At 43.7% G+C, this 72,089-nt stretch overlaps 1 protein-coding gene across 1 annotated transcript; it reads left to right on the plus strand.

Annotated features, from left to right (window-relative positions):
• Window positions 1-9,334: 9,334 nt before the first annotated feature.
• Window positions 9,335-49,140, plus strand: LOC111819020 (tensin-3-like). Its single transcript, XM_023724449.1, has 9 exons — window positions 9,335-9,670; window positions 16,982-17,113; window positions 22,932-23,027; window positions 26,143-26,220; window positions 27,200-27,277; window positions 40,792-40,960; window positions 43,595-43,663; window positions 43,764-43,790; window positions 45,862-49,140. Exons 2-9 carry the CDS (start codon window positions 16,990-16,992, stop codon window positions 46,004-46,006), a joined length of 786 nt encoding a protein of 261 aa, XP_023580217.1. The 5' UTR covers window positions 9,335-9,670; window positions 16,982-16,989; the 3' UTR covers window positions 46,007-49,140.
• The last annotated feature ends 22,949 nt before the right edge of the window (window positions 49,141-72,089 follow it).

Genomic DNA, 72,089 nt, shown 5'->3' on the forward strand with positions numbered 1-72,089 from the left:
TCTAACCCTTCGCATTGCCAGTGTCGATTTATACATGTAGAAATTGCTGAAATGGTGTATCCTTTGCTGTGTATATTTTCACCAAAAGAAAAAGAAGATGAAAGGAAGCATGAAAATAAAAAAAAAGAGAGAGAGGGGAGTGCATTGCTTCAAATTACTTTCCAGGAAATTTGACTGCACCAAGATTGGCTTCCAGAACCATTACATTGACTGTGGTACCATGATGTCCCCACCTCTGCAACATTCAGTGAGAGTGAGGCTTCAAGAGACTCACCACTAAGGAAAGCCTGTGTTGTACCATTGCCTCTCAGACCTCAGGGTGAAATGTCCTGTCCCAGGCCTTTCATGCCAACTGGAAAACCCAATCTTCATGATCAATGTCATCCGCATTCCTGGGCCATTTCCCCAGCTGCCTTTGAGGCACAGGGCTGAGCAGTTGTCATTTGTGAAATTCCGCCTAGACTTGGGTTTGGCTGTGAATATCAAATGTACAAGTTAAACACAAAAACAAACAAAAATTCTCTCTGATGTTACAGTGAGTAAAATTCTAGAAAAGATGGTCAGGGGGGTTTGCAATCTGTGGGTCTAGCTTGTTTAACTCATATATTTATCTGCAATTGTTCTAAGATTCTAAATGTACCACCCCGAGCCCTGCAGTGTTCCTGTTCATATGCTCGCTACATTCCCAGCAGGGAAGGCAGACTGTACTCCTGCAACAGCAGACGGCAACACTTAAAACTTAAGTGACTCAATTCTCTAAGCCTCATTCTCCTCACCTGCAAAGTGGGGAGCGTAACATCTCTTGTCGTGCAGACCAAATGAAGGTAGAGTTGTAAAGTGGCATAGAAATGGCATAGGAAGTCGATGTTCACTGAGCTGAGGTCCTTGGAGTAAATGCTGAACCTTGGTGCTTTGGGCAGCTCGTTCAGATGAAAGACTGAGTCCTGTAGCTGGGACAAGAGTGAATAAAACACAGTGCCTGGCACATGGTGATGTTTAATAAAAGGAAGGAATCATCAATGTCCTCATTGTTGTCTAATCACAATCATTAGAATTGGTAATGTTTGTGCTGGCCTGAAAATGTGACCAGAGCCCTACTTATCTGTCAACGACGAGTATCCTTCTTTCTGTCCTCTGAGTTCCAACCAACAAGTGGTTTAAACTGCTGTGGCATTCAGCTTTGCGGTGGTTGCTTTTAGCTGACTCGCACTCTGAGTACACAAAAGAGCCAGAGTTCTGCTGGAGAAATGGCATAGGAAGTCGATGTTCACTGAGGTGAGGTCCTTGGAGTAAATACAGAATCTTGTTGCTTTGGACAACCCCCTTCTTCAGAAGAAAGACTGAGTCCTGTAGCTGGGACAAGAGGGAATAAAACACAGCCATATGCCCCTAGAGTTGGTGCTAGTTGAATTATAAACAAAGCCACTCTCATGAGAAGTGCTTTGCTTGCTGTTTTCAGGGACAAGCTATGTGATAAGAGGAACAAAGTGGGGTTTTATTTTCCTTAAGCCTCTTGGCATTTGCTAAAACCCTCAGGCGCCCTGTGAGTGTGGCTGGGGCCTCTGAGTCTCAGAGTGGGATTCTCTGGACTCTCATGGCACCCTGACTGTACAGCAACAATGATTGCACCTGCCACTTCATGGGGACCACAAGGAGCAATATTATTAGTTGAAATAGCTTAAATCTGTAGAGTAAGTGTTATGCATCATGCACAGCACCATACCCTTATACATGAGTACATTATATTTAGCTCTCAAAACAATCCTAAGGGGAAGGTATTGGACTTGACTGATAAGATACTTTTCTTCCCCCTGATTCCCAAGTTCTGTGCTGCTCTTCTACATGGGACCCTCGGTGCTGACCTGCATGCCCTCACTCCTCTAGGCCAACACCCAAAGCAGGATTTCCACAGCATACTCTGAACTTCCCCTTTCACCTCTGCACCTTTGCTAAGTCATCCACGAATTCAGAGCATGACTGTCCTGAGTTCCTCCTCAGTGCCAGCTCCGTGCTGGGGACACAGCTTTGAACGGGGGAGGCAGCACCTGCCCAGTGAGAAAGCGGCCTGTGGTATGCTGCCCAGTATGCCCTCGATACTCACAGGGTCTATCTGAATTCCACTCATCTTCCAGGTGTCTATCAAATGCCACTTCCTCCAGGAAGTCCTCATGCTCTCCCCAGACAGACATGATTCCTCCTATTATAAGGATAACAGCAACTTTCTTATCAGAAACAATGAAAGCAAAAGATAGTTGAACATCTTTAAACTACTGACAGGCAAATCCAAAGTAGAATTCAATAGTGAAAATATCTTTCAAATATGAAGGTAAAATACATTTTTAGACATACAAAAGCAGAAAGAATTCATCACAGCAGACTGGCATTAGAACAAGTAGTATTTAAAGAAGTATTTCAGGCCAAAAGAAACTGATACCAGTTTGGAATATGGATCAACACAAAGGAACGAAGAGCACGGAAAATGACAACAACTGTGTAAATATATAAGATTATTTTCTCCCTTCCTTGGGATAATTGTATATTTTTTTATGATTTCATTTTATCTCCTTTGTTAGCTTATTAACTATTAAAAAACTGTTAGAGCTGATAACCCAATAAAGGAGATAATAAACCAAAACCCATTGCCATTGAGTCGATTCTGACTCATAGTGACCCTATAGGACAGAATAAAACTGCCCCATAGGGTTTCCAAGGTGCGGCTGGTGGATTTGAACTGCTGACTTTTTGGTTAGCAGCCAAGCTCTTAATGACTATGCCACCAGGGCTCCAAAGGAGATAATATGTAATCATAAAAAAATATAAATTATCAGAAGAAGGCAGAAAAGGAGGTTAAAGGGAAGAAATAGAAAACAAGTAACAACATGATAGATTTAAACCTAACCATATTAATAATCACATTAATTGTAAATGGTCTAAATTTTATGGCCAACTAAAGGGCAACACAGCATAAAGTTGGAGGACTAATCCTGTTTTATTGAAAAACTCTTTATAAAACTATAGTAGTCAAGACAGTATGCTTTTGGCATAAAGATAAGAAAACAAATCGATGAGACAAAATAGAGAGCTCGGAAATAGACCCACACATGTATGAGCAACTGATTTTGGATGAAGGTACAGAAGCAATTCAGGGGAGAAAAGAACATCTTTTTCAACGATTGATGCTGGAATTATTGAATAGCCATGTCAAACAAACGAACAAAACAGTAAACTTCGATTCATGCTTCACATCGTATACAAAAATTAGCTGAAAATGGATCATAGACCTAAGTGTAAAACCCACAATAATAAGACTTCTGGAAGGAAATGTAGGCAAAAAACCTCTGTGACTGTGGGTTAGGCAAAGATTTTTTTAGATGCAACATGGAAAGCAGTATCCATAAAAGGACAATTTGATAAATTGGACTTCATCAAAATTACAAACTTCTGTTCTTTAAAAGATACTGTTAAATAAATGAAAACACAAGTGACAAACTGGGAGAAAGTATTTGCAAATAATATATCTGATAAAAAGCTTTTATCCAAAAATGCTTCTAACTCAATAATAAGACAAACAATAGTAAGAAGAAAACAAGGAAAAAGATTCAAATAGACATTTCACCAAAGAAGACATAAAAATGGCTATGTAACACACACAAATGTGCTCAACACCATTAGTCATTAGGGAATGCAAATTAAAACCTCAATGAAATTGCGCTAGAGTGGCTACAATAAAAAAAGACTATGCTGAATTTTGGCCAAGATGTGGAGGAACTAGAACACTCGTTCATTGCTGGTAGGAATGTGAATTGTACAACCACTATGGAAAAACAATTTTTTAGTTTTTTTTAAAAAGTTAAACATACACCTATCATATAATCCAACCATTCCATCCCCAGATATTTACTTAAGAGAAATGAGAGCATATGTCATTGCAAAAATCTGTACATGAGTGTTTATACCAGCTTTATTTGTAATAGCCCCAAACTGGAAGGAACCCAGATGTCCATCAACAGGCAGCTGGGTAAACAAACCGTGGTATATCCATGCAATGGAAAACTACTCAGCAATAAAAAGGAATGAGCTGTTGATACATTCTACAACATTAATAAATCTGAAAATAATTGTGATGAGTGAAAGTATGCAGGTAAAAAAAGAACTCATATTCTGTGATTCTATTCATATAAATTTTTTAGGAAATGCAAAATAACATGAAGTGAGAGAAGCAAGATCAGTGGTTGCCTAGGGATAGGGTGAGGGGATAGGACTGGAGGGATTACAAAGGGACATGAGCAAACTGCTGGTGATAAACCAAAACCAAAGCCATTGATGTCAAGTTGATTCCAACTCAAGGTGACCCCGTGTGTTACAGAGTAGAACTCCTCCATAGGGGTGTTTCTCGCTGTAATCTTTATGGAAGCAGATTGCCAGGCTTTTCTTCTGTGGAGCCACTGGGTGGGTTCCAACTGGCAACCTTTAGGTTAGCAGCTGATTGCAAACCAGTTGCACCCAGGACCTGTGGGTGGTGATAGATAAGTTTATCTTGATTGTGGTAACAGTTTAATTGTGTTTATATACGCCAAAACTTATCAAATTATACACTTTAAATATGTGACTTTTTTTGTAGGTCTGTTATACTTTACAATATAAACCTTTTTTTTTTAAGTCCAGTTTTCCTTACTAAAATCTATTAGATAATTTAGGAATGTTATTGCTTTAGTAACTAAAAACTTCGCACATTTTATGTGCTGAGTGATATCTAAGAAATCTATGACGTTTAATCAGAAAAAAATACTGCTAGATTTAAAAAAAATTAAACATTAATTTTTATCAAAATGCTTCACACTCCATATTTGGTGGTAGTTTTTAGAATTTTCTTTCTTTTTTGGAGGAGCTGTTGGATGTTTACCTCAGTGGAACAGAGTGTAATCATTTTAATAATCCTGTTTGTGAATTCATAGTGCACAGTTTGAAGAGGGATCCATTTCTGAAGGACGTTAAAAATTGCATCCTGTTTGAGCAGTCTTAGGAGTCAAGTGGTCAGTGGTCTGCTTGTGCTATTGTAGGTCTCATTTCCTGGCTGATCTGGATAATCCACAGCTGAGTGCCTGTTGACACTTGGATTTAATACAAACTTCTAGACGTCTTATTCCTCAGAGTTCACGTATGCTATTGATAATTGTTTTCCAAGTATTCTTAGTAAATGGAACTACTCATTTCTACAATGAGTGTAATGCTGGTGTTGAATTTCATTATAGATTTTCACTGAAGAGAAGAAGTAGCCATTGTTCAGCATAATTAAAAATAACATTTATTGAAAGCCTGCTAGGAGATAATCTTGCAAGTTGAGGTAAAAGTAAAAGCTTTGGAAAATGTCTAACTTTTGATGTCCTCATCCCAGGAGTTGAATAACATGAGTAATGTGGAAAACCTTTTTTTTTTTTTTGCTTTTACTTCATTATTCTCTTATCAATGCCCCCATGTTCTAAAGCAGAAAGCAAAAATAACTTGTACTTCTCGTAGCATTGTTTTATCGACCGTGATAGATTTGCTCAGTTCTTAAAGCCTAGTTAGTCAAAAAAAAGAAACAAAATTGAATTGAAAAAATAAAAAGGGCAGGGTATAATGTTGGGCCACAGCAAAGCAGACATTTCATAGATGGGATTAGTAGAATTCCACGGAGTATGTGGTGCTTTCGTTCCCTCTGGTACACGTTTTCCAGGTGATGTTATGTCAGGTAGGCAAGACCTCCTCTTCCTCTGTGGGTGTGGTGGTGCCTACAGGTGGCAGGTTGTGCTAACAGGAAGTGCCATGTGGTAAGCAGGGGCTGCCCTTCACAGAAGGTACGTCATTTTGGTGAAGAACCTCCCTGTTGGTCACGCATCCTGCTGCTTTGCAGAGAGAAGGCCTCGCACTTTCTAAGTGAGAAATGGACTACATCATACACAGGATAGGTGAATAAGAGTCACGGCGTTTTTACTTGGTGACCGTGAGAAGACCGGCTCAATAAACATGACGCGTGTTGAGCGTTTCTTTTCCTTATCCTCACAGGCATCCCAGCCAGATTCACAGTATTGGCGTTGATCAGCTCACGGTAATTTGTTGAGAACTGCGTGTGGGAATTGAAGTTAGGAACCTTCCGTTTTGGAAACAGTGAGGGCAAGAGTACATCTGCATTTGGTGGACACAACCAATGGGTTCAGCCCCTTTGCTTAGTGTAGACACGGACGACATAAAGCTTTCAGGACTCAGCATCATTCCTTACACCAGGACCAGTTGCCGTTGAATCAGTTCCAACTCATGACGACTCCATATGTGTCAGAGTAGAATTACACACCTTAGGGTTTTCAATGGCTGATTTCTCCGAAGTAAATTTCCAGGACTTTCTTCTGAGGTGCCTCTGGGTTAACACATTAACCACTCTAAGATAATAACCCGTCAAATGCTTTAACCAAGGTCTGTCTGTCTGTATTTCTCTCACTGCAGACCCCCGTGGCCGCCCTGAGGTTCTGAATCACTCCGTGGGGATGTCAGAGCGCCCCACCGGGCCGGAACCTGCAGTACTTTGGGCTGACATGCCGACCACACCCTCCCTTCAGCAGGCTTTTACGTCTTCCTGCACAATTTCAAGCAACAGTCCCATCCAGCGGAGAGAGAGGTAAGAAGATGGATCTTTAAACGTAACACACATGCCTCTAAAAGGCCCAGTGTGCCATCCAGGACAACGGGAAAATGGGGAGTTGCTGTCCTAATGATCCAGGGCTACCCTTGTGAATGGAAAGAAGTGATTCTGCAGAAAATAAAATAAATGCAGTTTTCACTTCCCTGACTGTTAGGAGACAGAGTGCTGTAGGGATGGGCATGGTTTCGGAGTCCGAGTTCCAGTGGAAAAATGAGGCTCGCCTGAGCTTCTGAGGTGACTGGGATTTGGAACATTAAGGAATGAGGATCCATAAAAGTATTGCATCACCGCACAGCTGGGCCGAGTTTGCGGTGGGGCCAGGCCAGGCCTTTTCTCTAGCAGGGCTACAGATTGGTGTGATGGTTGGGGCAGGGGACAGGGTTTGAGGCATATAGGCAAGATGATGCTGGCTCACAGGGACATGGTGTATGTGCTGACATATGGGAAAGCATAGGAACTCAGAGGAAATAGAAGGGAAGTGTAGGAATAGTGATTTCTGTGGGATTGGGAGAGGGAAGGGAAGTGGGCCACGGACAGTGTAGAATTTCCTGTTCCTGTGTTACAAAGAGACAGCCTTTGAGCAATTTTTATGTGGTGCCACCCCCTTGCCCAGAGTAGGAATACGTTTATTTGTTCTTTATTTGTCTATGGGCACATTGCCTCCCTAGTTAACTTCCTGAATTCTAGCTCCTTTCTTATTTGTTTTTTACAGTTTCATTTAAGGAATTGGCACACACACACATAGGATATGTGCCCAGGAAGGGCTTGCTAATGAAATATGGGAATATGTGTACATGATGTGGCATTTACTTAGCTGTCTTTCTGTATTCCTAAATGTATGGTAATCTCGATACCATTGGTGGTATCCCTTGATTAGCTGCTTCGCCAGCAAATATCTGTTGAAAATGGACTGTGTGTCAGGCACCCATGTTAGGCATCAAAGGGAGATGAAGAAAATGGGGAGATGAGGTTTCTACCTGGAGGAGCATTTGTCCTGAGAGGAGAGGCAGACAGATAATAAAGGCCCCAATGCGGTGACGGTGCTGTAGATGACATATGTGCCCAGGGTTGTGGGACCAGAGAGGAGGACATCACCAGTCACCCTGTGTATGCACATGTACGGAGACTGGGGTGCTGGATAAAGGGCTGGTAGGGCCTCAAAGGTGGGGACAGATTTGGACTTGGCCTTTAAGAAAGCGGGGCATTTTGCCCGGTGAAGAGCAAGGGTGGAGAATACACTGAAGGAGGGGGAAGCAGCACAAGAGTTTGTGCGTAGACGGGGAGGCTGGAATGAGGTGGGTGGTCCCTGGGGCTGTGGGAGCAAGAATCTAGGGTAAGTGGTGGAATGTGAGGCTGGAAGGGCCAGAATGTGGAATCATCAAAGGGAGATTCTACCTTAGACTGTAGAGGGTTAGTATACATATTCCATTCTTTGGGAAATACCTCACGTGATACACGGTGGTCTCAGTCCCCAGGAACCCTCGTTCCTGTCCTCACAGCCCTAAGTAACAGTCCCTTATTTTGAGGAACCTCATAGTTGACCTTGCCTTCTCCTGTGGTTTGCTTCTCTTTCACACAGCCCTTCCTCTGCAGAACACCAGTGGTTAGAAACTAGCCCTAAATGCACGGTTTCCATGTTGGGGAGCAGCCAGCCAGCAGGGGCTCTCCTTGGCACCTCAGAGTTCTCCGGCCCCATGAAGGACTCCCCAGCGCTGCCTCATTTCCCACCTTCGGAGCTCCAGGGCTCTTTCAACAGCCATGAGCTCTCCCTGGCGGAGCGACTGCCAGAAGCTCTGGCCACCCAGAGTGGCCCAGCCTTCCTGAGCTTCAGCGGAGCTGCTGTGGGAAGTGGCCTTCCACCCGGGGAGACCGCAGGAACCCTGCTAGCCAATTCCCACGGAGCCTCCCCAGCCCCCGGTGCCCCGCTGACTGCCCCAGGGGCGGTCGACAATGGCTTCCTGCCCCATCACTTCCTTACAGTCGCGCCTGGACACAGTGGCCAACACAGCCCGGTCTTGCAGGGTCAAGGGATGACCCTGCCTGGGCAGCCGCCTCTTCCTGAGAAGAAGCGAGCCTCAGAGGGAGACCGCTCCTTTGGCTCCGTCTCCCCTTCCTCCAGCGGCTTCTCCAGCCCCCACAGCGGGAGCACCATCAGCATCCCCTTCCCAAACGTCCTTCCGGACTTCTCCAAAGCTTCAGAAGCAGCATCCCCTTTGCCAGGTAGGTGTGTTTCCACATGTGCAGGAGCCTCTTCTATATTTGCTTGCTCAGAAAATGGTCCCTGAATGTATAGGTTGGACTGGACAGCAAGCCACCACAAGAGCGCAGTCTCTACTGCTGGGTTGATAGCCGTGAAAGAAAAAGTCAGAACTGTAAAGGGGCTTGAGGGATATTTGGATGAATTCTACCTTTGCCATCTTGCTAGCCCACAAGCTAAATATTGATCCATTACTTCTTATTAATTTTAATTCTGAATTTATCCAAGTTAGATCCATTCTAACAGTAGATAATGCAGACTTTGGCGGGGGCTCTATTTTTGTTTCTTCCTAAAAATAACTTTTTTTTTTAATTAAATGAATTCATTTAAGATTTAATCATGCAGTATTTCAAATATATAAGAAATAATAAGATACACTGATTAAACACCAATCTTGCTCTATTTGCTTCATATCTATGTATTTTGAAGTGTATTGCAAAGTCCTAATCAGAGTATCATGTTGTATTTGTTTGTATTATTGAAACAGCTGTCTACCTCTGCCAAGACAGTCATTTCAGACATAGCATAGTTTCCTCTTATAGCGCTCTGCCCTTGTCCCAGGGACTGGAATTTGAACTAGGTTAATGAGAGGTGAGAGGCTGCAATAAATAATACCCTTCAAGTTACTCCTTTTAAATTGTGTTTTGCAGATAATCCAGGCGATAAACTTGTGACAGTGAAATTTGTCCAAGACACATCCAAGTACTGGTACAAGCCAGATATTTCGCGAGAACAAGGTAGGTCAGGAAATCCAGTTTCCTTGGACATCTGTTGTGCTGAGCACTTAGATTCCTTGTGTGAGGCAGAATCCTGGGTGTGGGAGCGTCTGAGAACCATCCCTTCAAGTATGGATTGAATTAGAGCAAGGTCTACACTTGATGACATGCCTCCAGGGGGGATATGCTATGATCTTTAAATTTTTGTGGGAAGAACTCAGTGCTAATGAGGGCGTCGGAGAGGGAGCAAGGCACAGCCATAAGATTCCAGCCTGTGGTGTGTCATTTTTGGCTGCTTCCACCAGCCAGAAGCTTTGCCAGCGTTGCCGCCACACAACTTCTGATCGTTCAGAGGAACCCGCTCGTCTGGCACCACGGTGGATATCCCGGTACTCTGCCATCCTATGCCACAAAGGACAGGGTCAGAAAAAGGAATGAGAGATGGCTCCCTTTTAACTGCCCTGCTGTATGAAGTCAGTGACTTCATTACATCTGCATACCTTCATTAGTCCAAATACGGAAGACAAGTGCACAGTCATAATATCTAGAAAAATTGAGTTCTGATACATGCCACCACATAGATGAACCTTGGAAAGTTGTTGTCATTGTTAGGTGCTGTCAAGTTGGTTCCGACTCATAGCGACCCTGTGTACAACAGAACAAAACACTGCCCAGTCCTGCATCACGCTCACAATCGTTGTTATGCTTGAGCCCATTGTTGCAGCCACTGTGTCAATCCATCTCGTTCAGGGTCTTCCCCTTTTCTGCTGACCCTGTAACGTTAGGTTAAGTGAAGTAAGTCAGATGCAAAAGGACAAATATTGCATGGTCCCACTTACATGAAATGTCTAAGGTAGGCAAATGCATCAAGACAAAAGAAGATTAGTGGTTACATGGGGATGGGGATGGAGGAAAGGGGAATACTGATAATGATAATAAGACCTGGTTGTAGAATTAATCTAGTGCTTCAAATGCAAACTAGACAGATTATCTATGTGCTTGGTTCATCCAAAGGGCAATTTTTATAAATTTGAAATTATTAGTATTTTCGAGCAACTAGATCACATGTCACTTTTTACCAAAACATGACTAGAAGAGGTGTCAGAAAATGAGGCCAATAATCTGCTCAGAGTGGCAGACCCTCTTGGGTGGCAGCCTCTTGGGTGATCAGCATTCATTTGTTCAGTTGAATTCCTTCAGTCCGCACACCCTGCTGGTCTCTGCCCCTGGAGGTTGTAGTCCCCACTAGAGGGTTTGACACAGCAGCATGGGGTTGGTCTCTGGAAATGGCTTTGGGGGCAGGCAGAGCTCCTTGCTCTTGGGCTCACCGCAGAGTGGAGGATGTGGAACCAGGGCAAGGCCATGCCTGGAGGACTGGGATCCGACACCTGAAAAGTGACACTCATACCTCGGGCTGTGTGGGGATGCTGGGTTTGCGACAGGGAGGAAATGATTAAAGCAGCGAGGATGGACGAGCCGCCACTACCAGCCTGAAACCCGTATGACTACACTGTGCCCATTATTCTAACTTGAGGAGGAAAAACCTTCAAGGCATCTCCTTCTGATTGTGTCTCAAAAGTGCCTGAAGGTGAAGGGTTTAGTGACTGAAAAACAGCACTGTCAGATTTTCTCATTGATATTCTATTCAATTAAGCAGATAATAGAAGTTGTAAGAATGTGCATTTCTTCCAGTGAACTCAATGAAACTTTTGTCATTTTAAATGGAAAAAAAAAAAAAGAAAGAAAAATATGCCCTGGAAAGACTTTTCTTATCCTGAATTGGCCTTTTGTGAAAATGCTACTCCGCACGGTTTAATGGGCTCTGGTGTGGCTTGGTGCTGTGTTCTCCTTGCCACCTTTCAGTCCCCTGCCCTTGTCATAGGAAACCTAATCTTGGCCTTAAGCTGGAGCCCCTCTGCTCTTTGCCCCTCTGAACAGACTGTCTGGTTCTTCAAGTGCCATGTTCTAGAAAATTCTGTGCAGACCCCCCCTCCTCTAGTTAACCTGGTCGCTCTGATTCTATTTGCAAAAGCAATATTGTAGCAAACGGCTGCAACCGCAAAGCACGCATTTGGGTTGCAGTCACCGTTTAATTTCTCTCTAGAATAGAGATGATAACGCCTGCCTTCTAGGGCCATTGTGAAGGATACTTGTGGGAAGCACCTACCAGGTTGCTGGCACATAGTAGATGCTCAGAAAAAGGTAGTTTTTGTTATCGTTCCTTTAGTTTTAGCCACACACTTAAAAATGTTTCTTCGAGTGGCCTCTGTCTAAAATTGGCTAATATGTTTTATTAAGTGTTAGGTTTTCCACTGGACTCTAATAGCCTAACTTCCTCCATTTTCTAGACATTTTATATAGAAGACACCAGTACACAGATAGGCCATGTTCTCTTGGGTGTGCCGACTTGTCCAAAGAGCAGGAGGCCACCCTTGGGTTTTGCTTGATTTTGTTGTGACTCTTGGGATGTGCTTTCTTGTAGAAAAGCTGCAATGAAATTTCAAGTAGCTACTTACGAGATGCAGGAGAAAATAAATAAGATAGCCTCTTTTGGAGTGTAATTTTTCACATATTACTATTGCTAAATTAATTCCTTGGGATTTTTCTATGATGAACATAAAAATACCTCAGGAAGAAGAGACCAGTGTTATTGTTACATTTATATTTTCTTAGGCTTTTGTTTCTCTGAACTGTCTTTGAAAGTATTAGTTATAAGGGAAGGAGTTGGGATGAGAATGTGTACCCTTTCCTCCCCTCCACTGCCTGCCACCATCTTTAAAGGGGAACCTGATGCCCAGGCTGAGGCTGAACATTTGGCATGTGGGATATAGAAAAGCTTGTTCTTACAACCTGAGCACATTGGGCTCCTCAACTCATTTCTGCTTTAAAAAATAATTAAAGAGTCTAAAATTATCCTCTAGCTTCCCTTTGCTGACATGTCTTCCTTGCCCCACACAGCCCTGACTTACTGGGCAGATGGAACCTATCCCAGGGTGTAGCAGCCAGGGCTTCCCAAGGGGCCCTCGCCTTGGAGAAAAGAATCTGCCAGAGCAAGGCTGGTGTTTCCTTGGTGGCACCCCCATTTGACCAAAAGTCTGAGCCCCATGAGAGCAAGGCACTTCTGTTCATCACAGTAAAATAAATCATGACTTAAAAAACAAACAAACAAAAAAGCTCTGATAAGGTATATAACAGTTGAGAATTTTTTTTATGTAATTTTTTTTTCCTACTTTAAAGAAATAATACATGTTTAGCTCCCAAAAATTTAGAAAATGTGCTATGAGAAAAGTATACTAGCATGCAGGGTTAGAGGCTCCCCTTCACCAATACCAGTGTGACCAGAACAATTTTCAGAGGAAGGTACCAGGGGCTTGCCCCATCCCAGGGCTTGCCTCTCCCCAGAGCCGTGGGCTACCATCTTGGACTTGGTACGACAGCAGTGGCTCATAGAGGCTCTGGTTTTAGTACCACAAGCATCAGACATGCACCCTTTTCAGGGGTCAAACCAAATCTGTCCCTATTTGGCCCTCTCCTGCCTTCCCTCCATACATCCAGTTTACGGGCCTTTGTGTGGCCAGGAGGAGGGTATTGAGCTTGTCCCACATCACCTCATTGTGCACATGGGGCAAGGACACAGAGCTGCCAAAAAGTGGTGGAGGAAACCCTTTGTTTCATCTTATAGCCCAACCGCTACCACAACTGTGGATTGGGCTGACTTGGCAACATGTAGGAGGCCTGTGGTGGAGAACACCATGAGTTTTTTATGGGAGGAAACATGAGTGTCCTGCCATTTAATGGTCGCATCCCATATGCTGATCTCCTGCAGACAACCATTGGTATTAAAAAAGACTGTGCTTCCACAGCTGTAATTTTGTGTAACTTTATACTTTAAATCCCTAATTTTCTCTTTTGTAAATAGTGATGATAATGAAACAAAGGAAAAGAATCATATAATCATCTTAATTGATGCAGAAAAGTCATTTGATAAAGTCCAACACCCTTTCCTGATAAAACTTTCAGGAAAATAGGGATAAAAGGGAAATTCCTCAACATAATTAAGGGCATATATGCAAAACCAACAGCCAGTATTATTCTCAATGGAGAAAGACTGAGAGCCATCCCCTTGAGAATAGGAATGAGACAAGGATGCCCATTATCACCACTCTTATTCAGTATTGTACTGAAGTCCTAGCCAAAGCAATAAAGCAAGGGAAAGTAAAGTATATTCAAATCAGAAAGGAAAAAGTAAAACTGTCTCTACTCACAGATGACATGATTCTATACATAGAAAATCCCAGAGATTCTACAAGAAAGTTACTAGATCTAATAGAAGGATTTAGCACGGTTGCAGGGTATAAGATCAACACACAAAAATCAGTAGAGTTCCTCGGCACTAACAAGGAGAACTCCAAAAAGGAAATCAAGAAAGCAGTACCATTTACAGTAGCCCCTGAAAGGATAAAATACATATGAATGAACCTAACCAGGAATGTAAAAGACCTATACAATGAAAATTATAAAACATTACTACAAGACACTAAAAAAGACCTACATAAAATGGAAGAACATTGCATGCTGATGGATTGGTAGACTTAACATTGTGAAAATATCAATACTACACAAAGTGATCTATAGATATGATGCAATCCCAGTCCAAATTCCAACAGCATTCTTTACTGCAACTGTAAAACTAATCACCAGCTTTATATCAAAAGGAAAGAAGCTCCAAAGAGCCAAAGCAATATTGAAGAAGAGAACAAAGTAGAAGATCTCACACTTCTCGATCTCAAAACATACTATACAGCCACAGTAATCAAAACAGCCTGGTACTGGTTCAGTTGATAGACACATAGACCAATGGAATAGAATTGAGAACCCAGAAATAAATCCATTCATCTACAGACAACCGATTTTCAACAAGGGGTCAAAGTCCAGTCAATGGGGAAGAAACAGTCTCTTTAACAAATGGTGCTGACAAAACTGGATATCCATTTTCAGAAAAATGAAACAAGATCCATACCTTACACCATACACAAAAACTAACTCAAAATTTATCAAAGACCTAAATGTTAAAGCTAAAGCTATAAAGTTCCTGGAAGATAATATAGGGACAAAACTATGGGACCTTTTTTTTTTTTTTTTCTTTCAGAAATAGATTATCGAACACAAGTATAAATGCACAAATAGCAGAGGAAAAATTAGATAACTGGGACCTCATAAAAACTAAATACTTATGCTTATCAAAAGAGCAAAAAGACAACCTACAGATAGGGAAAAAATCTTTAGGAATGACATATCTGATAAGAGTCTTATCTCTAAAATATATAGAAAGCTTCAACAACTCAACAACAGAAAGATAAACAACCCAATTAAAAAATGGGCAAAGGATGTGCACAGACACTTCACCAAAGAAGACATTCAAGCGGCCAACAAATACATGAAAAAATGCCCGTGGTCACTAGCCATTAGAGAGATGCAAATTAAAATTACAATGTGATACCATCTCATCCCTGCTAAAATGGTACTGATAAAAAAAAAAAAAAGAAAGAAAACAACAAATGCTTGCGAGGATGTGGGGCAAATAGAACCCTTATCCACTGCTGGTGGGATTGTAAATTGGTACAACTACTATGGAAAATAGTATGGCACTTCCTCAAGAAACTAGAAATAGAAATACCTTATGATCCATCAATCCCACACCTGGGTATATACTCTAGAGATCTAATAAAAGAGACACAAACAGACATATGTACACCTACGTTCATTGAAGCATTATTCACAATAGCTAAAAGATGGAAACAACCTAAGTGCCCAACAACAGTGAGTGGATGAATAAAACGTGGTACATACAAACAATGGAATACTACACAGCCATAAAGAATAACGCTGAATTTTCAAAACATATTATAACATAAGTGAATCTTGAGGACATTATGCTCAGTGAAATAAGTCAGTTACTAAAGGACAAATATTGTATGATCAAACTTTTATAAGAAGACAAGAATAGACATATATACAGAGATCAGTGTTCATTGATGGTTACCAGGGATAGGTATGGGTGTGAGGGGGAATCACTCTCTAGATGGTAGACACTTGTTATTTTAGATGATGGCAAAGATAGCACAGGATGTGGATTAAGTGTGCACAGTTTGACCAAGGTAAATGATGCCACTAAGAAATACACAAGAGGACATTTTTGGGAAAAGATAAGACATATATGATTTTGCAACAACAACAACAACCAAAAACAAAATGTATGTGGTTACATATGTATGTATGTACATGTATGGGTATACATATGTTTGTACTACATGTATCTATATGTATATTGGGTATGTGTGTGCATGCATATATATCCATATATGTAATAAATCATATAGGGAGCACAAAAAATAAAAAAGAGTGATAGTCTGTGAATAAAATTCTGAGATGTACTCCAGTTATCTAAGGAAACTCCGGCCTGGGTCTGGGCAGCATCAAGTTTGTGGTCCACATTACCCTAACACAGCCCCTCTTTCTTCCTAAAATCATGAGCCGAGGACGTGGGAGCGCCAGATTCTGAGCGTGAAGGGGGAGGTTTCCCTTTCTTCTTGTTTTAAACATCAGTCATAGTTAGCTGCGTGCCCTCCAGACTTCCCTGGGAGCCATGGGCTCAGCCATCAGTCCTGAATGATCCGGGCCATGGAGAGAAGTCCTGCAGCCATAGGCTGGGGTCAGTCTGGAGTGCTGGTCTGGTGCCACGGGGCCCCTGAGATGGGTCTTGGAATTTGTATTTAACACTCAGGAACTTTTGGGGTATATCCTCACTCTTTTTAGAAACTGTGATTGGAAACTTCTTTCCTTTTATCCTCTTGAAACAGTGCATGCACTAAAATAAGCTTAAGAAAAACACCATCATGAGTGGGGAGGGCAGAGGCATGGTGTGACAGCTCAGATTCCAGTCTTGCTCCACACCTGGGTCTGCTTGGACAGGTCCCGTTAGTCACACCGGGGGAGCCTTGGCCTCCTAGACTGTGAGGTGGGGCCACCTCTACTGACTCCACAGGGTGCCAAGAGGCCCTGTGGGCAGGACAGTGCCTGCCCCTGTGGGTGCTGAGGAAAGGGTGGTCCTTTTTCCCTCCTCCTTCACAGCTGGTACCTCCGTGAATGCTGTGTGACCTACAACACCTCCATCAGGGCTCCTCTACTCCATTCCAAGTTATTCCTCCACCAGATGGATCAAACTCCAGTTCTCACATGGAGTGAGTGGAAGAGGACATTCTTGATGTCACAAATGGAGATAGCCTTTGTCTAACGCTGCAGAACTCATTTCTTTCTCTCCCGCCCCTCTAGCCATTGCCATGTTGAAGGACAAGGAGCCTGGGTCATTCATCGTGCGAGACAGCCACTCCTTCCGCGGCGCCTACGGCCTGGCCATGAAGGTGGCCACTCCCCCGCCTTCAGTCTTGCAGATGAACAAGAAAGGTAGCTCCCCAGGCACTGGTCCTGTACCCTCATCTCTTGGGGTGTTGGTTGTTCATTTGTATGCTAATAAGCTCATGCATGAGTTACAACAATACTCAAAGGTTTTCTTTTTAGCATTTTTTTTTTCAGGTATATTTTATTAAGTACCATCCTTGTTCAAGAAAGAATGTTAATTATTTTTATTATTTTCTTATTTTTTGAATAGATAATAATTCTATTGTTCAAAAATCAAAATAGAACAAAGAATCCACTAAGAGATCTTGCTTTCAATTTTAGCCCGTTGTCTTAGTCATCTAGTGCTGCTGTGACACAAATACCACAAGTGGATGGCTTTAACAAAGAGAAGTTTATTCTCTCACAGTCCAGTAGGCTAGAAATCTGAATTCAGGGCGCCGGCTCCAGGGGAAGGCTTTCTCTCTGTTGGCTCTGGACGAAGGTTCTTGTGATGCATCAGTCCTCCCTTGGTCTGAGAGCTTCTCAGGCGCAGGGACCCCGGGTCCAAAGGACACGCTCTGCTCCCAATGCTGCTTTTTTGGTGGTATGAGGTCCCCAGCTGTGTGTTTGCTTCCCTTTCCTTTTATCTCTTGTAAGATAAAAGGTGGTACAGGCCACACCCCAGGGAAACTCCCTTTACATTGGATCAGGATGTGACCTGGGTAAAGGGTGTTACAATCCCACCCAAATCGTCTTTAACATAAAGTTACAATCACAGAATGGAGGATAACCACAAAATATTGGGAATCATGGCCCAGCCAAACTGATAGACACATTTTTAGGGGGATGTAATTCAATCCATGACACCCATCAACCTCCCTAACCCCTCAACTTTTCATCAGTAACTGTTTATAAAAAATTCGTGTGTATCTTTTCATTGATTTGCTATCAATACAGTCAAACATGCGTTGTTTCCTCCTTTTTCTTAAATAAAAGTCAGCTTGTTCTTGTTGTTATGTGCCCTCGAGTCGGTTCCGACTCATAGCGACAAAGTCAGCATACCATATACACACTTCTTGCAGCTATACCCAGTAGACTTTTTTTACATTGATATAAAACAATGGTAATCTAAGCCCAGAGACACTAGATTACAGCCTTCTCAAGGTAACCAAACAAAATCAAACCAGTTACTGTCAAGTCTGTTCTGACTCGGGGTGACCCTGTGTGTTGCACAGTAAAACTGCTCCATAGAGTTTTCAAGGCTGTGACCTTTCAGAGGATGATCACCAAGCCTTCTTTCCTAGGTGCCTCTGGGCGGGTTTGAACCACCAACCTTTCAGTTAGTAGTTGGGCGCTTAACAAATTATACCATCCAGGGACTCGATAAAATGTAGAACAGAACATGGAGATCCAACTTAGAGAAAAAAGTCTGGTTCTGTAAAAATGGCATGGGGGCAGTGTCTGACCTCCTCTAACTTCACAAGGGAGAATGAGAATCAAGATCAACAGCCCAAGGCTGATTCCTATGAGGCAGCGGTCAGATAAGCCTCCTCTCTCGGCAATCTTTACCAATTCTGACACCAGCCGACCCTCCCTTGGCACTCTCTACTTCTCTGCTGGGTTCGATAATTCATTGCATTGGCCACACAGAACTTACAGACAATACTCATGGTTATAGGGTTTTTAAGGAAAGTAACAGGTTACCATTCAGGCTCAGGAAAACTCAGGATACAGTTCTTCCATTGGGACAGCTTCTTTTTGGCTGTGCTCGCAGACACACCTCTCTCTGGCCCTAGGCCTCTGCCCTGCTCAGGCAAGTGTTACAAAGCTCTTTTAGCCCCTGCCAGTAAGTCCTCAGAGGCACCGGGCACTCAGCTTTCTCACTCAGTGGGCCAGGAAGCCTGCTGGTCTCTCCTGCCACATCTTCTTGGCATTCTCAGGGTTATAGCTCTGTCTCTCTTTCAGTCTCCTGGTTCCAGGAGCCTCTCAGCACAGGGATCCTGGGTCCAAAGGACATGCTTTCCAGTCCTGGCTGTTCTTCCTTGGTGGTGTTGGGATCTTCTCCTTCCCGTCTCTAGGGTGGCTCATTTCAAGCCCAGCAGGATGGCAAAATGGACCAACCCCTTGGTGGGCCACAGTTACTCTATTTGCACAGTACTGCCCAGTCACTTGGGTGGGAGTTACAAGACCATGGCAAAAAAGGCCACACAAAAGCAATCCATCACACCGCAGGTTCCTACCAACATCAAATATTTACTCTCTTGCTCTATCCTGCAGTATACGTAAAATAGTTCAAATTACTTATCAACACCACTGCAAAAATGCAGTTAACTTTTTTATATTAACCACCAAAAGATGAATCCTGAAACACTATAGTTTTTCCTGTTTTTAACTTTCTATAAGAAAACTGGTATGTATGTTTTCTTTAGTGACTCACTTGTTTTCCTCAACATTGTGTTTTTAAGATTCATTCATTGTATTTTTAAGAGTGTTTGTAGCTGGTGTTCTCTGTCATTGTTTGTAGTCCCATCCTATGAATATACTGTAATTTATTTATTCATCCTATTGTTGGTGGACCCCTTGGTTTTTGGTTTATTCTTTTGATCTCATCCTACCCTTTCTCATCTTTCTTTACCACTATGCCAGAACCTCTAAGGAGTAGGAAAGGATTCTTTTACCCTCTCTTTTCCCCCAAAATAGAAATCATGGACTGGGATGTCACCAGGCCACTTGGTTTTAGGGCTTCCTGCCTCATCAGGAATGGGGGAAATAGAATAAGTGAAGGTTTTGAACTCACTGTGTTTAATGAAAAAAAAAAAAAAAATGACACCCACCTGCCTTACTCCTGTTCATGCCTAATACCCGAAAGGTTTTATCCAAATCCTTGGATGAAGCCTCCGCTTAAAGCTTCCTAAGGAAAACCACCTTTGAATTAGGCCTTGAAAAAAGATTTGGTTGCCAAGCGACCCAGCCTCAGGAATGACTGAGGTGTTGTCAGGACACAAAGATGAGTTTGTTTTGGCTAAGTCAGCCGTTAATTGCATGAACAGAAGGGGTGAGAGATGAGGTGGGGAAGGACCACGGGGATCAGTCAGGGTACAGACTCTGAACACCTGTGCAGACTGAGCTGTGTCTTGTAGGTAAAGGGAGGAATTGGTTTTGTGTAGGAGAGGTGAGGCTGGTAAGCTTTGAAACATAGGGCCTTAGAGTGCCCTGAATTCCAGCATAAGAAGCTTACAAATTGCTATTTTTGAATGGAAACATGGACTTTTGTCACTTAAAAGCTGTCATGGATTGAATTGTGTCCCCCCAAAATATCTGTCAACTTGGCTAGGCGATGATTCCCAGTGTGGTGTGATTGTCCACCATCTTGTCATCTGATGTGATCTTCCTATGTGTTATAAATCCTATCTCTATGATGTTAATGAGGTGGGATTAGCAGCAGTTATGTTAATGAGGCAGGACTCAATCTACAAGATTAGGTTGTGTCCTAAATCAATCTCTTTTGAGATACAAAAGACAGAAACAGAGGAGCGAGCAGAGAGACATGGGGACCTCATACCACCAAGAAACAAGAGCCAGAAGAATAGTGCATCCTTTGGACCCTGGGTCCCTGTGCTGAGAAGCTCCTCGATCAGGGAAGATTGATAACAAGGACCTTTCCCCAGAGCTGACAGAGAGAGAACGCCTTCCCCTGGAGCTGGCACTCTGAATTTGGACCTGTAGCCTCCTAGACTGTGAGACAATAAATTTGTTAAAGCCATCCACTTGTGTTATTTCTGTTATAGCAGCACTAGATAACTAAGACAAAAGCTAAAGTAGGCCTGATTGTTGAGGCATTGCCTAAGGCATTCAGGCCTTAACTTTGGAAACATCCTGAATGAACATTATAGAAGAAAAAACAGGCTGAAGACAAGAACACCTGGCAAGTCTGTAGAGACGAGGAATTAATGTGTTGACCAAGTGGATGGCAGCTATCACTTTTTTGCTTTGCTTCTTGGTTTCAGTTGAAAGTTGTAAACAAAGGGGGGAAAAAAATCCTGTACTCATTTTCTTTTTGGGAATACAGATGGTTGTATATCCTTCCCTCCTTAGCATTCTAAGGAAGGAAGGTGTCATCCTGCCTCTCAGACAGACTTTGGACTCAATCTTAAGAGGAAGGTAACAAAATACAGGATATTTGAATAGGAGACTTCCTGGAATTAAATGTTGCCTTTCACCACAAGCCCCCCTCCCCTCCCTGGACTTGGCATTTGGATTTCACAGTTCAAAGATATATGTGAGAGGAGAGTTCACCAGACGGGTGAATGTCCACAGTGAGTCACCACGCCATCCCTGGTCACCATTCCTACGCTGGGATTCAGGGCAGCTTCAGCTGTGTAGCTGTTCTCCAGACAACTCCAAGCAGATGGATCTCCAGCTGTTTCTCACAACTGGCTTCCAGACCTGAACTTTGCATCTCCTGTGGTTTGGAAACCATGGATAATTTTCTTCTTGTAACTGAATGGTGACATCTCCCCCCACCCCATTTTTATTTAATACAGCCTTTTTGTAACCTGACCATTTCCTTTTCTGCAAGCTTTGCTGCCCCTGCTAGATGCTGACACTTACTCTTTATTTTTGTCACTGTCATTTATAAACATCATTTTTGAGCCTCCTACGGGCAAAACAGGAGTGCTGGGGGTGCCATGGTTAAAGTGACGGACCGCTAACCGAAAGGTCAGTGGTTCAAAACCACCAGTGGCTCCATGGGAGAAAGATGTGGCAGTCTGCTTCCATAGAGATTTACAGCCTTGGAAACCCTACGGGGTCCCTATGGGTTGGAATTGACTCGACGGCAGTGGGTGGGTGGGATGGGCAAGATGCTAGGACCAACTCAGCTCTAGTGGGGTCTTGCCACGGCAGATGTCAAGCCCGCATTATGCAGACGAACACACGGGGGCAGTGCTAGACAGTGAGTTATTGTTGGATTTATTAGGGTAGAGCAAGCATTCCTTTTTCTTCTGTTTATATCGTTTGTACTTTGCTACCATTAGGCATTCCTGTGCTGGCATGAACAGATACTGCTTTGTATTCTGTGCATATAACTGAGTGCTTTCTTTCTGGGGCTGTTTATTTACCAAGGCGCCTGTGGCTAAATTGTAACCAGAAGACTTCCATCCTTCAAGCTCTTTTCAGTGGATCATTCTTATGTATCACTTTATGTTCCCTTCTTTTCATCTGTTGGAGCTGGGTGGGGGCAGTGGTGGTTCAGTAGAATTCTCACCACCCATGTGGTCTTCCCAGGTTCGATTCTCAGCCAATGCACCTCATGCACAGCCTTCACTCAGTAAAGGCTTGTGTGTTGCTATGATGCTGAACAGGCTTCAGCAGAGCTTCCAGGCTAAAATGGACTAGGAAGAAAGGCCTGAGGATCTACTTGTGAAAGTCAGCCAGTGCAAACTCTCTGGATCACAATAGTCCAGTCTGCAACTAATCGTGTAGATAGAGCAGGGCAGGGCAGTGTTTCCTTCCGTTGTGTACGGGGTTGCTATGAGTTGGGGGCCAACTCAGTAGCAGCTAACAACACCTTGGAACTGGAGGTGCAAGTTTGTATCTAATTCCCTTTGCTGGGGGTTATTGCAGAATGTTGAGAGCCTCCATCCCAGCATCTCCCTTGCAGGGATTCTAGCTGCACACCCGCTGTGCCTCCGCAGCCATCCTGCGCTTGGCTCCCATCTCTAAATGAGTATTGCCAGCCCACCGGCTGCAGTGACAGAGCCAGCAACAGGTGCCTTGTCATACGCAGCTCTGTGCTCTCACCGCTGGTCATTCTCACCTTCACTTTCAGCTCCTCTCATTCTCTTATTCTAAACATTTTGCTTTTTTTTCTCTCTCATCACAGCTGGAGATTTGGCCAATGAACTCGTCCGGCACTTTTTGATTGAGTGTACCCCAAAGGGAGTGCGGTTGAAAGGGTGCCCAAATGAACCGTACTTTGGTGAGTTACCTGAGAGCTGGCCTCAGTGCTCTGAACAGTGAGGTCAGCTTCCTGTGCTCTCTGCTGGGAGAGTCGTGACTCTCTCTCAGTTCGGCTTTCACCCACGACGGTTAGATTCTGTCTCCAATTCTTAGACACCTCTGATCTGAATTATTACCTTTAAAATAAGCTGGATGTGAAAGTTTTCTAAAAGGCTTTCTAAAACACAAATGCTTAGATGACACTGAGCTTCTGTTAATGGTGATAGAAAAATTTGGAAACGGGTAAGGGTCATGGTTGCACAACACGAACATAAATTAATGTCACTGAACTGTGCATGTGAAGAATGTTGGAGTGGCAAATGTTTTGTTGCATTTATCACAATAAAAAGAAGGGGTTAAAAAAAAAAAAAAACCCAAAAGAGAAAGCACCATCCTAGGACTGGAAGTATAGACAGCAATGTACCATCCCTGTAGGCATTCAGACATGAGCCCTGGTGGCGCAGTGGTTAAAGCACTGAGATTCTAACCAAAAGGTCAGCAGTTCGAACGTACCAGCCACTCCGTGGGCGAAAGATGTATAGCAGTCTACTTACATAAAGATTTACATCCTTCGAATCCCTATGGGGTAGTTCTGCTCTGTCCTACAGGGTTGCTATGAGTCAGAATCAACTCAACGGCAGTGGGCGGTGGATGGGCAGTGGGCAGGCAGTGGGCAGTGGGTGGACAGTGGGCAGTTGACAGTGAATGGACAGTGGGAGAGCCGTGGGTAGTGAGTGGGCAGGAAATGGGCATTGGGTAGTGGGTGGGCAGTGGGAGAGCAGTGGGCAGTGAGTGGGTGGGCAGTGGGAAGTGGGTGGACAGCAGGCAGCCAGTGGGCAGTGGGCAGGCTGTCAGTAGTGGGTGGGCCATGGGCGGTGGGAAGGCAGTTGGCAGTGGGCGAGCAGTGGGTGGGCAGTGGGTGGGGGGTGGGCAGTGGGCAGTGGATAGGCAGTGGGCAGTGGGTGAGCATTGGGCAGTGGGTAGGCACTCAGACGAGCCTTGACAGAGAGATGGAGGTTAGAGCTTGCACGTGGCCCCTCCTACTGCATAGAGACAGGCACAGAACTCCCTTGCGTCTGTCCTCCTCTGTAAAATGAGAACTGTCCCTTCCTCCCAGGCTTGTTGAAAAGACTAAATGGGCTCACCTACGAGAATCACTCAGTGGACAAAAAGCATCATCACTATCACAGCCCTTTTAGAAGCACTTGCAGGGGGATGTTGTATGTGTTTGGAGTTGAAGTTGTCTTGATTTTAGACCTCCCGGTTTCCCATTCAGCAGACTGTTTGGTTTATTTCTTGTAATTTGGTAAGGATGTGTATATGCTAAGAGTTATCTGTAGTTCTCTTTACTTATCCCGCAACTGTTTTGTTGAACTTGATTGACGTTTAGCCCAAGGTACCCTTTATTGGAACTTTAGTTGCTGCAAATATAAGGGCTCACCCTTTGCAGCAGTTTCATTTCTGCTCATGATTTGGCTGAGCAACACAGTATTTATTGTAATCTCATCTGTGGGCTTTAAGGTCACCTTTCATGAGGGTCAGATGGGAAGCTTTGCCTAGAGCAGGATAGGGGAGTGGGGCCCTCTCTTCTAGCAATAAGGTGCTAACTGCAGTGCTCTGAATTAGTGATGACAGGCTGGGGACCGCTCTCAGAGGCCCTTTCCTTGAGAGAGCTGGAAAGGGCCCCAAAGTAACTCACAGAGATTGCACTACATGTTCCATACCAAGTTTCTGGAAGGAGTTCCTTGGAAGTGTGAATAATGCAAGGATATGAGGATGGATTAATATGCTGCATCTAGATCTTCCTTTTCTAAAGTGGGACACGGAAAAGTATTCTGGGAGCACAGGTATCTACTGATAACTTTTCAACTTGCCTCTAGCCAAGTGTGAGGGCAGGAGCAGTACATCACAGATAGTCTTCTCCATTTGTCTGCAAGGAGGGATCCCCAATCATGACCTCAGAGGGACCAGCTACCCTTAAGCTATGTTGAGGTCTTAGGCATGCTGTCCTCTGTGTGTGTGTGTGTGTGTGTGTGTGTGTGTGTGTGTATGAGGGGCAGGGGGCAAGTGGAAGGAAGTCTGTTTAACTGCTGCTGACTTGTCATATGTAACTGCAAGAGTTAGCTATGAATTTGAATTATTTCTCCCTTGATATTGTCTATGGTAGTATCTTTCCAGAAATATTCAGAGAGAACATTGTAGTTAAAGCTAAGAACAACATATTTAAAATGTTTTTCTTTATTCCATTTCTATGTACTTTTTTCATAGTATTGTTTATATGTAAAGCATGATTTTTAAAAATGAACTTTCTGAAGTCCTTACCGTACCGCAATGTGAATGGCTCTGCTGGTTATTCTGTACTCTGTAGTGCATCTCAAAACTACATTATCTACAACATTGAGTATACAACATCTCACACAGCATATGTAGCCAAACTTAAGTGGTTTCTGGTAGCTCCCCAAGCCTGGGGTTTAAATCTGGAGTGGAGTGTTTAAAACAACTGATACATATGGGGAGTCCCCGCTGAATAATGCAAGGATATGAGGATGGATTAATATGCTGCATCTAGATCTTCCTTTTCTAAAGTGGGACATGGAAGAGTAGACCCAAGGAATACTAGAAGATGTTCCTCAAGGGTAGGAGTCCAGTGTTCAGGTGACAGGAGGGAGTTCAGCACGGTCACAGCTTCTTCAGGGCCATCTCTTCTGAGTATCATAGGCCAGTATGAGCCATGACCCCCTAAGGCAAGGATGTACATGTATGTGACAGAACCAAGGAGCTCTTCTCCCCACAAACCATCACTGTGCGCCTATGTTGCTGGTAAACACTCTGGAAAACCTTTCAAGGAGAAGAGTTTGGAATTGACAGTCACTAACTCTTGGTATAGTGACCTTTCCCAGGATCTCCTAAACAAACATCATTTTTTTATGTTTCTCTTTTTTATTTTTAAAAACACTTGATAAGAATAGGGAAGGAATCCAAGTACTGTGGTAACCCTATGGTGTTTGATATTTCTTGGCAAAGCTGATACACTGTTTATGACATGCATTCAGAGCTGTTGCTAACTCTCTTTTTTCTGTTCATTCCTTCTGCAGGGAGTCTGACCGCTCTGGTGTATCAACATTCAATCACCCCCTTGGCTTTGCCCTGCAAGCTGCTCATTCCAGACAGAGGTAAGGATGTTAGGAACTTACCACTGCCTTTAGCTCTCCATATAACATCATCCACAGTTGCTAAAAGCATACTGGTTTCAGGAATCTAAAAAGATCCATTGAGAAAAAAACAAACCTGAAGCTTTTTTCTACCATGTACTCTGTGGGTAAACCCAAGAAAAAGCAGAATATTTACCCAAGTGATGGAGAAAAGAGGAGGCCCCGCTGCACCCAGGCATCCTCTGATCTCCTGTACATATCACGGACTTTGGTGAAAGGTTTCTGTGGAGTAAAGAGTATAGCTAAAAATATAACACACTCCAAGGTCAAGAAGGGAGAGTGTTGACATGTCATGGGGTTGTTAACCAATGTCATGAAACAGTATGTGTACTGACTGTTTAATGAGAAACTATTTGTTCTGTAAACCTTCATCTAAAGTACATTAAAAAGAAAAAAAACACACTCGGACCTAAGAGACCTCCAAGGTCATTTACATTTTAATATTTTTGAGTCTACAAAATCGGCAAAATGTCAATATTTTTAACTGGGGTGATGGGGGAACTGTTCTCTTTACTATTGTTTGAAAATGTCTATAATAAAAAATTTCACTGTATGTCCCAGCTTTCCTACCAAAAAACCCAACCAAACCTGGTGCTGTCCAGTCGACTTAGTCCCAATTTCCATAATTTTATTATTTTCCATAAAGATAATTAAAAATATGAGTAAATGTGATTTATCTTTTAAAATGTGTTGAATTACTCATATAAATAAATTCAGAGGTCACAGAGATATTTTGTTGGACCATGTCATCCCTATTTTGGTTCAGAAATGTGATTATAACTTCTATAGACTACATTGTTCCTAAGAGAATCTTTCAACTTTATAAAATCAGTGCATGTCACTGTCTAGGAGTTCTGTGATAAAGTTGGCTAGCTTTGCCATGAGGATTCTTGGTCGGTCAGCAGGCCTCATCTCTGTGTTTTCTTGCTCCTTCCTGCAGATCCATTGGAGGAAATGGCAGAAAATTCTCCCCAAACAGCTGCCAACTCAGCAGCTGAGCTGTTGAAGCAGGGGGCAGGTCAGTAGCCGTGGATGCATCTTCCGTGTCTCCTTTGACTATGCAGAAGAACGATTCTGTGATGCAGTTTTCTTTTTCATTTTCTCATTCAGGTTTCCCATGACTCTGTCCTTTGTTTTCTCGGTATTTGAAGGATTCCTTTTATAGAAAGCTCACGTAGAGCTGGGTGGAGTAGTAACTGTCAGGTGACAGAACCCGGACTTCCCAGGCTGGAAATATTGGTAGGAACCAACAAGACACAATTTAGTGCAGTAAATGTCAAGTCCTGTATTTAGTTTAGGGAAAATATAATGACACAGGATGTGGGTGACCTGCCTTGCCAGCTGTAAGTCTAAAAGTGTTCAAGAGATGTGACTTAACAAGTTACTTGCCATGAGTCAACAGTTGGACCCACACTACCCAGGCTGCACCCAGCCCTACTGGCTCTGGACCCGAGAGCCAACTGCCAGCCTCTGCATCTCCAGACACCACTTTGCTCCTGGGGCATTCGGTGCAGGTCTGGTGGCCTCAGTGTAAGAGGCTGGGGACAAGCCAGAGACCTTAGGTTGCTTCTAGGTTGGCAGACCATGAGTAAGGGACACAGCTAGAGATGATGGGGGAACTGTTCCTTTACTTTTGTTTGTTTGAAAATATCCGTAGTAAGGCACTTGACCATATGTCTCAGCTTTCCTAAGGAGTCCTAATTTCCCTAACCTACCAACTCTGAAACACTGAGTCCTCCCCCTACCCCCAGAGGTATTTCATACAAGGGAGAGCGTTACCTGTCAAGAGATGTTGGCAAGGGAATTTCTGAGTGTGCTGGAAGGTTAGACTAGAAATACTTCCGTTCTGTACCTCATATATGTATAGTACTTTATTGCTGTATCTCCTTGAAGATATTTAAAAAACATAGGTATTTTCTATGTAAAATTTGGATTATTTTTCTATGTAATTTTCCTGTGTAAAATTATGGTTCACTGTGCCCACTACCTAGCTGAAGGAGAATCACTCTGGTTTTGAAAGGGATGTTTTTAGTGTTGACCTCTTTTTAAACTGTTCTTAAAAGCTAAGTTATGGGTCACAGGTCTATGAGGATTAATTGAGATTGTTTATAAGAAGTGCAGAAACAACTAGTGTAGAAAGATAGCAGAGATCACTTTAAGTAAATTGGGTGGTTTTTTTGTTTATTTTGTTTTTTAAACTAAATTTCATTAGTTGTCCTAATCTATTAGAATCCTAGATTCCTTGACTTGCAAAGGTTTTTCAAGATTATCTTATCCAATTTCCTCATTGTAAAGATGGAGGAAAACCAGAAAACCAAAACCACTGCTGTCGAATCAAGTCTAACTCATAGTGACCCTATAGGACAGAGTAGAACTGCCCCATAGAGTTTCCAAGGCTGTAATCTTTATGGAAGCAGACTGGCACATCTTGCTCCTGCCGAGCAGCTGATAGGTTCAAACTGCTGACCTTTTAGTTAGCAGCTAAGTGCTTTCACAGCTGAGCCGCCAGGGGTCCTTAGATTGAGGAAACTGATACTAATAATAATTAGGTAAATTGGACAGTTTACAAAGATGGAAATAAACTCTTAATTCAATTCAGTTTAATCCCTTGTCACTTGATATTGAGGCCATTATGAGTTTATTCCAGTCTCTGAAACAATTTCTTTTTATGGTTTGAGTCCTAGTTCTTAATTAGTTCTTGTTGAAGCAGAGGAATGTGGTATAATCATCAGAAGAAAGACATTTCTACCAGACCTCTTCTGATAGATTTCCCATAAATTCGTGGTTGTGTTTTTAACTTAACCTACTTTAGAGTGTATTTTCTTTACAAAAGTAGTATGTGTTCTTTAATTTAAAAAAAAATTAAAATAGAGAAAGGAAAAAATGAGTTACTATTACTCATATACCACCCAAATGTTGGAAAGAAAGTCTCTCACTCAAAGATCACCACCCCTAATGTGAAACAGATTCTTTTATATATTACTTGTCCTTTCATAATGCAATCATGGCACATATATAACTCTTTCATATTCTCCTTTTCTCACTTAACATAGTAAGTATGTCTAAGTTTTTTACAAACACAATCCAGGTATTATTTTTATTGTCTATGTAATGGAGCAACTTGTAATTCAACTTGTTACAGTTGTACGTTTAGCTTGTTTTCAGTACTACAAATAATGCTTTGAAGACTATTTTTCTGCTGTTTTTCTTCTTTCTGAATTCTGGATTGTTGCCTTGGGATAGACTCCCAGAAGTGATATTACTGGGTCTGAGCATGTGGACCTTAGACTTGTTACATATTGTGAAATTGTTTTCCCAGAGTCACCTAACAATTGACAGCGTTTATGCGTTTCATGGACACGTTACTGTTTTAACATCTCACTAAGCAACGTGGCTCTGAATCTTCACCAAGACCACTTCTCAAGTGAAACCACTGTCTTGGGCTAGGTTCAGTTGCACAATCACATTGTTGATTCTGCTGGCCCACCCACCCCAGGATGGCTCTCTGCTAGAGACAGTAGGGACTTTGGGGACTTGATGTGGATGGTCTGACATATCCTCATTAAAACTGCCTCCCAAAAAAAGCTTTGAAAAAAGACAGCACTCCTTTCTCTACTTTTAGGGAGAGAGAAATTCCCCAAACGTCAAGCTACCATACTGCAGTCAGCTAGGCTACTCATTATCCAAAAACCATTTGTGATCCTGCAGTGATCACATGGATTGTGTAGCCTGTTGTTGCAAATTTGCACCAGACCCAGACTGTACCAGTTTCGTGGAATCTTAGTAGTCGTTAAATTAAAATGTTCTTTTTTTCTATTTTGTAAGTGCATAATTAGCATTACAATAATACTAATGAAATCAAAGAAAGAAAATTCACCCTCTTAAAATCAAACTGTTTTGAAGTTTCCAGGCTCTCTTCCAGCTCTTGTTCATAAGCATACGAGTGCTTTGTTTTATACTTGTAATCCTAGCAAAGGTACAGTTTTTATTCTGCTTTTCCCATTAATGGTTAACAATGTCTTTTCCATGTTGTTAATACGGTTTTCATGATTACCGTCTGCTGGTTGCTTGGTATTCTATTGAGGGGATTTATTTAACCTCTCCCCCATTTGGGGGCACAGTTGGTTTCTAGCTTTTCCCTCTATAATATGTGGCACAAATATCTTCACTTATAGTTATCTTGCCTGGTTATGGATTATCTCCTTTCTAAACCTTCTCAGAGGTGGGACCACTAGGTTACTGAGTGGAAGTGCTTCTGATTCTCTTGACAAATAGAGCCAAGTTACCATCCAACATGGTTCTCTCAGTTTCACAGAATCCAGTAGGTACCATTTCGAAGCACCTATTTCATCAAAACTTGGAAGCCATTGAGAACTGGGCAGTTGTGATGGCAAGGAGTGTTTGCCAACTTTACTGTCTTTCCCAAAAGGACACAAGTAAGTCCCTCAAGCTCCAACAGGAGCTGAAATGCAGGTAAACCACCTGCCTGGCAGTTAACTCCTCAGAAAGTCTTCTCACCTGGGGCTATCCAATCAGTGAGAGTGCCAACCAGCTCTAAAGAGCAGAGTGTGCAGAAGGGCGGTGCTTGCCATGGAGACCTTGGGCCTGCCTCAGATATTTGGAGAGAGTGTTACTGATTCCTCCCTGCCTCTCTGCATCTCTCAGGGTGTGTATGTGCAGCGGGGAGAGTGACCATGTAAAGAATGCATTGCTGTCCTCATAATTACATGAGACTGTCAGTGGGCATTACCTGTAACAGAGGAAAAGTGCCTCACATTGTAATTAATAGCTAACCCTCAAGGAATATTTAACGTTCTCACTGGTACCATGCCTGTACCTACTAGGTTCTCCATCAAGATTCAAACGGTCAGTCATGGAGATTGTTTATCACAGTACCATCCTGGATACTTAAGAGCTTGGACATGTAGGGACTGGGAAACTTCGGCAAATTTCTTAATGCCTCCAGGCCTGTTTCCTTATCTGTAAATTGGAGATAACAATAGAATCTTCTTCATAAGATGATTGTGTGCATTTGATGAAATAAGATATGTAAAATATTTAGCCAATTCCTGGCACAGAGTAAGCATTCTTATTAATCAGCAGCCTTAGGTTGACCTGGAAGAAATGAAAACAAGTGTTTTGGGGGTTGTTATTGTTCTTAGCTGGCTCTGACTTACAGCAACCTTACATACAGCAGAACAAAACGTTGCCCATCCTGTGCCGTTTTTGTGATCGTTGTTATATGTGAGTCCACTGTTGTGGCTTTTGTGTAGTGCCTTCCAACCTAGGGGGCTCATCTCCCCGCACTATATCATGCAATGTTCTGTTGTGATCTATAGAGTTTTCACTGGACGATTTTTGGAAGTAGATCACTAGGATTTTCTTCCTAGTCTGTCTTAATCTGGAAGTTCTGTTGAAACCTATTCACAGTGGGTTACCCTGCTGGTATTTGAAATACTGATGGCATGGCTTCCAGCATCATAGCAACACGTAAGCCACATGAGTACAATAAACTGACAGATGAGTGGTGAGTGTTTGGAGTAAAAACTTCTCTTTTAAATTTTACTTAATGGCACGATGCAATTTTACTAATTATAGGAGCAAAATATCAAACTCTTTTCATGAAAAAGTAAACTGTTAACTACATTTTATAGAAGAAAATGAGTAGTGAGATGACATTCCTTTATTCATATTCAGTTAGGGGATTCCTATTGTTTACGAGAAGCAGGAGCAGTATGTTCCAGTCTTTCTCTCGTAAGTATTCAAAACTCCTTGTAGTGGACAACCATTCTAGACAAAAGTTGTCGCCCAGGTCTTTGAAGCTGTTTGTTTCTTAGGAAGTTCTCTGGTATCTGCTACCTTTCTGGTTTTTTTACTTTTTGTTGTGCTTTAAGTGAAGATTTACAGTTCAAGTCAGTTTCTCATACAAAAATTTATACACACATTGTTATGTGACCCTAGTTGCTCTCCCTACAATGTGACAGCACAGTCCTCCCTTACCCCTGGATTTCCTGGGTCCGTTCAACCAGCTCCTGTCCCTCTCTGCCTTCTCATCTTGCCTCTGGACAGGAGCTGCCCATTTGGCCTTATGTGTATACTTGAGCTAAGAAGCACACTCTTCACAAGTATCATTTTATGTCCCATAGTCCAGTCTAATCTTTGTCCAAAGAGTTGGCTTCAGGGATGGTTTTACTTTGGGGCTGACAGTGAGTCTGGGGGCCATGTCATCTGGAGTCCTTCCAGTCTCAGTCAGACCATTAAGTCTGGTCTTTTTACTAGAATTTGAGTTCTGCACCCCACTTTTCTCCTGCTCCTACAGGGACTCTCTTGTATTCCCTGTCAGGGCAGTCATTAGTGGTAGCTGGGCACCATCTAGTTCTTCTGGTCTCAGGCTGATGGAATCTCTGGTTTATGTGGCCCGTTTTGTGTCTTGGGCTAATATTTTCTTTGTGTCTTTGGTGTTCTTCATTCTCCTTTGCTCCAGGTGGGTTGGGACCAATTGATGCATCTTAGATGGCTGCTCACTAGCTTTTAAGACCCCAGAAGCCACTTACAAAGGTGGGATGCTGAACATTTTCTTAATAAACTATGTTATGCCAGTTGACCTAGATGTCCCCTGAAACCATGGTCCCCAGACGCCCACTCCTGCTACACTGTCCCTCGAAGTTTTTGGTTGTGTTCAGGAAACTTCTTAGCTTTTGCTTTAGGCCAGTGGTGCTGACTTCCCCTGTATTGTGTGTTGTCCTTCCCTTCACCTAAGATAATTCTTGTCTACTATCTAGTTAGTGAATTCCCCCATACTCACAACCATCAAAGAATGTTTTCTTCTCTGTTTAAACCATTTCTTGAGTTCTTATAATAGTGGTCTTATATACTATTTGTCGTTTTGGAACTGAGTAATTTCAGTCAGCATAATGCCTTCCAGATTCATCCATGTTATGAGATGTTTCACAGATTCATCATTGTTCTTTATCGTAGTGTAGTATTCCATTGTGTGAATATACCATAATTTGTTTATCCATTCGTCCAGTGATGGGCACCTAGGTTGTTTCCATCTTTTTGCTATTGTGAACAGTGCTGCAGTGAATATGGGTGTGCATATCTCTATTCGTGTGATGCCTATTATTTCTCTAGGATATATTCCAAGGAGTGGGATTGCTGAATTGTATGGTACTTCTATTTCTAGCTTGTTTTATTTATGTGATCGATCACATTGTTTTTCTAAAGTGATTGTACCATTTTACATTCCCACCAGCAGTGTATAAGTGTTCCAGTCTCTCCACAACCTCTCTAACATTTATTATTTTGTGTTTTTTGGATTAATGCTAGCCTTGTTGGGGTGAGATGATATCTCATTGTAGTTTTGATTTGCATTTCTCTAATGGCTAATGATCGTGAGCATTTCCTCATGTGTCTGTTAGCCGCCTGAATGTCTTCTTTGGTGAAGTGCCTGTTCATATCCTTTGCCCATTTTTTAATTGGGTTATTTGTCTTTTTGTTGTTGAGGTTTTGCAGTATCTTGTAGATTTTAGAGATTAGACCCTGATCAGATTTTTCGTTGCCCAGATTTTTTTCCCAGTCTTAGGTTGTCTTTTGACTCTTTTGGTGAAGTCTTTTGATGAGCATAAGTGTTTGATTTTTAGGAGCTCTCAGTTATCTAGTTTTTCTTCTGGTTTATGCATTGTTAGTAATGTTTTATATTCTGTTTATGCCATATATTAGGACTCCTTGCATTGTCCCTATTTTTTCTTCCATGATCTTTATCCTTTTAGATTTTATATTTAGGTCTTTGATCCATTTTGAGTTAGTTTTTGTACATGGTGAGAAGTACGGGTCTTGTTTCAGTTTTTTGCAAATGGATATCCAGTTATGCCAGCACCATTTGTTAAAGAGACTGTCTTTTCCCCGTTTAACAGACTTTGGGTCTTTGTCAAATATCAGCTGCTCATAGGTGGATGAGTTTATGTCTGGATTCTCAATTCTCTTCCATTGCTATGTATCTGTTGTTGAACCTCAGTACCAGGCTGTTTTCACTACTGTGGCAGTATAATAGGTTCTAAAATCAGGTAGTGTGAGGCCTCCCACTTTGTTCTTCTTCTTGAGTAATGCTTTACTTATCTGGGGCATCCTCCCTTTCTATATGAAGTTGGTGATTTGTTTTCTCCATCTCACTAAAAAATGTTGTTGGAGTTTGGATCGGGATTGCATTCTATCTGTAAATCGCTTTGGGTAGAATTGACGTTTTCACAATGTTGAGTCTCCTACCCATGAGCAAGGTATGTTTTTCCACTTATGCAGGTCTCTTTTGGTTTCTTGCAGAGTGTCTTGTAGTTTTCCTTGTATAGGTCTTTTATGACTCTGGTTAGATTTATTACTAAGTATTTTATCTTCTTGGGGGCTATTATAAATGGTATTGATTTGGTGATTTCCTCTTCGAAGTTCTCTTTGTTGGTGTAAAGGAATCCAACTGATTTTTGTATGTTTATCTTGTATCCTGCAACTTTGCTGAAGTCTGCTATTAGTTCTAGTAGTTTTCTTGTGGATTCCTTGGGGTTTTCTGTGTATAAGATCATATCATCTGCACATAGAGATACTTTTACTTCTTCCTTACCAGTTTGGTAAGAGTGGTGATAAAGAGCATCCTTGTCTGTTTCCCATTCTCAAGGGGAATGCTTTTAAAGTCTCTGCATTTAGGATGATGTTGGCTTTGTATAAATGCCCTTTTGTTGAGGAATTCCCCTTCTATTACTATTTTGTTGAGAGTTGTTATCATGAATGGGTGTTGGTTGGACTTTGTTAAATGCCTTTTCTGCATCGATTGATGAGATCATGTGTGGTTCTTGTCTCTTGTTTTATTTATGTGATCGATCACATTGTTTTTCTAATGTTGAACCATCCCTGCATACCCGTATGAATCCTACTTGATCGTGGTGAATTATTGTTTTGATATATTGTTGAATTCTATTGTCTAGAATTTTGTTGAGGATTTTCACATCAATGTTCATGAGGGATATTAGTCTGTGATTTTCTTTTTTTTGTGGTCTTTATCTGGTTTTGGTATCATGGTTATCCTGGCTTCATAGAATGAGTTTGGGAGTATTCCATCTTTTTCTATGTTATGAAATACCTTTAGTAGTAGTGGTGTTGACTCTTCTCTGAAAGTTTGGTAGAATTCTCCTGTGAAACCATCCGGGCCAGGGCTTTTTTTTGTTGGGAGTTTTTAAATTACATTTTCAGTCTCTTCTTTCCTTATAGGTTTATTTAGTTGTTCTACCTCTGTTTGTGGTAGTTTAGGTTGGCAGTGTGTTTCTAGAAATTTGTGCATTTCCTCTAGGTTTTCAAATTTGTTAGAGTACAATTTTTCATAATATTCTATTATGATTCTTTTAATTTCAGTTGTGTCTGTTGTGATATCACCCGTCTTTCATTTGTTTTTCTTTTGTCAGTTTGGCCAGCGGTTTATCGATTTTGTTGATCTTTTCAAAGAACCAGATTTTGGTCTTGTTAACTCTTTCAATAGTTCTTTTATTTTCTATTTCATTTACTTCTGCTCTAACTTTTATTATTTGCTTTCTTCTGGTACCCGAGGGCTTCTTTTACTGCTGTCTTTCTATTTGTTCAAGTTGAAGTGTTAATGTTTTGATTTTGGCCCTTTCTTCTTTTTGGATGTGTGCATATATTGCTATAAATTGACTTCTGAGCACTTCTTCTGCTATGTCCCAAAGGTACTGGTAGGATGTATTTTCATTCTCATTTGATTCTGTGAATTTCTTTATTCCGTCCTTAATTTCTTCTTTAACCCAGTAATTTTTGAGTAAGGTGTTGTTCAGTTTCCATGTGTTTGATTTTTTTCCTTGTTTTTTTCTGTTATTGATTTCTACTTTTGTAACTTTACTGTCAGAAAAGATGCTTTGTAATATTTCAATGCTTTGGATTCTGTTAAGGCTTGCTTTATGGCCTAACATGTGGTCTGTTCTGGAGAATGTTCCATGTGCATTGGAAAGGAAAGTATGCTTGGCTGCTTTTGGGTGGAGTGTTCAGTATATGTCTATGAGATCAAGCTGGTTGACTGTAGTGTTTAGATCTTTCGTGTCTTTATTGAGCTTCTTTCTGGATATTCTGTCCACCACCGAAAGTGGTGTGTTGAATTCTCCTACTATTATTGTGGAGCTATCTGTCTTTTCAATGCTGTTAGAGTTTGTTTTATGTATTTTGGAGCCCTGTCATTGGGTGCGTAAATATTTATTATTGTTATGTCCTTCTGGTGTATAGACCCTTTTAATCATTATATAGTGTCCTTCCTTATCCTTCCTGGTGGCTTTTACTTTAAAGTTGATTCTGTCAGAGATTAATATTGCCAGTCCTGCTCTTTTTTGAGTGTTGTTTGCTTGATATATTTTTTTCCATCCTTTCAGTTTCGGTTTCTTTGTGTATTTAAGTCTAAGGTGTGTCTCTTATAGTCAGCATATAGACGGATCGTGTTTTTTATCCATTCTGCCACTCTCTTGTCTCCTTACTGGTGCGTTTAGTCCTTTTACATTCAGGGTAATTATTGCTAGGTATGAGTTTACTGCTGTCTTTTTTGTGCCTTTTTTTGTGTGTTCTTGACAGTTTCTTGTTCCACTTAATTTTCTGTGCTGAGTCGTTTTTCTTTATGTATTTTCTTTTCATTGTTGTTGATTTTGTATTTGCTGAGTCTTTATATTTTTCTTGTTTTTTACTTTGATGTGTAGATTGTTAGTTTTCTTTGTGGTTACCTTAATATTTATTCCTGTTTTTCTAAGTTGAAACCAATCTTTTATTTCTTTACATTGCCTTGACTTCCTCGCCATTTTAAAGATCTATGACTACATTTTTTAGTCCGTCCTTTTTGTTTTAATGTTGTCACCTTTTACATATTGACATCTCTGTTTCCCTATCTTCAGTGTTTTAGCTTTATTTTTGTGACTTCCCTATCTGGGTTGATACCTGGTTGCTCTGTTGTGTGTTCTAGTCTTGGGTTGTTATCTGATGTTACTGATTTTCTAACTGGAGGACTCCCTTTAGTATTTCTTGTAATTTCAGTTTGGTTTTTGCAAATTCCCTAAACTTCTGTTTTCTGGAAATGCCCTAATTTTGCCATCATGTTTGAGAGAGAGATGGTTTTGCTGGATATATATAACTCTTGGCTGGCATTTTTTTCCTTCAAGTCTTTATATATGTCATCCCATTGCCTTCTTGCCTGCATAGTTTCTGCAGCTTAGTCTTACTGACTCTCCTTTGTAGATAACTTTTTGTTTATGCCTAGCTGCTCTTAAAATTCTGTCTTTATCTTTGATTTTGGCAAGTTTGATTAGAATATGTCTTGGTAATTTTCTTTTGGGATCTACCTTATGTGGGGTTCAGTGAACATCTTATATAGATATCTTCTCATCTTTCATGATATCAGGGAAGTTTCTGCCAACAAATCTTCAACAATTTTCTCTGTATTTTCTGTCATCCACCCCTGTTCTGGTACTCCAGTCACTTGTATGTTATTCCTCTTGATAGAGTCCCACATAATTCTTAGGGTTTCTTCATTTTTTTAAATTCTTTTATCTAATTTTTCCTCAAATAAGTTGGTATCAAGTGCATTATCATAAGTCTCACTAATTTTGACTTCCATTGCCTCAGTTCTGCTCCTATGACTTTCTGTTGAGTTGTCTAATTCTGAAATTTTATTGTTAATCTTCTGGACTTCTAATTTCTGCTCTCTTTGTGGAATCTTGCAGCCTATTAAATTTGTCATTATCCTCTTCTATAATCTTAAGTTCCTGTATTGCTTTGTCTGTTGCTTGGCTAGTTCTGCATTTTGCCTGATCTGTTGAAGAGTTCTGTATATTAATCTTTTGTATTCTACCTCTGGTAATGCCAAGAGGTTCTCTTCCTGTGGAAGATTTCTTGATTCTTTGTTTTGGGAGCTTGCTGAAGCCATCGTGTTCTGCCTCTTTATGTGATTTCATATTGATTGTTGTCTCCAAGCCATCAATAAGTTATTATATTTATTTGTTTTATGTTTGCTTACTGTGTCCTAGCTTATTGTTTTAATATGCCCAAATAGGCTCTTCGTATGAACTAGTTTGATTATTGGCACCTTTGAAGCTCTAATATACTGTTACCAGGTGGTTAGATCTGTTACTAGGTATGTGAGCCCGGGAGTCCATTTACTTTTCTTGTATGGATTCAGCTTAGGTGTCCAGGTAGTCGGTCACTAAGTGTGTGGTGCAAGCTCTCACCTATAATCCTAGTCGGGCAGGGATGATTGGAGTAGGCACAGGTGAGGGGTCACACTCTGAGCAAGGCAAGGGGCTGACAGCTGCCAGACTGTCCGGGAAGAAAGTATGGCCCTGTTCCCTAGAGCACATAGGTGGGTGGGTTTTGCAGCCAGGCTATGGGCACTTACTGCTGTTGGTTGTAAGGAATGGGAAGCACCACTTATTCTTGGACCCCTGTCATGGATGGCTAGGTGGCGTGGGTGGAGCCACCCGTCCTCAGGCCCCTGATGTAGGTAGGTCAGGACCCTGCTTAATGGGCAGAGCAGTGTCAAATGTCACCAAACTGCCACTCCATTATATAGCTGATACAGTTGAAGTTAGGCTTCAGGTATATACCCTGTTGTACTGTGCTAATGATGGCCTATGCTATGGAAATGGGCTCACACAGGTGTATGCAGGGGTGAAAGGCATTCAAAATCCATGGTCCCCTTATGCCTGTGCCTAGGCAAATCAGCTGTGCCTGCCCTGAGTTCCCGGTTTAGGGGAGCTGGCAGATTATTTATTCCTGTTTGTTAGTTTGTTCCCTTTGCAAGGCTGGGAGAATGGCTCAGGGCGCGTGATGAGTCCTACTTCTGGGCCAGGAGATGCGGCAATCGCTGAAGCCTGCCTGGGACCCGGTGCAGAGTGGAGAGAGGGTGGGTAAATGGGAGAAAGGTTCTTCCCAAATGGGGTGTTTTTTGATCTGCGCGGTAGGTGAGACACATGTTCTTTTGCTGATTGATTGCCGCTTTTCAGTGGTTCTGGAGGCTTGAGTAGACTCTACACCAGTTGGTGTCTCTGCATGTGAAAAATGCATCCCGAGCGCCACAGCTTGCCTCATAGCACATGCCAGCAGATCTGGCCTGCAGGGTGCCAGTTCCTGCCAGGTCAGGTCTGGCAACTCCCCGCTGCTTCTTAACTGTCTCTCCCTCCTCCTGCCGCTCAGTCCTATTCCTTAACTTTGCCTTTGATGTTCAGGGCTCCTAGATTGTCATATATAGTCAATTCACTTGTTTTTTCGGGTCTTTGTTGTAAAAGAGACCACAGGAAGCATCTGACTACTCCACCACGTTGGCCCTGCCTCCCTCTGCTACCTTTCTTAAGATGCAGCCTTTTGAGTTGTACCTCATCCAGTGAATAAAATTATTGTAGATCGCTTTTCCCTGCTATGGTCAGTGAATATTCTGTCCTGACAGGCTTTTAATACTCACCACCCATGGTTAAAGGAAATAGCTTGATTTTTCTTATTAACTTGTTGATGCAAACACCAGTTCCGGTTTTCTTTCCCATTGTAGTTACTTTGTTTGCTTACTGATGTGGAAATTTCCTAATGGTCCAGGCTTCAGGAGCCCCAGAACTGTTCAGACTTTAACAGTTTGCTGTGTTATATTGCATTTGCTTTTGAGAGAACAGATGGCTCTGCACTTTTGCATCCAGGAAAATACTACACTGTATCTGTCCTTCCTAGCCGTCTGTGTGAGTAGATGTGTCTGTCCGTGGGTGCACGAGGCAGTGGCCAGCGTGCTTGCTAGTTCTCTGCAGTCGGAATAAAAGGCAGAAGACGGAACTGTTCCAAGGGCCTGAGAGAGTCTTGCAAAGGAAAACACTACAAGCAAGGGTCACGCTATTGCTCTTACTGCACCTGCATATTTCTGTGGATGGAGAGGGGTGGACTTTTTTCCCTGCTTAGTGGAATCTAGAGGCCTTTAAAAATGGAATTAAAATGCTCCAACACCCACACACAAAGCCTGGCATACAACTAAGCATTGTGTTCCTTAGAGGAGGAAGCATTCTTGGTCCTTGGCGAAGGAGGCAGTAGATTCCTTCAGTTGAGTGAAGGTTAGTTGAAGTCTTGATGTCTCCAGCATGGCCAAACCAGCTCCACACACACTCAGCTGGAGCCACCAGGTTAAACAATGCAAGAATGACTTCTCCTCCTCTGGGACCAGTGGGCGGGCATGGGGTGATATCTCAGCCACTGCGCTAAGGGTCTCCTTTGCCCACTCTCCTAGCTTGTGTATTCTCTGCATCGGCGTTGGAGAAAGTACAAGTGCATGCATAGGTCACTCACTTTCCACGTGTTTGGAACTAGGGGCAAGGGTTGTTTTGCCTTTAAATTATACCGGGCATGGGTCACACATGCAAGTCATTGTAAACCCAAGGTGTGTAAATTGGTGACCACCTGCATGGCACAAAGAGCATATGAGTTTCCTGAGGAAAGCATGGTTAACATGCCCCCTACCCCTTTGTGTCTTGGCAGCCTGCAACGTGTGGTACCTGAACTCTGTGGAAATGGAGTCCCTCACAGGCCACCAAGCAGTGCAGAAGGCCTTAAGCATCACCTTGGTCCAGGAGCCTCCTCCCATCTCCACGGTCGTCCACTTTAAGGTGTCTGCCCAGGGCATCACACTGACGGACAATCAGAGGAAGTGAGTGAGGGGCTTTAGGGCCGGGGGGGTTTCTGATCACATTGGGAGGTAGACTTCCCCACTGGCTTTTCTCTTGGAAAGAAAATGCCTCAAGAAGTGTCGGTGGTCAGTCTTGAAATAATTAGCCATCAGGCTTCTGCCTAGGCTTTACCCTGTTATTAAAAGTGTCCCACCCATAACCAAACCAAACCCACTGCCATTGAGTCAGTTCCGACTTGTAGTATAGTAGAATGGAGTAGAACTGCCCCATAGGGCTTCCAGGGAGCGGCTGGTGGATTCCAACTGCCAACCTTTTGGTTAGCAGCTGATCTCTTAACCACTGTGCCACCAGGGCTCCAAAAGTGTTGCAGTAATCACATATAGATTATTGGTGTTTAACCTGAAGGCTTTTCTTCGGAATCAATAAAATTATTTTTTAAAAAAAGGTACTTGGTACTTTGAATATTGCACATACACGTATATAATTTGCAAATGCAAAAATCGTGTAAGTCACTTGTTCAAAACCATCCTGAGACTATAATCATAGTACACTGATCTTTGTTCAACTATTACTGTTTTCAACTGCGGTCATTTTGTTTGGGGTGAGAGCCTGACCTTGATATGTTACTTCCTGCTGCCAATTTTAAATGACTTTATCAGAGTTGCTGTTGATGCAGCAGTGTGTTCCAACAAGGAACATTTATCACGTCCCTGCCTGGAGTGGTGCTCTGTGCTTTGAGGTCACAAGGAGGTGCTTGTTCCTCTTGCTCGTCTTCAGGCTTGCCTTCTCTGTGTTCCTCTTGTAGGAGGAGGAGTCGTTGACTTCTGGATTAAAGGCATTTCAGAAGTAATAGCTGTTGTTATGTAAACAGCCTGGTGTGATTAAGAGTCAGGCCAGGTCTTCAGCCTTAAGAAGGCGGAGCTATGGAAGGAGCTTGTAGAGGAAGGTGGCTCATGCCCTAATGCCAGCAGAGTAGTCCCCAAGCAACCCCCGTCCTTCTGCCCATGGAGCTTTCCCAGAGTAGAACTACCCCATAGGGCTTCCAAAGAGCAGCTGGTGGATTTGAACTGCCTTCCTTTTTGGTTAGCAGCTGAGCTCTTAACCATTGTGCCACCAGGGCTCCTCCTAGTGGGAAGGGGAAGGATTTTCTGTCTCTCGTGACTCGGTGGTGCCTCAGGGCTCATCCCCAGAGAGGGGAGATTTTCTTCATCTACCCAAGATACAGCGGGTTGGGAGCAGATTTTATTCATAGCCCTTCCCCAGCTAAGAATAGGAGTATGGGGTGGGACTTGGGCTTTGCGAATTGGTCTGAGTTCAGTTGCTTTTCTACTTCCTAAAGGGTGACTTAACCCCTTGATGCTCAGTTTCCTTCTCTCTAAAACCTGAACCACAGATGAAATGAGTCCTTCACAAAAGCCAAGCGGGGTTGGCCTCGTGGTAGGTGCCGGCCTGTGTCCAGTTCCGTGTGCACATGGAGATCCTCAGACCATGTTCCTGAACATTCTCTTCTATATGCTCCCAACCTCCTCTCCTAGCTCCTCGCAGAACTATTTACTCTTGTCACCGTGTGTTTCTCCATCTTTCGTTTATCCTTTATAAAATCTTGAGACAGGCAGCCTCAGTCAAGCTCTTTCATATGGCAAGAGTCAGAATTTGGATTTGGACTGGCTTATGTGGGAAAGGGGGGTGCATTCTCTGACAGTCAGCTTCAAAAGGCAGCTGAGGGGGTGGTGCAGCCGGCCATGGTCCACCTCAGACTGAAAGATGTCAGACTCTCTGTATCTCCTTTCCCCCAATGGTGGCCTCTCTCTCTGTCCTTCTCCACAGGGGCTTTCTGGCTTCCTCCCTGTGGCAGAAACAAAGCCCCCAGCAGCTGGAAGACACATGCTTATAGCTCTCTTCAGAAAGAGGAGCGAGCTACCCCCAAGCACCTACTATGCTGGTTCTGCCTGGATAGAAAGGACAGGACATAGTGATGGCTACCCTCTCCAGGACCATGTGGACTGGGGGCGGGGCAGTGCACTCAAAGGAGGCTGGGAGAGCTGCTCCGACACGAGGTTGTGAGCCCCGGACACAGGGCCTTCTGGTTGTTATATCAGCAGCGGAGCTGAGCTCAGTGTTAGAGGCACTTCACCAACACATATAATGTGCACAGCCCTTGCCAGTTTACAGAGCGCCCTCACGTGCATTGTTGTGTTTGAGTATGGCACCAGTCCTGTAGGATTAGGGGGTGTTGGTATTGTGCTCTTTTTACAGGTGGGGAAACTGAGGCTCAGAAACAGGAAGTAGTTTTCCCAAGGTCACAGGCGAGGGAAGGTCAGGCCAGGCCCTGCTGGTGCTTCTTTGTACCTGTCTCCCTCACACACTCGCTTCTCCAGTTAGTTGAGGGCCTTTGGTTCAATTCCCGTCACCCATGGTGCTGAGGATCCCAATCTGAACAGCGCTGCATTTTACCACGACGCCATTTTTCTTTTTGAGTGCCAGCTATTTCCAGCTTCACAACCTTTTGACTCTTAATAAGCACTGACTTTGTTCTTCTCTCCAAGTGGCTAGTAGAGTTGTAAGATCATCACATGTGGGAGACCCACACAGTTTGTGACCCATCATCATATAATGCCAGCACACTCATCTCCCCCGCCTTGTTTCCTGGACAGGCTCTTCTTCAGGAGGCACTACCCTGTTAACAACGTGATCTTCTGTGCTTTGGATCCACAAGACAGGAAGTAAGGAGTTTGCATGTTTATTAAGCAATGCATGTAGTTCATTTTATCCTTTAATTTTATAAAAATTAACAGCGATTATCTTTTTTCTTCAATTCACAAGGTGGATGAAAGACGGCCCTTGCTCAAAGTAAGTTGCCAAGATTTCTTTATGTTCTCTCTTAGTTTACAGCCACAATCCAAAGATGAATTCTGTTCTAGATTTCCAAAGAGAATTCCTGATAGGAAAGTGATTAAGTAATGTCAGTGGTTTTGGGTTTATGCTTTTAAAAGTAAAAGTGTTCTTATTATGTAGGGAGAGACTGGATAGTGTTCACCTGTCTGCTTGCTGTTCATTGCATGTGCTGTGTTTACATTTGATCTGTACAGTGATGTAGAAATACAGTGAGGCAGAGTATAGCTTTTTCAGCCATTTAGGACAGGGTGTGGCCTGCAGGTGCTTTGAAGTTTCCTGTGAACATGAGCACAGATAAAATGGATGTTCAAAGTTTATCACACACAGAGCGGGAGACAGTTCTCATTATGCCCTTGCTCTGAGGCAGGCCAGGCCTTGGTTTCTAGATCCCTCAGGGAGCCCTTCAAAGACCCCCTTTTACAGATGGGCCTTATCCTGATTCTCTGCGTGGCCAAGTGGCCTGCCGCAGCGTGGACCATCCAGTTGGCGTCTCCTCACAGCTACCTGGGGTCTCAGGTGTGGCGCCATCAGCTGGCTTTGTTGTCAGGCAGGCAGCTGGGGTCTCGTCCTACCCACGCTGTCTGAGGCATAGCTGTCTCAGTTTCCTAATTACCTCCTCCAGAGTCTAAATTTAATTACCAATAATGTCAAGTCACAGGTCCCCTTTCCTAGGATTTCTTCACCTGTCTCCCTTGTCTAGGGATCTGACAGAGTGCTCAGACTGCCCCCTACCCCAGGTGGAGACTGGTGGCGCACTCCCCAAACCCCAGCAGGCAGGGGTAAGACAAGGCCTTCGTCTTCCTTCATGGACTTTGCAACTGCATTAGGGTCACTTAAGTGTCATTCACTGGTCTCTGCAGTGTGGAAAACTGTTACGCTTAATCCAACAATCCTTCCTTTTTCTAAGAGAAAGGAGACCTGTACCAGGGATTTGGATACAGATAATGGTAGTTATTGTGTGAACTTTAGGACTCATAAAAGCCTATTAAGATACTGGCTTCCATTTGTCTGAGAAAAATAATTAACTGTACTGTTCTTTTAAACAGTGGCCTGAGAAGAGAGTCATTGGAGTGTTTACTTACTTTTTTATTTCCCTTTTATTATAATCTGTGTTTTATGGAACTGATATGCCTTCTATATATGGTCTTAATCCTTGAATATGTTTAAAAAAGAAATGCTAAGTTTATAAACCATGGTCTTAATCCCTGTTGAAATAAATATCCACTTGAGGTCACTAGATTCCCATGAATTTAGGTGCTTCTCCAGCTGGTTGGGTGTCAGGGCTTTCTGCATTCATCCCAGCCCATTCGCTTGTAGACAGGCACGTCCAGTTACACTCACTGCCTCTGGCACACAGGGTCAGGACTTGTGTGCATCTGACACCATCTCAGGAACTGACATTGGGTTATTAGTACTACCCAAGTTGGTCTCTAGCAGCATTTTGAACTGGTTTGTTCTATGCTCAAGGGCAATAACTCAGAATGCCTAGAACCCGTCTCACTTGATTTCATGAGGTGATAACAGGTGGTCTCATGAGGCAGAACAGTGGTCCTCACACCATAGTGCCCTGAGAAATCACCTGGCACCACAGACCTGCCCTCCCCTCAGAGACTCCTATCTTCTAGCTAGAGAGTGGGGCTCAGGGATCTGCCTGAACAAGTATCCAGAGGGTTCTGGCCAGTGACCTTGAGCTGCACATGGAGAAGCATCTGTGTAGTGCGTGGAGCCCTGTGTAGTGCATGGAGCCCTGGCTTGGAGTCCAGCCCTAGCACTGGGCTGTGAGCTGGTCATTCAGTTTCTCTGAACCTCATGGTTCTCACCTACAAGATAAGGGTAGTGACATCTTACCTGCAGGGCTTGAGAAGGTTAGAAATAAAGTGTGCAGATAGGTACTTAGCAGGGGCCTTGGCAGATAGGAGATGTTAGTAAGTGGCAGCTGAAATCACTCCTGGTGGTGGTGGTGGTGGTGGTGGTGGTGGTGGTTGGTGGGACGCTGGCCACTTTGACCTTCCCTTTTCCTTTGCAGGGTCTTTGGGTTTGTGGCCCGAAAGCAAGGCAGCACCACGGACAACGTGTGCCACCTGTTCGCAGAGCACGACCCTGAGCAGCCGGCCAGTGCCATTGTGAACTTTGTATCAAAGGTCATGATCGGGTCCCCAAAGAAGATCTGACAGTCCTGCACAACACAGGCCCACAGGAAGCCTTCAAGGACCTTGAGACATCATGGGATTGGGATGGGGCCACCACTTTGTAGCAAACTGACATCCCGACATTCCCAGTCCAGGAGGGAAAAGTGGATCTTCCAACTTTACAAAAACAAGAACAGTCAACCTCACCATTCATTGGCCTTTCTTGACAGAAACTCCTCATGTGACACATTTCTGTAGCCAAGTGCTCCTTGGGTGAAAAAAGTTGGACAAAGAGTGCACCCAGCAGGGACCACATTGGAAAGAAACATGCAAGAAAACACCCCAGAGAAAGGGGTAGCATCCCATCCTTCCCAGTTTGCCAGCCTTTGTGGGGAGGGGTGGCCCACTCACTCCAGTGCACGGTGTGACAGCTGCGCGGTATGACCGCTGCACAGCCTGTCCTCATAGGTTCCTGGCTGGTCGATGTGTGGTGATGCGGCCCTCATCTCAGTCTTCCACAGCGGTGGAGATGTTACCTGACCCAGAAGGGGATGCATGTTTGGTGAAGGTCAGTGCAGGTCAAGCCCTTTCAGAACAATGAGAGGTCATGAACGAGGCGACAGTGGGGTATGGTGAGGATGAGAGTGATGGGAGCTTTTGGGCTCCAGTCTGAAAAGAGCACTGGGATGCTTTAGAAACCAGTCCTCTGGTGGGTGATGACTCACGCCTCCTGCTCTTGGGAAGGGGTTCTAAGTAATGAGTGAAACAGTGAGAAGCCGTTTTGACCAGGAGAGGACAAAAGGAGAAGATGGAAGTAAAACGCCATTTCTGTGTAATTTATATTTTCCTTATGCCAAATTATTTATGATATCAGTTTGCCATTGCTGTAGTGTGTGTGTGTACAAACACTGCTGCCTGTCGCGCTTGGATTTGAGGGGTTCATCATGATGTAGATGCTCTGCTAGTGCCTTGACACACAAAATGGTGGTACAGGGACCGATGGGGTGCTGTTAGAAGGCTCCAACATACCATGTTACCAAGAGCCCACTTCAACTCTTTACTCCTATCTTTTCTCATATTTTTAGATGACTTTCTTTTGGTGGGAAAGGTCCAGAAGGGGCGGGAAGTGACCAGTGAGAGCACAACCTTGCTTAGCACCTGCTTGCTAGGAGTCATTTTAAGACCCAGTGTAGTAGTATTGCATGAAGTACTTCTCACCTTCGTAAGCTCTGGTAGGAGTCCTTCTCTTTATACTGCTCCTTGCCATGCATGCTCCTTCCTCCCAGGGATCCTATGTGTTTATGGCATCCTTGAGCAGAAGGAGGAAAGGAGGAAGAGGAGAAAGTAATTCTCAATGTGTACAAGCTCTATTTGAGTGTCACTTTCCCACATCACCCTGGCCACTGGCTCAGTGTCATTTTTGCTTGTATGACTGTTCCGACGCAGTGGTTTTCCACCTGAAGGTGTCCATGGTCACAGGTTTGGAGGAAGCAACTGATCCTGGGACTTCTCCAGAGCGAGAGGTGGAGCTGGGCAAGGTTGTAACAAAGCCATGGTCCCTTCCTCTTAATGCCCAGTGTGCTCCATGGTGACTGTTCAGATTGGAAGCCATTTTGAATTTCTTGTCCTCCTCTGCTTTCTCAACTCAAGTGCAAGCTCTCAGATCGCAGGTACCACAGCAACAGATTAGGGTTTGAAAATAGGCCTGGTGAATTCTCTGTTTTAAAATGAGGGGCAGAGAAAATCATAGCGATGGACAGAGCTGGAATCATCTGAATTCCAGCAGGCATTGTACATAGACGTCTGTATATAGAAAAGCAAGTGGATGATTCCACATTTTAGCTCCTATCGATGCACCAAAGGCAAGTGCCTTGTTTCTGTGCCAAATGTTTGCCTGGTCCTCATGGACCCGCCTCCCTGACACGTCGGCATGACCGTTACAGGGAGTGTGCTGGCCTGTCCTAGTGGCCTTGATGTCTTCAGCAGAGGCATCTCGCATTTCACTGTTTTCCTCTACTGCAGGAATCAGTCAAGGGGGAGGAGAGGTGTATCCTCTCACCAAGTGGCTGCCTCATACTGAGAGGGTTTGTACCCAAGTTTGACCCAAAGACCACAGGCCGGGCCCCTTCTCCTCTGAAGAAGGAAAAGAGGGCTTATTTAAAAGTAAAAGCAGGAGAGGGAAGTGCTACTTACAGTTATGGAGACATCAGGGCCACCCACGAGAGTCTTTGTTCAGCTCCTTCAAGAAGCCACAAAAATTTGCCTTTTAAACTTACTGGCCAGGTGTGGTTTGTTCTCACATCGGTCAAGGGCATCAGGGAATTTGCTCCAAGCAAAGCGCTCCCTCTGAGGAACCGAAGGAAGCGCTGTCTGCAGGTTCTGACAGACTGGTACGACCGAGTTCTCTTCTGGTGTGCCCCATGTGCATGAAGAAAACAACTTGGTGCAGTCACAGACAACCATGCAGTCACGGACGACTGTGCTGTGCCCCGGAGATCCCATGCACGCACCACCAGCTCCGGCTTTGGGCGCATGCAACAAGAAACACTCCCGGGCATCATGCCTGTGGGGCCTCGCCTAGCACAGATGTGCTGTCCTGGAGAGGGAATGCCAGTGAGGTCCCAAGAACTGTTTGCAACAAATATCATAGCCAGGGTCCTATTAACCTACTCATGAAATGTATTGTTGTAATCCTCCAGTGTTAAACTTTAACCGTGTTAAAACTCACGCTGCATTAAAGAATTTCTTGTGTATCCTCAGTGTCAAAGACCTTGTAATGTCTCCTTAGCAGCCTTACTTGTTATTGAATATTTTTACCTTTTCTGATACTGTAAAGAGTATATCCAGTATGTAAATGAATGTTCTATAAATCCTTTGTATAGTCATTTGCTCTGCTCTTTAAATATCATCTCTATTCAGAGTATAATAAAATTATGAACTTGGTAAGCCTCAGTGAACTGGTGTTTGTTTTTTGGGGTAGATAGTCGTGCCCCTACTAAATGATTAAAGCACTCGTGTGTGTCTGCGTCTGTGTGGCTGTTCCTGTGTGTGTGTTCCCGTGTGTGTGCCTGTATCTTGTGTGTTTATTTGGGAGGTTAACGGGGGTTGTTCATTGGTCAGTGGATTCAGTTATAAATCCACATAGGGTTTGCCTTCAGGAATATATTTTAATATTTCTGCCCAGAGAACCTTGAAAAATTACATTCAAAGATTTAACAAAATTAACTATAATGCCCAGTGGTAGGTACTCTGATACTTGTTGATGTAGATAGGCTCACCCCCACCCCACCCCCACACACACACCCAGTGGCTGCAGGAGTCAGCCCCTAGTGTTGTTGGGCGAGCTCTGGTTGGTTCTCCTCAGTTTCTAACTGGGCAGGCTCTGGACCTGAATATTAAATCTGGTGGATTCCCTTAGTCATGTCGCAGATGCTGGTTGACAGGCCTGGGACACATGGGCAAGTACCCACCCCCCTGGCACTCATGAGCTTACACCCTTCCCCCGGCCTCTTCCCTCTCTCTGCACTGGCCTGGAGCCTTAGGACTGGCTCCCTCCCTCCCTCTCTCTAAGGGGAATTGTCCCCTGTTGGCAAAGGCTCTCCTCTCCTGTCTTGGACAGCATGATTGGGTGCAGGTCCTCACCCTCCTCCTGAATTCCTGTGAGTTAAGACAGAGCCCAGCACTGCATGCTAGCCTAATTCCCTCTGGGTCCCATTATCCTGAGCAGGGCTGTGATTGCAGGAAGCAGAGGTACCGCACTTGGCGAATTTTAATTTGAATCTGATTTGTACTTGATCACCTGGATGTGGATGGGCCACTCGAAGGCACCCAGCCTTGAGAGCCTCATACATAAAACAGGAATGATACTGCAGCCTCCATGCCTGTAGCTCCTCCTGGGGCAGGCCTTCCACACTGTCAGTCATTATAAGTATTACATTAAGGATGGAAGCATAACTGCTTATGGAACTGAACCTCTTGATGACCACTTCAGCTCCAAATCAAAAACTAAGCAATACTTGGGGCCATTTCAGTCATGGACAAATAATACAGATTTAACTTGTTGCTTTCAACCTTAAGTCCAAGTTTCCTCTTGCTCTTTCAGCCAGTGGAGGCTTCAGCTTCCCACTCTGATGAAACACAGAGTGTTGGGAAGGTGAACTTGAACTATCCCCAAGCCAGAGTCTGTGGGGCCTCAAAGAAGAGTGAAAACAGGCTGGGGCAGGTTAGATCTTGCTGAACAGGAAGCTCCCAATGGGCCCTGAAGACAAGGCCCAGCACTGGACAAATATCACAGTGTGGTGTAACACAAACAGGGCACCTTGTTAACACTGCCTCACAGAGTACAACTTCTAAGAGCACCACCTGACTGAATTACATTGCCCAACTCACAGGGTGCTCATAGAACACATGTCCCTAGACCTCATGACCAGAGCCTGCCAGGTAAGCTGTTGGAAAGGCTCCACGGTCATGAGGCCCTGGCTGGAGGAGCCCTGCCACATACGGGCATCACGAGGTCTGTTCATCGTGCAACGACCTGCTGTGATGGGTGCCTGGGCCACCATTCAGTCGGGGGACCACGTGTCTGTGCTCTGCAAGTAATGCCTCCATCTCTTAGCCACAGTAGAGGTTGGTTTGCGATCACAAGATGGTGAGTTGGCCTACGTGGTGGCCTTGGGGACGTCACATTTCACAGAACAGGAGGCATTTGACCCAAGCTTACAGAATGCATTGGAGTTTTCTAGAAGAACTTGGGGCTTGGGCAGTGGAGAGAAGGGACATTTCATTACACAGGAATTGATCTTCTCTGGACATTTTGAGCAGCAGGGCTGTTGAACAGGTGTATAGGAAAAATGGACTGACCACAATGGCCTTAAATCCTGAGAAACTAGAGGCCGCAGGGCCAACTCTGATCTGAGGCAGGGGTAGGGGTGGGCTTACTGAAAGATGGTCACCAACACAGGTGACCAGGGCACCAGCAAAAGGGGTTTCACCACAACAATTGACCTGACTCTCTTTGTACCCATGCATCTGAGACTCCCCTCCCTATCACAGAGGAGCCCTGGTGGTGCAGTGGTTAAGCGCTCGATGGCTAACAGAAAAGTCAGCATTTCGAACCTACCAGGCACTCTGTGGGAGAAAGACATAGTAGTCCACTTCCATAACAATTTACAGCCTTGGAATCCCTATGGGGCAGTTCTACTCTGTCATATAGGGTCGCTATGAGTCAGTATTTAACCAATGGCAATAGTTTTTTTTTTTTTGGCCCCATCCCAGAGACACCTGATGGCTGGGCAACACCAGGGGCATCCTAGCAAAACAAATACCCCATCCAGGAAGCATGCCATGTGTCCCCCAAACGGGAACCCACCACAGCAAACACCAGGCCAGGGAAGGCTTTTCAAAGCTATGTACCCACTGAGAGAAACCTGTTCAACCTCGTCAGGTAGCACCATTAGGGACCAGTGGTGTCTTAGTCATCTAGTGCTGCTCTAACAGAAATACCACAAGTGGATGGCTTTAACAAAGAGAAATTTATTTTCTCACACTCTAGTAGCCTAGAAGTCCAAATTCAGGGTGTCAGCTCCAGGGGAAGGCTTTCTCTGTTGGCTCTGGAGAAAGGTCCTTGTTGTCATAAGTCTTCCCCTGGACTAGGAGCTTCTCTGCGCAGGAACCTCAGGTCCAAAGGACGTGCTCTGCTCATGGTATTTCTTCTTGGTGGTATGAGGTCCCCAGTTCTCTGCTTGCTTCCCTTTCCTTTTATCTCTTGTAAGGTAAAAGGTGGTGCAGGCCACGCCCTAGGGAAGCTCCCTTTACATTGGATCAGGGATGTGACCTGGTTAAGGGTGGTGTTACAATCCCACCCTAATCCTCTTTAACATAAAATTACAATCACAAAATGGAGGCCAACCACACAATTCTGGGAATCATGGCCCAGCCAAATTGATACACACATCTTTTGGGGACATAGTTCAAACCATGACATTCCACCCTTTGGCTCCCAAAAAATCATATCCTTGCAACATGGAAAACACATTCGCCTCGTCATATCACAGCCAAAGTCTTAACTCCAAGTCCAAAATCCAGAAATTCCTCTTCATCTGTAAAATCTAGAATACAAGTTATCTGCTTCCAAAGGTACAATGGCAGAACAGGCACAAGCTAGACATTTCCATTACAAATGGGAGAAATTGCAGGGAAAGAAGTGATAACAGGCACCAAGCAAGTCAGCAGAACACATTACATTAGCCCTCAAGGCTTTGAAAATAAACCTCTGTTCTCTGAGACAATTTACACAATGGCCCTGCCCTCCAGGCTCTAGGTATTGGCCATCGTCTCCAGATTCTGAGTGGAAGCCCCTCGGCCCTGGGCTTCAGCTCTGCCTTCCAGGCCCACTGGGACAGCAACTCTGCTCCCTTGGCTTTAGGAGCACCATTCTCCCAGTCCATCTCAGTGGCGATTCCACCTTTAGAAGCACCAGAGTTCATGGCTCCACCCTTTGAAACCCCAGAGGTCATGGCCATACCTTTTGAGACTGAGGCAGCTTGGCTTCTTACGTTTCTTGTCTCTTCAGCTTCTGCTTCTGTTTCCTGTGGTCTTTTGGCCCTTGGGCCTCATGCCTGCATCTGCCCTGCCTGGGCAAGTGTTCCAAAGCTGTGTAGCTCCACCAGTAAGTGCTCAGAGGCATCCCACTTGGCCAGGAAGCCTCCTGCACACAGACACTCAGCTCCCTTGCTCTGTGGGTCAGCAAGTCTAGCTCCACTGATAAGTGCCCAGAGGCACCCCACTCTGCCAGGAAGACTCCTGTGCACAGGTACTCAGCTCTCTCTCTCTGTGGGTCAGCTCCAGTGCCATCTCGCACTGGTCTCCTGGTTCTGCTGCTGTTGATTCTCTGCCGCTGCAGGTTCTCTGCTGTTGTGGTCTTCTGCCACTGCCGCTCCTCCATCCATTCACAGTTTAAAAACCGTTTCCACATTTTAGGTATCTGTTAGAGCAGCACCCCACTCTCTCAGTACCAAATTCTGTCTTAGTCATATAGTGCTGCTCTAACAGAAATAACTGCAAGTGGATGACTTTAACAAAGAGAAATATATTTTCTCACCATCTAGTAGGCTAGAAGTCCAAATTCAGGGTGTCAGCTCCAGGGGAAAGCTTTCTCTGTCACCTCTAGAGGAAGGTCCTCATTGTCATCAGTCTTCCCCTGGACTAGGAGCTTCTCTGAGCAGGAACCTTGGGTCTAAAGGACGCGCTCTGCTCCTGGTATTCCTTCTTGGTAGTATGAGGTCCCCAATTCTCTGCTTGCTTCCCTTTCTTTTTATCTCTTGTAATGTAAAAGTTGATGCAGGCCACACACTAGGGAAACTCCCTTTACAGTGGATCAGGGATGTGACCTGGGTAACGGGTGGTGTTACAATTCTACCCTAATCCTCTTTAATATAAAATTGCGATCATAAAATAGAGGCCAACCACACAGTTCTGGGAATCGTGGCCCAGCTAAATTGATACACACATTTTTGGGGGGACACAATTCAAACCATGACAAGTGGGAAACCCAGCAGCACCAGATAAACCAAGCAGGCGAAAATAACACCATAAAAGCTCTTGAAATTAGACTGGCACTGGAACAACAGCCCACAAAACTAGGCCAGGACCTGTGTGCTGAACCTAAACAGGTGACTGCCTGCTAAAATAAAGATATAAATAGGACCCAGAGTCCAATAACATAGCAGACAAAATGTCCAGGATACAATTAAAATCACTTGTCATATCAAGAACCAAGAATTTACAACAAAAATGAGAGAAGACAATCAACTGATGCTAACATCCAGATGAATTAGATGTTGGCATTATTTGGCAAGAATTTTAAAGCAGCCATCATGAAAATGCTTCAAAAAACAAATAAAAATTCTCTTGAAACAAAGGAAAAAATAGAAAACCACAGCAAAAACATGAAAGTTATAAAAAAGAACCAAATGGACATAACAGAACTAAAAAATATAACAGAAATTTTAAAAAGCTCACTGGATGAGTTCAATAGTAGACTGGAGATAACAGAGTATAGAATCAGTAAACATGGGAACCAAAAAACCAAACCAGTTGCCACTGAGTTGATTTCGACTCATGGTGACCCATGTGTGTCAGACTAGAAATGTGTTCTATAAGGTTTTCAATGGCTGATTTTTTGGAATTAGACCACCGGGATTTTCTTCTGAGGTACGTCCAGATGGACTTGTACTTACAAATCTTTCAGTTAGCAGCTGAGCACTTAACCATTTGTGCTACCTAGGGACCTGAACTTGAGGATAGAACATTAGAATTCACCAATCTGAACAACAGGAAAAATAGGCTGAAAATAAAATAAACAGAGCCTCAGGGACTTGTAGGACAATAAAAAAAGATCTAACTTTTGTTCTGTTGAAGTCCTAAAGGTAGGAAGAAAGAGAGCATTCAAAGATATAATGGCTGGAAATTACTCAAATTTGGCAAAAGACACAAACCTACAGATTCAGAAAGCTGAGTATGTCCCCTTCTCCCCTCAAAAAAATCTATTTAAAGACATATCATAATTAAACTTCTAAAAACTAAGGACTAAATCAAAAAAAAATTTTGGAAGCGGTCAGAGAGAAATGATGGATTACCTATAGGGGAAAATCAATTTGAATGTCAACAGATTTCTCATATTAAACTATGGAGGCCAGAAGAAAGTAAAACATTTTTCAAGTGCTGAAAGAAATGTCAACTGTGAATTCAATATTCAGTGAAACTACCCAGTAGTGAAGGGAAAACAAAGACAGCCTCAGATCAAAAACTAAAAGAATTAGTTGATAGTGGGCCTATTCTTAAATATTGGCTAAAAAAGTTCTTCAAACCAGACAGGAAATGATACAAGAAAATACCTTGGAGAAGTAAGAAAGAAGAGGGAACAACTGAAAGAACAGAAGTAGGGGTACATACGGTAGACTCTCCTCCTCATGATGTTCTCTAAATCATAGTTGATGACTGAAACAAAAATTATAACACCATTTGATACTCAAAATCATGATATCTAAAGGTGGAGAAGGTAAAGGAGCCTAAACAGAGGTGAGGTTTCCACACTGCACTCAAAATGGTACCATGTTGATACTGTAGACTGTGATAAGTTACATACTTATGTTATTATAACTAGAGCAACCACTACAAAAACTATACAAAGAGATACACTCAGTAGCACTAAGTAAACCAAGATGGAACCCTAAAAATGTTTAAGTAAGTCCTAGGAAGGCAAGAAAAAAGAAACAATAGAGTGAAAACAAGATGAAATAATAGGAGGCAATAAAATGTCAGACTTTAGCTCTAACATATCAATAATTACCTTAAATGTAAATGGTTGAACTATATCAATCAAGGAACAGAGATTGGGAGAGTGAATTAAAAATAAATAAATAAAACACTACCCAATTATACACTGTTTTTAAGAAACTCACTTCAAATTTAATTACAAAAGTAGGTTGAAAGTAAAAGGATGTAAACATTAATTTTAAAAAATGCAGGTCTTCCCCTTGAGAACGGGAACCAGACAAGGATGGCCTTTATCACCACTCTTATTCAACATTGTGCTGGAGGTCCTAGCCAGAGCAATTAGGCCAGAAAAAGAAATAAAGTCATCCAAATTGGTAGTGAAGAAGTCAAAGTATCTCTATTTGTAGATGATATGATCTTATACACAGAAAACCTCAAAGAATCCACAAGAAAACTACTGGAACTAATAGAAGATTTCAGCAAAGTTTCAGGATACAAGCTAAACATTCAAAAATCAATTGGATTCCTTTACACCAACAAAGAGAACCTTGAAGAGGGAATCACCAAATCAATACTATTTAAAATAGCCCCCAAGAAGATAAAATACTTAGGAATAAATCTAACCAGAGATGTAAAAGATCTATGCAGAGAAAACTACAAGACACTACTGCAAGAAACCAAAAGAGACCCGCGTAAGTGGAAGAACATACCTTGCTCATGGATAGGAAGACTCAAGACTGTGAAAATGTCAATTTTACCCAAAGTGATCTACAGATAAACAATGCGATCCCGATCCAAATTCCACCGGAATTTTTTAATGAGATGGAGAAACAAATCACCAACTTCATATGGAAAGGGAAGAGGCCTGATATGAAGTAAAGCATTACTCAAGAAGAACAACAAAGTGGGAGGCTTCACACTACCTGATTTTAGAACCTATCATACAGCGACGGTAGTCAAAACAGCCTGGTACAGGTACAACAACAGATACATAGACCAATGGCACAGAATTGAGAATCCAGACTTAAATTTTTCCACCTATGAGCAGCTGATATTTGACAAAGGCCCAAAGTCCATTAATTGGCGTAAAGACAGTGTCTTTAACAAATGGTGTTGGCATAACTGGATATCCAACTGCAAAAAACTGAAACAAGACCTATACCTCACACCATGCACAAAAACTAACTCAAAATGGATCAAAGACTTAAATATAAATTAAAAAATGATGAAGATCATGGAAGAAAAAACAAGGACAACTCTAGGAGCCCTAATACATGGCATAAACACAATACGAACCATAAGTAACGATGCACAAACACCAGAAGAGAGACTAAAATAACTGGGAACTCCTAAAAATTAAAAACTTATGCTCATCAAAAGACTTCACCAAAAGTGTAAAAAGACAATCTACAGACTGGGAAAAAATTTTTGGCTACGACCAATCCGATCAGCATCTAATCTCTAAAATCTACAAGATACTGCAAAACCTCAACAACAAAAAGACAAATAACTCAATTAAAAAATGTGCAAAGGATATGAACAAGCATTTCACCAAAGAAGACATTCAAGGAGCTAAAAGACACATAAGGAAATACTCATGATCATTAGCCACTAGAGAAATGCAAATCAAAACTACAATGAGATATCATCTCACCCCAACAAGGCTAGCATTAATCCAAAAAACACAAAATAATAAATGCTGGAGAGGTTGTGGAGAGACTGGAACAATTATACACTGTTGGTGGGAATGTAAAATTGTACAACCACTTTAGAAATTGATTTAGTGCTTCCTTAAAAAGCTAGAAATAGAAGTATCATATGATCCAGTTATCCCACTCCTTGGAATATATCCTAGAGAAAAAAGAGCCATCACACGAATAGATATATCCACACCCATATTCATTGTAGCACTGTTCACAATAGCAAAAAGACAGAAACAACCTAGGTGCCCATCAGTGGACGAATGGATAAACAAATTATGGTATATCCACACAATGGAATAGTATGCAATGATAAAGAACAAAGATGAAGCCATGAAACATCTTACAACATGGAGGAATATGGAGGTGATTATGCTTAATGAATTTAGTCAGTCACAGAAGGACAAGTACTGTATAAGACCACTATTATAAGAACTCAAGAAAAGGTTTAAACACAGAAGAAAATATTCTTTGATGGTTACGAGGGTGTGGAGTAGGGTGAGGGTTATTTACTAACTAGATAGTACATAAGAATTATCTTAGATGAAGGGAAGGACAGCACACACTACAGGGGAAGTCAGCACAACTGGACTAAACCAAAGCTAAGAAGTTTCCTGAATACAGTCAAACACTTTGAGGGACAGAGTAGCAGGGGTAAGGGTCTGGGGACCATGCTTTCAGGGGAGGACATCTAGGTGAATTGGCATAACAAAGCTTATTAAGAATATGTTCTGCATCCTACTTTGGTGAGTGGCATCTGGGGTCTTAAAAGCTTGCAAGTGGCCATCTAAGATGCATCAATTGGTCCCAACCTACCTGGAGTAAAGGAGAATGAAGAACAGCAAAGACACAAGGCAAGTATTAGCCAAAAGACAGAGAGGGCCACATAAACCAGAGAGTTCATCAGCCTGAGACCAGAAGAACTAGATGGTGCCCGGCTACCACCAATGACCACCCTGACAGGGAACACAACAGAGAATCCCAGATGGAGCAGGAGAAAAGTAGAGTACAGAACTCAAATTCTAGTAAGAAGACCAGACTTAATGGTCTGACTGAGACTGGAGGAATCCCAGAAAGCATGGCCCCCCAATTCTCTATCAGCCCAGAACTAAAACAGTTTCTGAGGCCAACTCTTCAGATAAGGATTGGACTGGATTGTGGGACATAAAGTGCTACTCATGAAGAGTGTGCCTTTTAGCTCAAGTAGATACAAGAGACTAAATGGGCAGCTTCTGTCCAGAGGTGAGATTGGACGGCAGAGAGGGCTAGGAGCTGGTTGAATGGACATGGGGAATCGGGTGGAAAGGAGGAGTGTGCTGTCACAGTATGGGGAGAGCAATTAGCGTCATATAACAATGTATGTATAAATTTTTGTATGGGATACTAACTTGAAATGTAAACTTCATTTAAACTACAACAATAAACAAAAAATAAAAAAATTCAGGTCACTATATTAATATCTGAGAAAGTAGACTTCAGACAAAGAAAATTACCAGGGACAAGAGGGACATTATACAATGATAAAGGGATCATTTTATCAGAAAGACATAATGATCCTAAATGTATATGCATCCAATTTAACAGCACCTCAATACATGAAGCAAAATCTGATTGAGCTGAAAGGAGAAATAGACAAATCCACAATTATAGATGGTGATTTCATCACCCTCCTCCCAGCAACTGACAGAACCACTGAACCACACAACCAGCCAACATTGTATAATGCACATATATAGAACACTCCACCCAACAAAAGCAGAATACAGTTTCACAGAGAGCCATAAAGCAAACCTCAACAAAATTAAAATAATTGATATCATATAGTATGTTCTCTGATCATAAAGAAATCAATCTTGAAATCAATAACAAAAAAAAAATCTCTAAACTCATAGAAATGAAACAACACACTTCTAAATAATCCAAGGTCCAAAGAGGAAGTCTCAAAGGAAATTAAAAAATTCATAGACCTGAATGAAAATACAACTTATCAAAATTTGTGGGATGTACATAAAGCAGTCCTGAGAGGACAATGTATAGCAGTAAAGGTAAATGCTGACATTAGGGACAAGAAAACATCTCAGGTTAATAATTAGAATGTAAGTTGGTTTGGGTTGGGGAAGAATGAGTCTCATTGCTCTCCTGCCCCATGCAGCTGAATCAGCGGGACCCCACATGGGCACGCAAAGTTCTGGAAGCCGTGGATGCCAGGTGGGCCTTGGACCGTCATCCTTATTTGTGAGCACACATGAGGCACCCCTTGAGGAGGTACAGAAATAACTGGGGGCCACTTTGCAAGGAATGGGCTATGAATTAGCCATCAAAGCTCCACAAATGAGATGTCAATGTGCCACAACAGGGATGAAAATTACAGACATAACATCAGGCCCAGGAAACCAGATATCAAAGAGGATATATTATGTCATTTCATTTACATAAATATCAAAAACATACCAAGCTCAAGGTCTTGGAAGCTCCACAGACACATCCAAACTCCCTGAGAGACCGAACTGCTGGGCCGAGGGCTGTGGGGACCATCGTCTCAGGGAACATCTAGCTCAATTGGCATAACACAGTTTATAAAGACAATGTTCTACATTCTACTTTGGTGAGTAGCATCTCGGGTCTTAAAAGCCTGTGAGCAGCCATATAAGATACTCCACTGGTCTCACCGCTTTGGGAGCAAGGGAGGATGAAGGAAACAAGATATAAGGGAAAGATTAGTCCAAAGGACTAATGGACCACAACTACCACAGCCTCCACCAGACTGAATCCAGTACAACTAGATGGTGCCTGGCTACCACCACTGACTGCTCTGACCAGGATCACAACAGAGGGTCCCGGACAGAGCTGGAAAAAAATGTAGAACAAAATTCTAACTTAGAAAAAAAGACCAGACTTACTCGCCTGACAGACTGGAGAAACCCAAAAGTATGGCCCCCAGACACCCTTTTAGCTCAGTAATGAAGTCACTCATGAGGTTCACTCTTTAGCCAAAGATTAGACAGCCCCATAAAACAAAACGAGGCTAATGGGGCACACAGCCCAGGGACAAGGACTAGAAGGCGGGAGGGCACAGGAAATCTGGTAATAGGGAAACCAAAGTTGAGAAGGGAGAGTGTTGACATGTCGTGGGGTTGTTAACCAATGTCAGAAAACAGTATGTGTACTAACTTTAATGAGAAACTGCTCTGTAAACCTTCATCTAAAGTACAATAAAAAAAAATTAAAAACAAAAAACAAAAAAACATGCCAAACTAACCTATAGCAGTCGGAGGCAGAATGGTGGTCTTCTTTGGGGAGGAGAACGAGGGACCGGATGGGGAGGCCCAGAGGGCTTCTGGAGTTCTTGAGCTGTTCTGTTTCTTCATTTGGGTGTGATCACTTTGTGACAATTGAGTTGTTTACTTATCATTTATACTCTTTTCTACATGACTGTCTGTCTTCAAAGTTTTGTTTTTTTTTTAAGTTAATATGGCTTCATTTTACCCTTAAAATTTGTTGAAGTCCAAGTCATCTACTTTGTACTAGGAATATTGGCATTCCTCAAAACTGATGTATCAAATAGCCAGGGTCCCGGGCTCCAGGGTCCCCAGCACAGGCTCATACTAACACCAACCACTTAACCATGCTCCACTGCTCGGTCTGGTGAAGGCTGTGTCCTTGCAGGGACTAGCTCAGGCCCTTACATGGAGCTGTTTGTCTGGCTTGGGGTTGAGGGCAAGCAAGACAGAGGTGAGGAACAGATGGAAGGACACCTGTTACGTGCCTTGCCTTCCCCTTGGGGAGACTCTACATGGCCTCACAAAGCACATTAAGTCACTTGGGTTCTCCAACTATCTTGAGCTCAATACTGGATTAGGACAAAAAAACAGAATTGGTTGAGTGCCTACTGTTTGCCAAGCACAGAGCAAGGACTTGCCACATTCGCTGTGATTTTAAGGCCCCGTGTTTCCAAGCTCCCCTCTACTGCAGAAAAGCCTAAGGAAACAATTGACACACTTCTGTCAGAGAGTCAGTGTCGAAGAGTCCTTGCTGCCATCCGTGCTAGGTGTCTCCTGTCCAGTGAGGGCCGTGAGTGTGCGTCAGTGCCGATCACCCAGGGTGGCGCGGGCTGATAAGGTTGCAAACAAGGCTCACCTGGCACGCTGGAAGCTGTTCATGATTAACTTGTTAGAGCTGCAAATGGCAGCTCCTGCATTTAAGGGCTGGAGGAGAGAGAGGCAGATGATCTTAGCTGCTTGGAAAAGGACAGTCACCGGTGCCCGAGATTCTCACTTGGGGAAGGAGGGGAACCATCGAGGGCTGCTCACGGCGGTCGCGGGGCTAGGACATCTTCTCCCACCCCTGCGTTACAGATAATGACGCTCAGGCTCAGAAAAATTAGTGACTTGGCCATGGTCAGGAGACAGGCCTGAAAAAATAAAATAAAATAAAGTAGAATTAGTTGTTTTATTGTTGCTTTTTAAAAAAAAATTTTCCTCCTGTCTCAGGGCACTTGGCCAGGCAGTATCGAAGGCGGCGAACGCTTAGCCATCGCCTTCCAGAGCCCCCGCCCGTCCTATGGCACTAAGAGGCCCCTTGTGCCTCACCTCAGTGAGCAGTTTCTGTGAATAGATTCCTGCATTCTGTACCTTGACAGGAAGAGCCTAGCTGAACGTATATCCTTAATATCGCAGCAGTGGTAACTACATGGAGGACGTAGCTGAGAAAGTTGTGGGCGGTCTCGCCCCCTGGTGGGTAGTACAGCTTACTACATCAAGGCTTGTTAGACAAAATTCCTTTTCAAAGACTGGACTATGTAGTAGTTGTAATTTACATATAGAAAGCTTGTGAGATCAAAACATGTATCAAGTTGTTTTAATGGTAATGAGCGTGGGTTCTGAATCCACGTTGTCTAGCTTCAAATCGTGCGTCCATGGCTTATTCACTGTTTGACTTTAGACAAGTTACTTCTCCAGGCCTCAGTTTCTCAATTGTTAAGATTGGAAAAATAATAATGCTTAAACGACAATATCATCGTGATAATTAAATTAGCTTATACATGTTAAGTGATTAGAACAGTGCCTGATGAGGAATAAATGAATTAGTACTTCATAATTGCTGGCTATGTTATCTAATTAGATGATAGATAGATAGATAGATTGATAGACAGATAGATAGATAGATGTCTACAACACCTATCAGGTAAATTGATAGTATTTGTGGATGTTCAGGATTTCAAACCCTGAAAAATTGGGACCCATTTCACAAAAAGTGACTAATCATCCTCTGTAGTAGTGACCAACTAGAACACAGTTGGCAAACTTTTCTAATCAGGGTGGATGTGGTGCACTGGCTTTAATGAAGAGGGCCTGGGTGAACCCCTGTAATACTGGTGCTGACAGGTGCCGTCCCAAGGTGACTGCTGCATCTCCCCACCTTAGTTACATAGGAGCTAGAATAGTACCTATGTAAGTTCCCACAGGAAGGAAAGAATATATCATTCTCTCTCCCACTCTGCACAACTTCATCCCCACCCCACACCTTCCCCCCTTTTGCCCCCAACATGTTTCAACGATCCTTGATCTCTGACTATAAGTATAAAGAAATACCAGGAGATAAAATGAAAGAAAGTTTCTTTAAGGGGTGATAACAGTGTTCTAAGATTGATTGTGGTGATTGTTGCACTACTCTGAATATACTAAAAACCATTAAATCATACACTCTAAATGGGTGAGTTGTATTGTATGTGGATTATGTCTAAATAGGGTGTTATGAAATACAAGAAAAAAAAAAAAAGACTAAAGACGCACTCGTGAGACCTTGGTAATATGGACAGAGATCTGCTTGGGGAGACTGGGCCAACTGGCCATGCCCAGTCAGCACAGAGGCTGCTGTGGTCTGGGACACATGCTCTGAGGCAGGCCATTTCAGAGCCTGAACTTGTGAACCAGCATGAGCATGAGTTTTATCTATCAAACACTCGTCTAGCTGGTGTTGATCTCAAGAAACACAGAAGAGCCTGCTGTGGATGAACCTATATGCCTGCAGCATCTCAATCTCTCCATCCAGGATGATCTATTACTTGGCAGCCCCCACAGTGAAGTGTGCTGGAAGGTAAGTGGGGCTGAGAGGACAGGGAGGTGGAGAGACTGGAAGAGGATTTGGGGGCTGGCAAACCTCCCCCGACATAACGGGTGCTCTGAATGGAGAGGGGCAATTATCCAATAGATCTGAGATTAGGAAAAACACCAAGTAGGTGAGGATTCACAGTGGGCTCCGAGGTGGGCATTGCTGCTTTGAGCCAGCCAAGAGGAGCCCTGTTTATTTGCTGCCATCATTCAGTTAATGTCTGAGAACAGGAAGAGTAGCAGAATTTGATCGCAGACAAGGGGAACCAAGTGAGAACATGCCAGAAATTCATAGCTTGGCCAGATGGTTGGGGTGGGGGTCAGCCTGGGCAGCAGCCCCAGTGGAGAGCTGGAGGGCTTGGCAATGACAACTGGAGGTGGGCTCCAGAGAGTGCAGGGCTCTGGAGGGTCACCAGAGGGGAGAGTCTAAGGTTACCAAATGGGTTCTAGACCCACCTGCTGCAGGGCCGAGACTGCAAATAAGCTGGCTTTGTTGGTCAAGGCTGCCCCAACCAAAGGTCAGATCTGCAGGTGTTGTTCCATGATGCCAGCTGGAAGGACTAAATTAGATGCAATCATCTCTCCACCAGCTGATCTCACAAGGTGCTTAGGTTTGAAAGATGAAGTCAAAAGTTCTATTTAGATGTTAGGGGAGGAATTAGAGAAAGGTTGCTCCTTTCTTTGGGGGTCCAGTGGCTGGTCTATTCAACAAAAGTTGGGGGTGAGGTCTATGCCTTACACTTTGGGTGCTGTGTATTTGGTGCTGGGTACGTGTGTTCACTGATTAATTAGCTTCTCAAATAGTTGCCTAGACTTTTCTAAGATCCAGGCATTATGTGAGATAAGAAAACCCACTGCTTTCAAGTTGATTCTGACTCATGGTGAACCCATGTGTTACAGAGTAGAATTGCTCCATAGGGGTTTCTTGGTGGTAATCTTTTCAGAAGAAGATCACCAGGCCTTTCTTCTATAGTGCTGCTAGCTGGGTTCAAACCCCTACTGAGAATTTGCATTTCTAACAAGCTCCCAGGTGATATCAATGCTGCTTGTTGGGGACCAATACTAAGAACCAAAAGTAGAGCAGTTGTTCTCAAAATTTATTATATATAAGAATCACCTGGGAATCTTGTTAAACTAGATCTTGATTCAGTATATCTGGGCTGGAAATGCAAATTATCCACAGGAGTTCAAACCCGAGCAAACCATTTCGAAGCCCTGGTTCGAACTGCCTACGTTTAGTAGTCAAATGCAAACAATTTGCACCATCCAAGGATCTTGAGATGATTGAAAAGGTACACAAATAAACATGACTTGTTTCTTGCCCTTATAAGTCTTATGGGGAAGACAAACATGTAAATTAATAATACCAACTCCTCGTAGCAGGTGCTGTGGTTGAGAGTCAGTGTGGCAGGGCTACCCAGCAGGTAAACAGGTCTGAGAAGAGGCACAGCTCTAAGTGGCCAGGATTTCTAGGGGCCAAGGAGGGAGGCAGTGACTTGCAGAGAGTGAGCCTTCCCCAGGCCAAGGGACATACAGGGCACCAGGCATTGACTGAAGAATCCCCAGTGCACCCCCAGAGAATGGCCAGTGTTCCCCATAGGCCAGGCCAACTTGGAGACCAGCTCCGAGCACCTCCCCACCCCCTCCCTCTCCTTCCACCCAAGGTCCCACCCTGAGGGCCCAGGGCAGACTCTTGAGGCTGTTCCAGGCTGGAGTTGGGGTGGAGGGGCGCACAGCTCCAAGTCACGTTGGAAACTTGGACTCTTACAGACCTGTACATCCTCCATATCAAAATGAGATGGTTTCTACAATTGCAAGTGACTGTGGGACATTTTATTACTCAAGAAGGAGGAGAGAAGTCAGTGGACCTGCGTGAGTTTTCAACCAGCAGCTGCTCCAACTGAGCAGGAGGAAAAGGAAAAGAGGGCCTGCGTGCACCATGTCTGGGTCCATATCCTCACCACAGTACAGGAAAGCTTGTCTTATCCAGCAGGTGGACTGAACACAGGTCCCTGGGACCTGGCATCCTGAGGCTGTGGTGAGTGGAGGGCAGAAACGGGGAGGCAGGGGAAGGAGATGAGGGTGGGGAAGGCTTTCCTTTTTGATAAAATGGAAATACCAAGAAGACCAGTTCCTAGGGTTGTGGAGAGGATTCAATCAAACTGTGGTTGTGGAGCATAGAGGCTCTCCCCAGGCACACTTTAAACCAGAGAGAAAACCAATCAGAGATATTTTGAAAGTGTTGGTAGAGCACCGCACGACCAGCATGTCTTAGTGCTGTGAGCTGTGTCCCCCTAAGGGGGTGGACACTGGCTGAGTGAGCCCCACCATGTGATCACAGGCTCCCTGTCTTCAAAGGGTGCCTCTGAAGATTGAATGGGATACAAAGGGGAGCCCTCGTGGCACAATGGTTAAGCATTTGGCTGCTAACCAAAAGGTAGGCAGTTTGAATCCATCAGCCATTCCTTGGAATCCCTATGAGGCAGTTCTACTTTGTCCTATAGGGTCACTATGAGTTGGAGTTGACCTGACAGCAGTGGGCATGTATAAAAGGAGCAAGTGCAAAGCTCAGGGCCTTGCTACATCATCATCATTATCACTGTCTTTACTATTACTAGGTGTTAGGTATGATGGGTCTTTGGCGGCACAGAGCTGGGGAAGAGGTATCAGTGTAGACTTGCGGGAGACTCCTCATTCGGGTGGGCTCGCTGGGTTCATGTGTTTGAACCTGTGTGTATGTGCCGTGTGGTGCACACACGTGTACACATGCGCACACACACACACATTCGGGGTGTCATTGGTTTCTTACTTCATCTTAAAGTGTTGTAGAAACCCAACAGAGGAAATATCTAATGGGGTCCTGGGCAAGCTTCCCAGGAAAGTGAGAACAAGGGTTCCCTTTCTTCTCCCCTGTCTGCAGCCGCCTAGCAGCTTCTGTTTTTTTTTTTTTTTTTTAAACCTCCTTTGGCAATTCACAAATGGGCTCCATCCCACAATTTCTCTTAACAGCTCCTTTGTGCCTTGGGTACCCAGTGGTAGCATCTCAGGAGGTGGGCTCCAGGCTCTGAAGTCACTCCCAGCTGCCCCAGTGCTTTTGGAACATCTCTGAGGACCTCCCTCACAGGAGAGCTTACAGGGGCTGCTTCTTTTTAAGCCTTCTAATACTGCATTCTAGAATATAATCATTTTAAATTAAGAGCTGCTGGTTTTCTTTCTCTGTCAAGTATCCCCGGTGGCCCCAGTAGTCAGGGAATCAATGGGGAAGCCATTGCTCTGAGGTTGGGTTTAAGAAATCCTGGCATGCCTCTCCCAAGACCTCTGTTTGCTGAGAATCCCTGCTGGCAAAGCTGGTCACGGGGAGAAGCTTCAGGAGTGTTAGGAGCGGAAGTCTTCTTGGATCAGCAGAATGCATATCCCTGAGATCTGGAGAATGGGAGTCAGGTGGGGAGGGACTGGCTACTTCCATTACAGACCAGTTGAAGGGATAGGTGAACAGATGACTCGAGTAAAATTAATGAGGAGAAGCCCTGAGTTGAGGAAGATCTGATCAGCAGACAAGCCACCCAAAGAATAGATGAAACTTAAGGACATCTACTGGCCAACCTAGAAAAGATGACAAAATGCTAGATCTTTTGGCTTATGGCTAGAGGTGAGGTGGCAAGTGTATCTTATATAGTTTAGTTTCTTAGATGGGCCTATTATCCCTCCAGTTCTCCAAAGTAAAGCAGAGAAATATATGTGGGAAATAGACAAAGTTGCATATAAAATAAGGAACCCTGGTGGGTCAGTGGTTAAGCACTTGGCTGACAACCAAAAGGTCAGCAGTTCAAACCCACCAGCTGCTCCGCAGAAGAAAAATGTAGCAGTCAGCTTCCATAAAGATTAAAGCCTTGGAAGTCCTATGAGGCAGTTCTATCTTGCCCTATCAGGTTGCCATGAGACTGAATCAAATCGACTAGATGGCAGTTGGTTTGGTTTTTGCTTATAAAATTGAGTGTTGGCAAAAACAATGAGGAGAAGATTTGAACAGATGCCTCACCAGAGAAGATATACACCTAGCAAATATGAAAATAATCTCAACATCATCAGACATCAGGAAAATGAAAGTTGAAAGCACCATGAGATATCACTTCATCTTCATATAATAATAGTAATCAACTAACAATACCAAATGCTGGTGAAGATGCAGAGCAACTGGAACCCTGGTTCATTGCTGGTAGGAATGAAAAATGGTATAACCACTTTGGAAACAGTTTGGCATGTTCTTATAAAGTTAAATGTACACTCACCATGTAACCCAGCAGTACCACTCTTAGGTATTTACCCAATAGGAAGGAAAACATATGTTTATACAAACACGTATACATGAATGTCTATAGCATCTTTACTTACAATCACCAAAACCTGAAAACAACCCAATGTCCTTCAACCGGTGAATGGACAAACTGTGGTACATCCCCCCATACCATAGAATACTGATCTGCAATAAAAAGGAATGAGTTATTAATACACTCTACAACAGGAATGAATCCCAATAATTATGCTGAATTAAAGAAGCCAGAATCCAAAGGCTACATTCTGTATTATTCCATTCATATGACATTGTGGAAAAGGCAAAAATACAGGGAAGGAAGTTAGAGATGTGGGGAGGGGAGAGTAGGACTTCAAAGGGCAGCATGAGGAAGTATTTTTAGGTTGGTGGAACTATTCTGTATCTTGTTTGTGCTGGTGATTGTGTGACTGTGAATTTGTCAAAACTTATAGAACTGTATATAAAAAAGAGGGATTTTACTGTATGTAAATTGAAAAATAAATACAAAATATTAGGGGTTGGTTCCTGAGCTGTGGCCCAATAAGTTATCTGAACAATAGTAATACTCAGTGTTTATTGAGCATGTACTCTCTGAACACATTATCTTATGTATTGTCTAGAACAACCCAACAAGTTAGATATTATTAGGTAGAGCCCCATATAATCCCCTCCCCACCAAACCCAAACCTGTTGCCGTTGAGTTGATTCTGACTCATAGCCACCCTGTAGTGGCCCTATAGGACAGAGTAGAACTACCCCACAGGGTTCCAAGGCTGTAAACTCTATAGAAACAGACTGCCATATCTTTCTACCTCAGAGCAGCTGGTGTGTTTGAACCACTGACCTTTTAGTTACCAGCCCAACACTTTAACCACTGCACCACTAGGGCTCCAGAGCCCCGTGTGAAGCTGGGAAAAATGGAGGAGGCTCAGAGAGTTTAGGGGATTCTAGCAGCTGGCAATTGCAGAGCCACAACTGAATCTCAGATGGGTCATCCTGTAGAGCCTGAGCACCTAATCCCCTGGTGCACACCCCCATTCCTGCTCCTTTTCTTTCCCTCCGGAACTTTCTCCCTGCCTGCTCAGTGCCCCTTAGATAAGCAGGAGGGCCCCTGGGGAAGGGCCTGGAGGTGCCCACAGCGGGGAGGGGGCAGTCAGATGCACAGGATGCCAGCCCTCACCTCCCATCCTAACCAGCTTCCTGGTCCTTCCCAAAGGAGCCCTCTTCTCTTGCTGTACTTCCTTTAAAGAAATTCCTCTGAGTAGGATGATTTGATCAAAGGCATGAAAGTGTTCCTAACTCCTGATAATATTTCTCTCTCAAAACCTTAAATCAATTTGCAACCAGATGGTATCATACTGTGGGCCCTTGCGTGCTGAGGGAGAAGAAGCCCTTTTGCCCAGAAAGTCTCTTCCTGCAGACTGCAGGTGGGAGCCCCACCTTCCATCCGCCTCCTGCTACCCACACCTCCACACCCCCCAGCCTGTCTGTCAACCCTCCCTTTCTCTGCAGGGTAGTTCCTTACCTAAGTCCCCTTTCTTTGCAATGTTGGCTCTTCTCTTCATCCCCTGGAAGCCTTTCCATCTCCCCCCACGACCGCTCCATCCTCAGCCTTTCCTTTGGCCTCCTTGCTTCTGTTGGGCTGTTGTGTCCCGTCTTGGTCTCCTAAGACTGCCACAATAAAGAACCACAAAGTGGGTGGCTAATAAGAATACAGTTCATTGTCTCATGGTTCTGGAGGTGAAGAGTCTGAGTGTGAGTGTCGCAGGGCCATGCTCTCTCGGGAGTCTCTAGGGGAGGATCCTTTCTGATCTCTCCCAGCTTCTGGCAGCCCCAGGGGTTCCTCAGCTTCTAGGTGCATCTTCAGAACGCCTCTCTGTCCCTTCCCTCTGGTTTTCTGTGTCTTTTCTCTTTCATGAGATTGGATAAGGCCTCACGGTGCTCCAATACGAGTTCATGTTAACCGATAACATCTTCAAAGACCCTATTTCCAAACAGGGTCTCATTCACAGGTACTGGGGGTCAGGACTTCAACATATCTTTTTGGAGGACACAGCTCAATCCATAACATGTCCCAAATGAATGCCATTTCTTTCTTGAGACTGATTCCGAGTCCTTTGGATGGAATAGACCTACTGTTGAAAAGAAGAGGTATCTTCAAGGAGGTCTCCTTCTGAAGTGGGGGAGCAGCAAACCCAGAGGGGCCCAGGCCCAGGCCACCTTGAAGAGGGCCCAGAAAAATATCCCACCAGGCCAGCACAGCTTTATGGGGGGATCCTTCTTAGGTACGTGACAGAGGCACATGTCCCAGGCCAAGGTACAGGACAGGAGTACTCATTCTTTATATAAGCACAAAATGTACAGGGGTAGGGATGTGGAAGGAAACCCAGGGAGTTATTTATGTTTCGTTCTCCATATCTTAGAGAAATCCTTAGTGCCTCCCAGTATAAGGGGTATCAGAGGAGTGCCCAGGGCCGAACCCAGAGCCCTTTGAAGACTTCTTTGCTTCCTGGTGCTGTGGAAGCCTCTGCTCGTTGAAAGGACAATGTGGGCAGGCCCAGAGCGGCTCCATCCTGTGGGGTGCATTTCTCTTCCCCTCCCACCACTGGGACTTCTGGGGGGTGTTAGTGATTCTGGATCATTGGGCTTCTCCAGGAAGCATGTGTGTGTGTGATATGTGTGAATGTGTGAGCATGTGTGTATGAATATTTGTATATGGATATGTTTATGTGTCATTGTGTGTCTGAGTGTGTGTATGAATATGTGTGAGTGTTATGTGTATGAGTGGGTATGTATGAGTGTGTATATAAGAGTTTGCATTAGTGTGTGGGTGTGAGTGTGTGTATGTGTGCATGAGTGTGTGTATGAGTATGTGTATGAGTGTATGTATGAGTGTGTGTGAGAGTGTATATATGAGTGCATGTGAGTGTTGTGTGTGCGTGTGTGTGAGTGTGTGTATGCATGTGTGAGTGTGTGAGTATGTGTGTGTGTATGGATGTATGTGGGTGTTGAGTATGTAGAAGTGTGTATGAGTGTGTAGATATATATGAATGTATTTGTGAGTGTGTGTATGGATTGTGTGAGTGTTGTGTATGTATGACTGTATATGAGTGTGTGTATGGATTGTATGAGTGCTGTGAGTTCACAAATGTGTATGTATGTGAGTGAGTGTGTATGTAAGTATATGTGAGTATGTGTAAATGTGTGCATGGTTGTATGTGGGTGTTGAGTATGTATAGGTATGTATGAGTGTGTATACGAGTTTTGTGGGTGTATGAATGTGTGTGTCTGGGGTCAGGTTGGTGTGACAAGCAGTAGGCCAGGAGTGGTAGTAACCACTGAGCTTCAAGGACCTCCCTGCTTCCTCAGTGATGCAGCAGGGAACCAGGCAGGGTTTGGGCCTGGAGGGACATCTGGGGACCTCAGGGACCTTCCCATGGCCTTGGCAAGGGTGTGACAGGAGCAATCAATAGAAACTGGACTTAGCAGTGCAGCAGGGCTGTAGCTCGAAGTCACATTAACCTCGATTTAAAGACAATGAAGTGGGGCAGCACATTTTGCATAGCTGAAGTGGTGGCAGAGTCCCACGGGCTCCACCAGGGCTAGACGGATTGCTGCCCACAGGCTACAGTCGGCCCTGCCGGCTGTCTATGGCTGCTCTCGCGCTGCAACGGCAGAACTGAGTATTCCCACCAGAGACTGTTTGTCCTGCAAAGCGGAAAATATTTACTATGTGGCCCTTTACAAAATAAGTTTGTCAACCCCTGGGAACCACTATCATCATTATTGTCATTATGTAGAAGTATAGATACAGTGGAAAGAAGATCTGAGAGAGAAACACAAAATGGTAGCTGTAATTGTGCTAACGTGGTGGGATTATCTTTTTCCTTTTTTTTTTTTTTGTATTTTCAAAAATGGCCTTAATTCTTTTAAGTATCTATTTTAACAAAACACCTATAGATTAACACTAACACTAATGCACTTAGTATGTAGAAATCTGTACAGAACACTTAGGATTAGGGCCATTCTAGTCTGAAGTCCCTGGAAGCTGTTCCTCAGGGGTGTTCTAGAAAGATCCCTGCCCAAGGTGGCACCCGTGGGCTGTGAATGGTGTAGCCCTCTGTGGGTCACATTGCAATCCTGGCCGGCTGGCAGGTGATGCTCATGTAGTTCTTCCGGAGGCTGAAGCAGAGCCCAAGGGGTGAGCCCCAGCCCTGGAGGTACCTGGTGGGCCCTTCACTGAGAAGCCTGGTGCTCATAGCACCTGCTGGAGCTGCGCTTAGAAAGGGCCCTCTTCCATGTCCTTCACCTAGATGTTAGCTTGGCTACCTCGGCCAGGCATGTTCAGGTGAGCCAACTTTCAGAAGTTGCCCCCAGCCTTGCTGGGAGCCCTGTGGGGCTAGCTGCGTGGGGCAGGGCAGAGCAGTGGAAACCCAGGGCTAGATAGGTGACAGACAGGGCGTGGAGAGGAGGTGGCCATGTGATAGAAGAAACAATAGTACATGTAGAGGACATGAGCAATGGGGGCAGAAGTAGGGAGTCCACACCCTCAGGCCTGCCAAATTAGCTGCTGCCCCCCCACCCCACCTCACACACACATACCTGGAGCCCTTCCAATCACATGCTCCCTTGGGGAGGAACTTAGCCAGGGATCATCAGGGAACAATAGCTGCAGCCGCCACAGCAGTGATATTTTCATAGCACTTACTTGGCACTGGGCTCAATTT

Source organism: Trichechus manatus, unplaced genomic scaffold, assembly GCF_000243295.1.
Source record: "Trichechus manatus latirostris isolate Lorelei unplaced genomic scaffold, TriManLat1.0 scaffold00247, whole genome shotgun sequence".
Lineage (NCBI taxonomy): Eukaryota > Metazoa > Chordata > Mammalia > Sirenia > Trichechidae > Trichechus > Trichechus manatus.

Coding starts and splice junctions, on each gene's coding strand:
- LOC111819020 (XM_023724449.1), top strand. CDS start 16,990: ATGTTGAAGGACAAGGAGCCTGGGTCATTCATCGTGCGAGACAGCCAC. Junction 17,114..22,931: donor CTTGCAGATGAACAAGAAAG/GTAGCTCCCCAG, acceptor CTCTCATCACAG/CTGGAGATTTGGCCAATGAA. Junction 26,221..27,199: donor GCTGCTCATTCCAGACAGAG/GTAAGGATGTTA, acceptor TCCTTCCTGCAG/ATCCATTGGAGGAAATGGCA.